Below are 72,089 nucleotides of genomic sequence, written 5' to 3'. Positions count from 1 at the left end.
ATTCCTTCAGCTCCATTCTTCTTGTTTAAAACTGCTTTAGGTATTTGGGTCTTTTGTGCTTCCATATGAATTGTGAAATTTTTTTGTACTAGTTCTGTGAAAATTGCCATCGGTAATTTGATAGGGATTGCATTGAATCTGTGGATTGCATTTAGTAGTATACTCATTTTCACAATATTGATTCTTCCTACTCAGGAACATGGAATATCTCTCCATCTCTTTAAATCATCTTTGATTTCTTTCATTAGTGTCTTATAATTTTCTGTGTACAATTCTTTTGTCTCCTTAGGTAACTTTATTCCTAGATATTTATTATTTTTATTGCAATGGTGAATGGAATTGATTCCTTAATTTCCTTCTGAATTTTCATTGTTAGTATATAGAAATGCAAGTATTTTCTGTGTATGGATTTTGTATTCTGCAAATTTGCTAAAGTGACTGATTAGCTCTAGTAATTATCTGAAACTATCTTTAGAGTTTTCTATGCACAATATCATGCCATTTACAAACAGTGAGACGTTCACTTCTTCTTTTCCAATCTGGATTCCTTTTATTTATTTTTTTCCTCAGATTGCTATAGCTAAGGCTTCCATAGCTATATTGAATAATAGTGGTGAAAGTGGACACTCTTGTCTTGTTCCTGATCTTAGGGAGAATGCTTTCAGTTTTTCACCATTGAAAATGATATTTGCTATAGGCTTATCATATATGGCCTTTACTATGTTGAGGTAGGTTCCTTCTATACCTTTTTTTTAAAAAAAAACGATTTTAACCATAAATGGGTACTGAATTTTGTCAAAGGATTTTTCTGTATCTATTGAGATGATCACATGGCTTTTATCTTTCATTTGTTAATATGGTGTACCACATTGATTGATTGGCATATATTGAAGAATCCTTGCATTCCTGGAATAAATCCATCTTGATCATGGTGTATGAGCTTTTTGATGTATTCCTGAATTTTGTTCGCTAAAATTTTGTTGAGGGCTTTGGCATTCATCAGTGATACTGGCCTGTAGTTTTCTTTTTTTCTATTGTCTTTGTCTGGTTTTGGTATCAGGGTGATGATGGTGGCCTCGTAGAATCAGTTTACAAGTAGTCCTTCATCTGCAATTATTTGAAAGAGCTTTAGCTCTCCTCTAAATGTTTGATAGAATTATCCTGTGAAGCCATCTGGTCCTGGGTTTTTGTTTTTGGGAGATTTTTGATCACAGCTTCAATTTCAGTGCTTGGAAATAGATGGGAAAACAGTGGAAACAGTGTCAGACTTTATTTTGGGGGGCTCCAAAATCACTGCAGACGGTGACTGCAGCCATGAAATTAAAAGACACTTACTCCTTGGAAGAAAAGTTATGACCAACCTAGACAGCATATTACAAAGCAGAGACATTACTTTGCCAACAAAGGTCCTTCTAGTCAAGGCTATGGTTTTACCTGTGGTCATGTATGGATGTGAGAGTTGGACTGTGAAGAAAGCTGAGTGCTGAAGAATTGGTGCTTTTGAACTGTGGTGTTGGAGAAGACTCTTGAGAGTCCCTTGGACTGCAAGGAGATCCAACCAGTCCATTCTGAAGGAGATCAGCCCTGGGTGTTCATTGGAAGGAATGATGCTAAAGCTGAAACTCCAGTACTTTGGCCATCTCATGCGAAGAGTTGACTTATTGGAAAAGACTCTGATGCTGAGAGGGGTTGGGGGCAGGAGGAAAAGGGATGACAGAGGATAAGATGGCTGTATAGCATCACTGACTCAATGGACGTGAGTTTGAGTGAACTCTGGGAGTTCGTGATGGACAGGGAGGCTTGGCGTGCTGCGATTCATGGGATCACAAAGAATCAGACCAGACTGAGCGACTGAACTGAACTGAACTGAATTGGGTTATTCATAATTTCTGTTTCTTCTTGGTTCAGACTTGGAAGATAGAACTCTTCTAAGAATCTCTCCATTCTTCCAAGTTATCCATTTAATTGTCATGTCATTTTTCATAATAATCTCTTATAATCCTTTGTATTTCTGCATTGTTAGTAACCTCTCCTTTTCATTTCTAATTTTGTTGATTTGATTCTTCTCTCTTCTTTTATTGATGAGCCAGGCTAAAGGTTTGTCAATTGTATTTATCTTCTCATAGAACCAGCTTTTAATTTTATTAATCTTTTCTATTGTTTTGTTTCTTTCATTTCTTTTTCATTTATTTTTGTTCAGATTTTTATGATTTCTTTCCTTCTACTAATTTTGGGGTTTTTTTGGTTCTTCTTTTTTCAGTTGTTTTAGCTGTAATGTTAGGTTGTTTATTTGATATTTTTCTTGTTTCTTGAGGTAGGATTGTATTAGTATGAACTTCCCTCTTAGAACTGCTTTTGCTGCATCCCATCGGTTTTGAGTGGCCATGTTTTCATCTTCATTTGTTTCTAGAATTCTTATTTCCCTTTTGATTTCTTCAGTATCTTGTTGTTTATTTAGACATGGGTTGTTTAATCTTCATGTGTTTGTGTTTCTTACAGGTTTTTTTTTTTTTGTAATTGATATCTAGTCTCATAGTGTTGTGGTCAGAGATGATGCTTGATACCATTCCAATTTTCTTAAATTTACTGAGGTTTGATTTGTGACCCAAGATGTGGTCTATCCTGGAGAATGTTCCATGTGCACTTGAGAAGAAGGTGTATTATTCTGCATTTAGATGGTATGTCCTGAAGATATCAATGAGATCCATCTCATCTAATGTATCACTTAAAATTTGTGTTTCCTTATTAATTTTCTGTTTTGATGATCTGTCCACTGGTGTCAGTGGGGTGTTAAAGTCTCCTACTATTATTGTGTTATTGTCAATTTTTCCTTTTATGTCTGTTAGTGTTTGTCTTATGTATTGAGGTGCTCCTATGTGGGGTGCATCAGTTCAGTTCAGTTCAGTCACTCACTCGTGTCCAATTCTTTGTGACCCCATGAATCGCAGCATGCCAGGGCTCCCTGTCCATCACCAACTCCCAAGGATCACTCAGATTCATGTCCATCAAGTCAGTGATGCCATCAAGCCATCTCATCCTCTTACGTCCCCTTCTTCTCCTGCCCCCAATCCCTCCCAGCATCAAAGTCTTTTCCAATGAGTCAACTCTTTGCATGAGGTGGACAAAATATTGGAGTTTCAGATTCAATATCAGTCCTTCCAGTGAACACCCAGGATTGATCTCCTTTAGGATGTATTGGTTGGATCTCCTTGCAGTCCAAGGGACTCTCAAGAGTCTTTTCCAACACCACAGTTCAAAGCATCAATTCTTTGGCACTCAGCCTTCTTCACAGTCCAACTCTCACATCCATACATGACCACAGGAAAAACCATAGCCTTGACTAGACGGACCTTAGTCGGCAAAGTAATGTCTCTGCTTTTGAATATGCTATCTAGGTTGGTCATAACTTTTCTTCCAAGGAGTAAGCGTCTTTTAATTTCATGGCTGCAGTCACCATCTGCAGTGATTTTGAAGCCCAAAAAAATAAAGTCTGACACTGTTTCCACTGTGTCTCCATCTACTTCCCATGAAGTGATGGGACCAGATGCCATGATCTTCATTTTCTGAATGTTGGGTTTTAGGCCAACTTTCAGCTCTCCTCTTTCACTTTCATCAAGAGGCTTTTGAGTTCCTCTTCGCTTTCTGCCATAAGGGTGGTGTCATCTGCATATCTGAGGTGATTGATATTTCTCCTGGCAATCTTGATTCCAGCTTGTGTTTCTTCCAGTCCAGCGTTTCCCATGATGTACTCTGCATATAAGTTAAATAAGCAGGGTGACAATATACAGCCTTGACGTACTCCTTTTCCTATTTGGAACCAGTCTGTTGTTCCATGTCCAGTTCTAACTCTTGCTTCCTGACCTGCATACAGATTTCTCAAGAGGCAGGTCAGGTGGTCTGGTATTCCCATCTCTCTCAGAATTTTCCACAGTTTATTGTGATCCACAGTCAAAGGCTTTGGCATATTCAATAAAGCAGAAATAGATGTTTTTCTGGAACTCTCTTGCTTTTTCCATGATCCAGCAGATGTTGGCAATTTGATCTCTGGTTCCTCTGCCTTTTCTAAAACCAGCTTGAACATCAGGAAGTTCACAGTTCATGTATTGCTGAAGCCTGGCTTGGAGAATTTTGAGCATTACTTTACTAGCATTTGCATAGATATTGATAAGTGTTATGTCTTCCTCTTTGATTGGTCCCTTGTTCATAATGTAGTGTCCTTCCTTATCTCTTGTAATATTCATTATTTTAAGGTCTATTTTGTCTGATATGAGGATTGCTACTCCAGTTTTCTTTTGCTCTCTATTTGCATGGAATGTATTTTTGCATCCTCTCACTTTCAGTCTATTTGCATCTTTAGGTCTGAAGTGGGTTTCTTGTAGACAGCACATATATGGGTCTTATTTTTGTATCCATTCAGTCACTCTGTGTCTTTTGGTTGGAGCATTTAATCTATTTACATTTAAAATAATTATTGATATATATGTTCCTGTTGCCATTTTCTTAATAGTTTGGGATTGGTTTTGTAGATCTTTTTTCTTCTCTTGTATTTCTTGACTATGGAAGTCCATTTAACATTTGTTGTAAAGCTGGTTTGGTGGTACTGAATTCTCTTAACTTTTGCTTGTCTGAAAAGTTTTTGTTTTATCCATCAATTTTGAATGAGGTCCTTGCCAGGTACAGTAATCTTGGTTATATATTTTTCCCTTTCAGTACTTTAAATATACCCTGTCATTCCATTCTAGCCTGCAGAGTTTCTGCTGAAAGATCAGCTGTTAAGTGTATGGGGTTTCCATTGCATGTTACTAGTTGCTTCTCCCTTTGCTTTTTTTAATAATCTTCCTTTGTGTTTATTTTTTGTTAGTTTGATTAGTATGTGTCTTGGTGTGTTTCTCCTTGGATTTATCCTGTTTGGGACTTTTTGTGCCTCTTGGACTTGATTGACTGTTTCCTTTTCCATGTTGGGGAAATTTTCAGCTATAATCTCTTCAAAAATTTTCTCATACCGTTCCTTTTTCTCTTCTTCTTCTGGGACCCCTATAATTTAAATGCTGGTGCATTTGATATGGTCCCAGATGTCTCTGAGACTATCTTCAGTTCTTTTCAATCTTTTTACTTTATTCTGCTTTTCAGCAGTTATTTCCACCATTTTATCTTTGAGTTCACCAATATGTTCTTCTGCTTCAGATATTCTGCTATTGATTCCTTCTAGAATATTTTTAATTTCAATAATTATGTTGTTTGTCTCTGTATGTTTATTCTTTAATTCTTCTAGGTCTTTGTTCATTGATTCTTGCATTTTTTCCATTTTGTTTTCAAACTTTTTGATCATCTTTACTATCATTTTTCTGAATTCTTTTTCAGGTAGTTTTCCTATTTACTCTTCATTTATCTGGACCTCTGTGTTTCTAGTTTATTCTTTCATTTGTGTAGTATTTTCTGCCTTTTCATTATTTATTTATTTTTTTTACCTTATTATGTTTGAGGTCTCCTTTTTCCAGGCTTCAGGGTTGAAGTCTTTCTTCCTTTTGGTTTCTACCCTCTTAAGTTTGGTCCAGTGGTTTGTGTAAGTTTCTTATAGGGTGAGATTTGTGCTGAGTTTTTGTTTGTTTTTCCTCTGATTGGCAAGGCTGAGTGAGGGCGTACTCCTGTCTGCTGATGATTGGGTTTGTATTTTTGTTTTGTTTGTTGTTTAGATGAGGCGTCCTTCACAGTGTGCAAATGGTGATTGGGTGATGCCAGGCCTTGTAGTCAAATGGTTTTCTTTGTGTGGGTTCTTGCTATTTGTTATCCTTAGGGTTAGTTCTCTGGTAGTCTAGGGTCCTGGAGTCAGTGCTCCAATTCCAAAGGCTCAGGGCTTGATCTCTGCTCAGGAACAAAGATTCCACAAGTGGTTTGTTATGGCATTAAATGAGATTAAAATGAATATCCAGAAATGAGAAACCAAAGATGAACCCAGACAAATGGCATCTACAAAATCAGGCAAATAATAATGAATATATATTATATATACATATACATATACCCCCATGAGCAAAGTCAAAACAGTCCAACAAAAATAAAGTAGAGTAGACTAACCTGGTCAACAAAGGAAATAAAAAATTATATTTACCATTTAAAAACAAAGCTAACTAAAGCATAAACTGGAAAACAAAACTAAAGCAATGTGTCAAGTAGGGAATAAAGCAGTGTAATCAAACTTACCAAATATGTTGAGATGAAAGGAAAGAAAGAAAGAATAGATATGTAAAGTTAAATAGAGGTAGGTGAAGTAGATTTATACACATTAAAGATTAACTGCAAGGGGAAGATAACAGTAGGAAAAGCAAACAAAGGAATAAATGTGGAAAAAATATAATAGGTTTAAAAATTAAAATTATAAAAAAGAGAAAAGAGAGAAAAAAAAAGCAAAATAAATAAATAAATAAATAAAAGCAAACTCCACAGAACTGCAGAAGCCCAACGTAGAGGCAGAGGCTTATAATAATAAAAAGTGTGACTGAATATACACATGTACATATACACCCATAACCAAAATCAAACAGTCCAACAAAAATAATGACAATAGATTGACCCAGCAAACAAACAAACAACAAAAAAATTACATCTACCAGAACAAAACTAACTAAAGCACATACTGGAAAACAAAACAAAAGCAAGGTGCCAACTGGGGGATAAAACAATGAAAATAAAACTAACAAATATTTTGAGAGGAAAGAAAAGAAAGAACGAATAGATATGCAAGGTTAAATGTAGATAAATAAGTTTTATATACATTAAAGATTAACTGCAAGGGGAAAATAACAGTAGAAAAAGCAAACAAAGGAATAAATGTACAAAAAATGATAGTAGGTTTAAAAAATTAAAATTAAAAAAAAGAGAAAAGAAAAAAAAAAAAAAACAGGAAAACTCCATAGAACTGCAAAAGCCCAATGTAGTGGCAGAGGCTTATAGCAACAGTAAAAAATGTGACTGAGAGGGGAAAAAATAAAAAATAAAAACTCAAAAGCTTAATTAGGTTTCATAGTGTCAATAAAATTGACAACTACAACAGAGGGGGAAATGGAAAAAAAAATTTACAGAACAAGTCAAAACATAATAATAAATGTTTTTCTTGAGTCACTGCTGTCAGAGTCCTTTCCCTCACTGGGAGTCACAGTCTACCTCACTCCCTAGGATGCCCTCTAACACTGTGCTGATCTCTGGATCTCCTATTGGGCCAGCTCAGATTCTAATCCTGTCCTACTCCTGTGTGTTCTTGCCTCCAATGTCCACAGCTATCAGAACTAGTGTGTTTTCTTTTGTGAGATCTCTCAATGACATTTTATATATTTCATAGACATAGAGTCTTTAGTTTATTGTACGGATTTAATCTGCAGCTTGTTCAGCTGGTGGGAGGCTTTTGGGTCTTCTTCCTTAGCCACACTGCCCCTGGGTTTCAATTGTGGTTTTATTTCCACCTCTGCATGTGGGTCATCCACTGGGGTTTGCTCCTGAGGCTGCCCTGGAGGACTTGGGTTTGCCCCTGTGAGGGCCAGCTATGGAGGTCATGCAGCTGCTTGGATTACATGGGTTCTGGTGGTTCCAGGTACTCAAGGGAGTTGGTAGATAGGGCGGCAGGAAATATAGTGCTCTAGAAAGGTATGGCAATCAGTATTGACCAATATGCTCCAGTATTCTTGCCTCAAGAATCCTCCTTCCCTGACAGAAGCCTAGCAGGCCACAGTCAACAGGGTCACAAATAGTCGGACACTACCGAAGCGAATAGATGCAAGACATGTTTTTGCCTGAGGCACCTCTGCCCCAGTGAGAGTTGAGTGTGAAGATGGTGCAGTTGCTTGGCTTGCAGGGATCCTGGTGGTGCCAAGTGTGCAGGGACATGTACTGCCTCTGCCTCAGGAGTTATGACCCTATCAGAGTCTGTTTTTGAGCATCTCGTAGATGGCAATCAGAAGGCCTCTTTGGCTAGTCTTTCTCTGTAGCTCAACCCGCTCAGGCACTTAGAGGGCTCCCTTGCCTGGGGTCCTTCTCTGTTGTTCAGTGCATCAGGCACAAAGAAGGGGCCCCCTGGCTGGGGTCCTACTCCGTAGAATCAGCACATCAAGCATCTAAAGGGGAACCCTGGGTGGGCTCCTACTCTGTAGTGCAATGCATCAGGTGTTTGATGGGCCAGGCTCTCTCTTGTTCAGCTGCCAATGATGGTGTGTGGGGAGAAAGAGGCTAAGGTGATGGTTCCATCCTCTATGTGTGGCTCAGCAGTATCGCCTTGCTTCCATGGCTGCCCAGCTTTTCTCCACAGGCTTTTCCCACCACAATTTCCTCCCTCACATCCCCTCAGTCCACCTCTCCACAGTCAAAAGCAGCCCTTGCCCTGGGATTGCTCCACAATCCCTAAACTCCAGCTCCCAGCGGCTGCACCTTTCAGGGGACCTGCACCCCTGTTTGGGATATGTAAGACTGTGGCAAGGACTGTCTGATTCTCATCCCCTTTAGGCTGCCACAGATCAGCTGTTTAACTCTCAGCCTTAAATGCTTCTCCTGTGACTGAGACAATTGCCCTGATGTGGGGATCAGACCCCTGCTTCAGTTCCCCCACCCCAGAGGGCAGTCCAGTCCTACTAACACTCCTGTTTTTCCCCCTAGTTCCTTCTTCTTACCGAGTTTTGCGTGGCTCTATATGTTCTTTTTCATTGGGCAGGTACTCCTTTATGCTCTCAGCTGGTGTTCTGAATGCACTTCTGTGTCTGAAGGTGTATTCCTGCTGTGTCCGTGGAGAGAGATACACTCCATGTTCACCTACTTCGCCATCTTGTTCTCGGTCGGTAATGTGCATTTATTTTTATAATGGCTTTATATGCCTGTTCAGTTGTTTATTTAGCTTCATTTTCTTTCACTGATTTTCCCCTTTTATCTAAATGTAATATTATTACATGGTACAACTAGAAACCCCAGTGCATTTTGTTTCATATTTTCCCAAGGCAGGAATACTGGAGCATTTCCTTCTCCAGGGAATCTTCCCCACCCAGGAATAGAACCCAGGTATCTTATGTCTACCTGCATTGGCAGCTAGGTTCTTTACCATTAGTGTACCTGGGAAGCCCTCATATTTTCTACCTTTATCCAATTTCCAAATTTTCAGTTTTTCTCAAATTTTGTTCTGTGAATTTATTTTTTCATATTTTGACAACATATTGTTGAATCTTTTAAAATTAATTAGAGAGTCTTTGCTTTTGAATTCATGAACTTGCTTCTTCTAACTTTACCGTAAGTACAGGTATATTGAGACTTATTTTTGATCATTATATTTTTTTCCATTTCTTTTCTTGCTTTTCCCCCTTGCCTATTGATCAACTCTAGGGTTTTTTTTTTTTTTTCCTTCCTTGTTTTAAGATCCATATTATTTATTATCTATTATTTTCTGAAATTAACATTTACAGTCATTTTACCCACTTATCTGTTCATACTTGTGAATATCTGCACTGTTACTATTATTCAGCCTCTAAGTTATGTCCAACTTTTGTGACTTCATGCACTGCAGCCCACCAAGCTCTTCTCTCATGTGATTTCCAGGCAAGAACACCAGAGTGGGTTGCCATATTCTCCTCCATGGGATCTTCCTTGATGAGGGATTCAACCTTTGTCTCCTGCATTGGCAGGCAAATTCTTTACCACTTAGCCTCCAGGGAAGCCTGTCTGTATTGTGTAATCATATATTTACTAGAATACATTCTCATTTAACTTCTAGCTATCATACTGAAATAGTGTTCATTTTATTTTCTGAATCATTATGGATATATTTCTTGTTTTGAAATAAGAACCTTTTGGACAATAATAAATTTCCTAAGTTATTTGATCACCTTTTAGTCCCTTATGTCTTTTCACACTTTATGAATTTAATTATCTCCTTTAAAAACTTCATTCCAGAGTATTTGCAAAGTGGATTTCTGTATTTATTACATTCTCACATTTAAATGAAAAATTTGTCGGCTATAAAATTACAGGTTAAAAATCCTTTTTCATCTACCTATTAACAAGAGCACGCTACAGTAAGTTTTTACAATAAACTAGCCTGAATATCACAGTAAAGTTTATTTGTTGGTCATGTCATAGTCGGAGGCAGATCAGGCTGCACGCCCAAACATCCCTTCCACACAGTGACTCAAGGAGCCAGGACAGAGAACAATCTTTACTTTCTACTGAAGTATTCCCCAAGTCTAGAAGAGTTCCAAGCACTTAGTGAGCGCTCAATGGATACTTGTTACATAAACTAGTGAATAAAAAATAAAGGAAACTAAAGATAGAAAATAGAAAAAAAAGTGTAGTGTTTTGAGTAGTACTGAGGAAGTTAATATTTGTAAAATAATAGGTGGTTTGTTTAATGTGTCAACATATGCTAAGAGGAATCACTGGGGGACTTTCTTCTAATTTAGAACACAATTACTTTGCATCTTTAACTGAGTGTGAAAAGATGCCTAGACATGTCACCATCGTGGTGGTTTTCTTAACAATGTGAAAACACTTCTTAAAATTCTAGTTCATTGTTAGATGTGAAAAGTCAGAGAATATAAAACATATAAGTCTTGCTGCTGCAGCTGCTGAGTCACATCAGTCGTGTCCAACTCTGTGTGACCCCGTAGACGGGAGCCCACCAGCCTCCTCTTGTCCCTGGGATTCTTCAGGCAAGAACACTGGAGTGGGTTGCCATTTCCTTCTCCAATGCATGAAAGTGAAAATTGAAAGTGAAGTTGCTCAGTTGTGTCCAACTCTTAGCGACCCCATGGACTGTAGCCTACATGGCTCCTCCATCCATGGGATTTTCCAGGCAAGAGTACTGGAGTAGGTTGCCATTTCCTTCTCCATTATGATAAGTCTTATCAGTTTTTAATTTCTCCATCTCCTTCTTTAAATCACTTTTCCTCTAATTGTGCTTCATAGTTTACTATTCAACACATTTTCAGTAGAAGTGTTGGGTAATATTTATTTTGATTTTGTTAAAAATCGAAAATAAAGTGTAGTCATTTTTATTATTAAATCAAGTTTATTCATTTGTATTTCTAATTGTCATAAACTTAATTGTAACTCTTAAAGAAATACCAGTTTATAAAATATATCTTCACATAAATAAACTTGTTTAGCTATAGAAATGTACTGCTAAGTCACTTCAGTCGTGTTCCACTCTGTGCGACCCTGTAGACGACAGCCCACCAGGCTCCCCCATCCCTGGGATTCTCCAAGAAAGAACACTGGAGTGAGTTGCCATTTCCTTCTCCAATGCATGAAAGTGAAAAATGAAAGTGAAGTTGCTCAGTCGTGTCCTACTCTTCGTGACCCCATGGACTGCAGCCTACCAGGCTCCTCCATCCATGGGATTTTCCAGGCAAGAGTACTGGAGTGGGGTGCCAATGCCTTCTCCATACAAATGTACTGCTGCTGCTGCTGCTGCTGCTGCTAAGTTGCTTCAGTCGTGTCTGACTGTGTGACCCCATAGACGGCAGCCCACCAAGCTCCGCCATCCCTGGGATTCTCCAGGCAAGAACACTGGAGTGGGTTGCCATTTCCTTCTCCAATGTATGAAAGTGAAAAGTGAAAGGGAAGTCGCTTAGTCATGTCTAACTCTTCACTACCGCATGGACTGCAGCCTACCAGGCTCCTCCATCCATGGCATTTGCCAGGCAAGAGTACTAGAGTGGGGTGCCATTGCCTTCTCCGAGAAATGTACTACTTAATAAGAAATCACAACCTTAACTATCATACCTTTTATTTTATATTCATGGCTACACATCAGAAAGCTCAAAATGTGGATTTAAGCAAAAAATATAAATATATATATAGTTACATTTTCAAAGAACTTTAAGAGAATTATTTCCATTGCACTACCTATTAATAAGTGAATAGTCTATCAATAAATCATTGCCTAAGGAAGCACTGGAACACCCTATAGAGGCAACTTTGCTCTTTTATGCTTCTGACCATAATCCCCAAATTGCTGCTCCTTTAGCAAGGTAGGTTTTCTGACATTTCATATATCATTAATTCTTTTTTCTATTTTGCTTAATCTTACCACCCTCAGTAATTTGTCAGATCTTTTGAATTCAGACTCACATGGTTGTATGCTAAAGGGACTGAAACACATCAGGAATCTAATTTTTCCTGACAATTACATTATGTCACCTCGAGCATTGGTATATTTTACATTTGCACGTTTCTTCCTGATTTGATTGACATTCAACATACTAAATTGCCTTAGCTCTTGAATATATTTTCTTGATTATAGCCCCAAGAACTCTACCCCCTGATACGTGCATATGCTCTGATTTTCAGAAGCAAATATTCTCATAATTAAAGAAAGCCTCTCTGTTATCCTTACTTAGCAGTGCCAAGCAATGGCTTTTAATTTGGGATTGGAGCCTTAAAACTTATTGGCTTATGAATACTATAATTCAATTTGATGCTTGGAGTAACAAAATTTCCCAATTATTTAGCATTTAGCTTTTAGTTTAGGTAAAATCTCATAGTATTTATTGTCTATTCTACAAGAATTACTGACTTGAAGTCTTAGTTTTAAATGGATGTCTGAAAAAAAATCTAATTAATATACTGATTTCACCTAGCCACATTCCAAGCCTACACCATAAATCATTTTCCTGAAGATAGCAAAGCAATAAGGAAACTTCATTAAAATTTTCTTTAAATATGTGAAAATAAGACTGTTGCCTTTCACCTTGGTAGGGGAGCAAAACATGCTATTTGCAAATGCTTTTTTGGTATGTGGATAATTTTGAGCTGAAGATAATCAAGGACCAAAAAGACTCTTAAGAAGAAATTTTGACCTTCCCTTTAACTGCCTAAAATAATTTAGATAGAGGGTTTATTTCCTTAATAGAGCTATCACCAGAGATATCTGCAAAGAATACTGAACGAGTATGATTAAGAAATTTCATAGGGCCTAGAAAAGAGTCCCCTTTGTGTCTCATTGTGCCCACAGGGCACTGCCAACATTGGTTTACAACACATTCACTCTTCCATCTCCATGCAAATTGCCTTCCTCCCCTTTTAAGTCCCAAACCACAACCAGAAGCCCTCTTTTGTCTTCAGCTGAAGATGGTATTTAAGATGAGGGCTTTGGCCTCTTTGGTGACTTACTCAGCCTTCCTGGGTCTCTCTCATGTATATGAGTTATTACCCATTTGTTTGATTTTCTCCTATTTACCTGTCTCATATAAATTCAATTTTTAAACCAGCCATAAGAAGCTAGAAAAGGGTCTAGGAATTTTCTTTTTTCTTCCGGGACACATTGACACAATAAAAAGGATGTTTTAAAAAGAACAGGGATTTAAAGAATTTCAATGAAAAAATAAATTGCTCATGGTATAGGTACTAGATTCCTAGGTCTGCCATATCAAATTGCCCTAGACTAGGTGGCTGAGAACAGCAGAAATTTATTCTCTCACAGTTCCAGAAGCCAGAAGTAGAAAAATCAGTTTCTTCAAGGCCATGCCTCCTCTGTATGCTCTAGGGAAGAATCTTGCCTCATCTCTTCTTAACTTCTGGCAGCTTCCAAGAACTGCAACACATCAACCCCTGTCTCTCTCTTCACGAGGTCTTCTCTCTAAGTCTCCATCTCTGATTCTCTCTCTTTTTTCTTACAAACATACCATCATGGATTTAGCCCACCCTAACATAATAAGGGTTTCTCTGGTGGCTCAGATGGTAAAAAAATCTGTCTGCAATGAGATCCAGGTTTCCTGGGTTGAGAAGATCCCCTGGAGTAGGGAATGGCTACCCACTCCAGTATTCTTGCCTGGAGAATTCCATAGACAGAGGAGCCTGGCAGGTTACAGTCCATGGGAATACAAAGAATCAGACACAACTGAGTGACTAACATTTTCACTTTCACTAAAATAATACCAACTCTTCTTAACTAAGCAAGTAGGCAAAGACCTTTGGTTCAAATATAATCATATTCTGAGGTTCTGGGTAGACATGAATTTTGAAAAGCACTACTCAAATTGATCTCAGGGGGCCTTGGTCTGCAGCGGTCTGAAGCAGGGTTTTGGTTCCTGGTCAGAGATTGAGGTTGGGTCATGGCAATGAGGGAACTGAATCCTAACCACTAGACCAGTGGTTTGTGACAAGGCCTTGGCCCTTGGTTTTGCAGAAATGAATTTCCACAAAGATGGAAAGTAGTGAAACAAGTAAAATGTATATTAGTAGGAGGAAAAGGAGTATCAGTTCAGTTCAGTTCAGTCGCTCAGTCGTGTCCGACTCTTTGTGACCCCATGAATCGCAGCATGCCAGGCCTCCCTGTTCATCACCATCTCCCGGAGTTGACTCGGACTCACGTCCATCGGGTCCGTGATGCCATCCAGCCATCTCATCCTTCGTCGTCCCCTTCTCCTCCTGCCCCCAATCCCTCCCAGCATCAGAGTTTTTTCCAATGAGTCAACTCTTCTTATTAGGTGGCCAAAGTACTGGAGTTTCAGCTTTAGCATCATTCTTTCCAAAGAAATCCCAGGGTTGATCTCCTTCAGAATGGACTGGTTGGTTCTTCTTGCAAGTATGTGTGAAAGGACACAGGCATGGACTCAGAGAGAGCTGCACCCTTGTGGTAGTTGACATCAGTTATATGGGGTATTTCTCCCTGATTTCCTTTGGGCGATCATTTTGACTTGCCTGGTTCTGAGTACATATTTGATATATCTCAGGATCCTCCTATGTACACATGTACATCTCTTAACCAAGATGATTGCACCCAAGAGGTGTATGGATAGACTTTTTACCACCAACGAGCTTTCTAGCTGGGAAGGTTTCCTTGACTTCAAGAATGAGAAATATGAGGTCTCTTATCTTTCATCTGGAGCTTCCCTTGTAGCTCACTTGGTAAAGAATCTGCCTGCAATGCATCTGGGCAGGGCTCAGCCTCTTCTATAGATTGTCCTGCTACTGATATTTTGCAATTTCTATCTACAAGGAAAGAACTCAAATGCTTTCCTTGGTGGGCCTGGGGAGGTCCATCTACCTCCATCCATCGAGTCAGTGATGCCATCCAGCCATCTCATCCTCGATCGTCCCCTTCTCTTCCTGCCCCCAATCCCTCCCAGCATCAGAGTCTTTTCCAATGAGTCAACTCTTCACATAAGGTGGCCAAAGTACTGGAGTTTCAGCTTCAGCATCATTCCTTCCAAAGAAATCCCAGGGTTAATCTCCTTCAGAATGGACTGGTTGGATCTTCTTGCAGTCCGAAGGACTCTCAAGAGTCTTCTCCAACACCACAGTTCAAAAACATCAATTCTTCAGCACTCAGCCTTCTTCACAGTCCAACTCTCACATCCATACATGACCACAGGAAAAACCATAGCCTTGACTAGACGGACCTTAGTCGGCAAAGTAATGTCTCTGCTTTTGAATATGCTATCTAGGTTGGTCATAACTTTTCTTCCAAGGAGTAAGCGTCTTTTAATTTCATGGCTGCAGTCACCATCTGCAGTGATTTGGGGGCCCAAAAAAATAAAGTCTGCCACTGTTTCCACTGTTTCCCCATCTATTTCCCATGAAGTGATGGGACCAGATGCTATGATCTTCGTTTTCTGAATGTTGAGCTTTAAGCCAACTTTTTCACTCTCCTCTTTCACTTTCATCAAGAGGCTTTTTAGTTGCTCTTCACTTTCTGCCATAAGGGTGGTGTCATCTGCATATCTGAGGTGATTGATATTTCTCCTGACAATCTTGATTCCAGCTTGTGTTTCTTCCAGTCCAGCGTTTCTCATGATGTACTCTGCATATAAGTTAAATAAGCAGGGTGACAAAATACAGCCTTGACATACTCCTTTTCCTATTTGGAACCAGTCTGTTGTTCCATGTCCACTTCTAACTGTTGCTTCCTGAGCTGCATATAGGTTTCTCAAGAGGCAGGTTAGGTGGTCTGGTATTCCCATCTCTTTCAGAATTTTCCACAGTTTATTGTGATCCACACAGTCAAAGGCTTTGGCATAGTCAATAAAGCAGAAATAGATGTTTTTCTGGAACTCTCTTGATTTTTCCATGATCCAGCAGATGTTGGCAATTTGACCTCTGATTCCTCTGCCTTTTCTAAAACCAGATTGAACATCAGGAAGTTCACGGTTCACGTATTGCTGAAGCTTGGCTTGGAGAATTTTGAGCATTACTTTACTAGCATGTGAGCATTTTTCGGCATTGTCTTTTTTGGGGATTGGAATGAAAACTGACCTTTTCCAGTCCTGTGGCCACTGCTGAGTTTTCCAAATTTGCTGGCATATTGAGTGCAGCACTTTCACAGCATCATCTTTCAGGATTTGAAACAGCTCAACTGGAATTCCATCACTTCCACTAGCTTTGTTCTTAGTGATGCTTTCTAAGGCCCACTTGACTTCACATTCCAAGATGTCTGGCTCTAGATTAGTGATCAGATCATCATGATTATCTGGGTCGTGAAGATCTTTTTTGTACAGTCCTTCTGTGTATCCTTGCCACCTCTTCTTCATATCTTCTGCTTCTGTTAGGTCCATACCATTTCTGTCCTTTATCGAGCCCATCTTTGCATGAAATGATCCCTTGGTATCTCTAATTTTCTTGAAGAGATCTCTAGTCTTTCCCATTCAGTTGTTTTCCTCTATTGCTTTGCATTGATCGCTGAAGAAGGCTTTCTTATCTCTTCTTGCTATTCTTTGGAACTCTGCATTCAGATGTTTATATCTTTCCTTTTCTCCTTTGCTTTTCGCTTCTCTTCTTTTCACAGCTATTTGTAAGGCCTCCCCAGACAGCCATTTTGCTTTTTTGCATTTCTTTCCCATGGGGATGGTCTTGATCCCTGTCTCCTGTACAGTGTCACAAACCTCTGTCCATAGTTCATCAAGCACTCTATCTATCAGATCTAGGCCCTTAAATCTATTTCTCACTTCCCCTGTATAATCATAAGGGATTTGATTTAGGTCATACCTGAATGGTCTAGCAATTTTCCCTACTTTCTTCAATTTAAGTCTGAATTTGGCAATAAGGAGTTCATGATCTGAGCCACAGTCAGCTCCTGGTCTTGTTTTTGTTGACTGTAGAGAGCTTCTCCATCTTTGGCTGCAAAGAATATAATCAATCTGATTTCAGTGTTGACCATCTGGTGATGTCCCTGTGTAGAGTCTTCTCTTGTGTTGTTGGAAGAGGGTGTTTGCTATGACCAGTGTGTTTTCTTGGCAAAACTCTATTAGTCTTTGCCCTGCTTCATTCTGTATTCCAAGGCCAAATTTGCCTGTTACTCCAGGTGTTTCTTGACTTCCTACTTTTGCATTCCAGTCCCCTATAATGAAAAGGACATCTTTTTTGGGTGTTAGTTCTAAAAGGTCTTGAAGGTCTTCATAAAACCATTCAACGTCAGTTTCTTCAGCGTTACTGGTTGGGGCATAGACTTGGATAACTGTGATATTGAATGGTTTGCCTTGGAGACGAACAGAGATCATTCTGTCATTTTTGAGATTGCATCCAAGTACTGTATTTCGGACTCTTTTGTTGACCATGATGGCTACTCCATTTCTTCTAAGGGATTCCTGCCCACAGTAGTAGATATAATGGTCATCTGAGTTGAATTCACCCATTCCAGTCCATTTTAGTTCGCTGATTCCTAGAACGTCGACATTCACCCTTGCCATCTCTTATTTGACCACGTCCAATTTGCCTTGATTCATGGACCTGACATTCCAGGTTCCTATGCAATATTGCTCTTTACAGCATCAGACCTTGCTTCTATCACCAGTCACATCCACAACTGGGTGTTGTTTTTGCTTTGGCTCCATCCCTTCATTCTTTCTGGATTTATTTCTCCACTCATCTTCAGCAGCATATTGGGTACCTAATGACCTGGGGAGTTCCTCTTTTGGTATCCTATCATTTTGCCTTTTCATACTCTTCATGGGGTTCTCAAGGCAAGAATACTGAAGTGGCTTGCCATTCCCTTCTCCAGTGGATCACATTCTTTCAGACCTCTCCACCATGACCTGCCCATCTTGGGTTGCCCCGCGGGCATGGCTTGGTTTCATTGAGTTAGGCTGTGACAAGGCTGTGGTCCTAGTGTGATTAGATTGACTATTTTTCTGTGACTATGGTTTCAGTGTGTCTGCCCTCTGATGCCCTCTTGCAATACCTAGCAGGTTGCTCCTCCCAGCTTCCGGCCCTGGCCTTGGGCGTGGGTGGCTCCTCCCAGCTGCCGCCCCTGGCCTCTGGCTCTGGGTGGCTCCTCAAGGTCACCGCCCCTGGCCTCGGATGCCGGGTGTCTCTTCCCGGCCGCCACTGGCCTCGGACGCGGGGTAGCTCCTCTTGGCCGCCGCCCCTGAGCTCAGGGCAGCTGAGGGCCGGCTCACTAAGCACAGGTGGCTGCGGGCCGGCTCACTAAGCGCAGGCGGCTGCGGGCCGGCTCACTAAGCGCGGCTGAGAGGAGCTTCCCCACGTCCGAGGTCAGGGGCAGCAGCCTAGAGTGCCAGGCTGCGTCGGCGCAGGAACGGCCAGGAGGAGCTGCCCTGCATCCGACGTCAGTGGCGGCTGGGAGGAGCTACCCTGCGTCCGAGGTCAGTGGCGGCAGGGAGGAGACTGCTAGCTTAATCATTACAAATCAGTCATTTATAAGGCTAATTATATAAAAAAAGGAATCTATAATTAGAGCTGGTTGCCAGCTCATTTCTAACAGAATATTCAGCCCAAATCCCATCTGTTTTTTATACCTATTTATTAATAACCTCACTCATTTGTAAGTAGGATGATCTTATAATTGAGCTTCCAAATCAGGATACTTCAGAAAGTGCAGGGAAACACTATTAGAAATTACACTGAAATAACAAACATGAAAGAAAGTAGGCATTCAATTCACTCTCCCCATAATTGCCCCTTATCAGCCAAGTCTTTCTAGAACTCTAGCCACTAGACTAAATACATGTGCAACTCCATTCTTATCTTTTTCTGCTGTAATTGCTCCAGTGTATAAGGGCCATCACTAGTGAAGTGGATTATAATCCCAAACTCAGTCTGTGTTTCCTTCACCATCTTGTTCAGTATGAAACCTGGCAGCAAACTCCTCCCATGTGAATTATCCTCATATTTTTCCTACTAAGCAGCCAGAGGTTGAAATAAGTGTCTTCCTTGTTTTTCAAAATGTCATTTGCTCAAAATACCATTTCTTTCAGAAAAGGCATAACTGACATAATACCACTGAGACACTCAACACTTCTGGGGTTATCCAGTGAACTCCAAATCATCCCCCCTCCTTTCTTGGAAATTTTATTATTCAGCTCACTATTCTCTCTCTCTAGTACTATTTTCATTGTGATTTTAGTGACTAATGATTCCAACTGTATCACCCACCAAACACACTGGTTGTTCAGCTCCTTCGGTTCATCACTTCTAACAATATTTACTTCCATCTTCATCAGCCACCCATTCCTATGCAAGACAGCACTCTTCCTCAGAAAAATCTCAGTTTTAAGCACTCACTCTCAAGCATCATCTCCTATTTCTCTAGGGTATTGTTTAGTTTTCTCCCTGTTCTTCCATCATCAATGCATCCACTTTTACTGGAATATTCTTATTACCATATAAACACTGCTGCAATATTTTTCATCTAAAGGAGGAACATGTTCTTAATTCCCATACCCCATCTCTAGCTCCTATCTCTTTATCTAGTTCACTTCATAGCAAAACCCTTGGTAAACGTTGTAACAATCCCTGACCAACTGCCCTCTATGGTCAATCGCATTATGCTTTCATCCCAATAAAATTCACTAAGGTGGGAGGAAGAGGATCTCTTGACATTCTAGCCAAGTTTTCATCTTGTCAATATTTTTGGACTTCTCATGAGTGCTGACACAATGAATTCTTCCCTTCTTCTAGAAATACCTACTTCACTTGGCATTCTAGACACTACATTCTCCTATCTGTCTTCCTGCTTCACTGTCAGCTTGTCAGTATCTTTTGTGAGTTATCAACACTAAGTTGCAACAAGACTACTACTGCCTTCCTTCCTCTTCACTCTCTCTTCACTCCCTGAGCCATCTCTTTCATTAGCCCAGTTTTATGTTTCTCATATATGCTATTGATTATTACACTTATTTTCCTCCAACCTGGATAACATTGCTGAGGGTTCCAGACTCAGATCATCTACTTTTGGAAGCCCTGATATACATCCGAAGTTGAACACAGCCAGAAAAACTCCTGTAGACATCTTCAAACATTTTTTTGCTCTTCACCAATCTTCTATTAATCAATAATATCACCATCATTCACCTAGTTCTTCAGTCTGAATATTTAGGAATCAATGTTGCACTTTTGCTTTCCTTCTCATGTCACATCCAATTTATTAAAATGAGCTTACTTTAGAGATATTGTGCGTTTGGTTCCAGACCATGACAATAAAGACAATATCACAATAAGGTGAGTCACACAATTTTTTTTTTGTTTCCCAATGCATAGAAGAGTTAAATTTATACTATATTATAGTTTATTAAGTGTGCAACAGCATCATGTCTGAAAAGCAATGTGCATACTTTAAAAAAGACTAGCTGGAAAAAACTCACCATCATCTGAGCCTTCAGTGAGTCATAATAATAACCTCAAACAGAACATCATAGCAAATAACATAACAAGGAAAAATACAAGGACTGGGAGAATCACCAAAATATGACACAAAGTGAGCAAATTTGAGGAAATGATACCAGTGTACTTGCTCAATACAAGCTGCCACCAACCTTCAGTTTGTTTAAAAAAAAAAAAAGTAATAAAGCAAAGCGTATTTATTTTAGTATACACAATACAAGGTTTGTATTGTTGGATCTTATTTCAAAATATACTATCCACCAGACTACTACTTTCCATCTGTTACTACCCCAAAACTAAGATGTAGTCATAGTGTTTGTAAAATACAAAGTCTCCTTAGGGATCTTTCTTCCTCCACTACTCTTATCTGAAAACTATTTTCAGCACAGCATCCTCAGTAATTGTTTTCAAAAGTAAGCAGCATCTAATCCCTCCCTTGCTTCATCCTCTCTATTACACTTAGAAAATGTCAATTCTTCATTTTGGCACACCATGGCTGACTTGGTCTACCTGCTGCTTACTGCTCCAAACTCACTTCCTACAATGTCTTTTTTTTTTTTCACTTACCTCTCTTCAAACTGACTGTCTTTCTTGATGCTTCCTCAAATCCACTTAGCTTTTTCTATTTTAAAGTCTTTCCAAATTTTCCCCTCTCCTGGAATGTTCTTTCCCTAGAAATTCACAGAGTCCACACCCATGTCTTTCAAATCCTCTTAGCTCTCCTCAATTCATGTTTCCTCCCTCCAATAAACTTTTGTAAAAGGTAAATTCAAGACTTTCATAGAATTAGAACCTCAGCAAGAATAATATGTCAAAAGCTATATATAGCTCATTAACGAAGGGGGAAATTAGTAACATATTACAAGTAGTTCAAAGGAGAATTCAAAGACTCATACATATATTTATGCAATAAGGAATTCTGAAGTGAATTTATAAGCAGATGCCAAATCAGTCTAGCCACAGTGCAAGGGTCAGTAACATTCCACCGTATACATTCTACTTGAAACTTTATGAATGCAATTTTTATTATTACCAAATTTTCTCCATTTTAGAGTTATAAATTAGCTCAAAGGCAATGAAAGGAAGAGATTCCTTGGAAGAGTGCACTGAACCGGAAACTCAGTAATTATTTTTCCACTTTATTGGAAATGTTTATTGCACTTACCATCTTTAATGTTTACTGACACTTACCATCTTCCTATATTCCCTTACTTTTATTACTGAACTCATCACTCCTTGAAAATATTGTATACATGGTATACAATATGGTATACAGTATGGTATACATTCACACTTTTATTGTCTGTCATTCCTTTAGAAAATGATTTCCATAAGAGCACACAATTTTAAAAGTGCTTGGCAGAGAGGGATTGCTCATAATTTGTTAAAGGTTGAGGGAATGCATATATTTCATAAAGATCTTAAAAACTATCTGTTAATGGATATATATTTTTAAAGAAGGTAAATCATGACTCTCATCAATATCAACCAAATACATGTCAAAAATTTTACTTAAATCTTTAGTTAGCCAGTGAGATATGAAAGCTTGTTCAAAGGGGAATTCAGAGTAACCACAAATACTTGGGAAATCAGGAATGCTGAAATAAATTGGTTATGGATATAAAACTCGCTCCAGGGAACCCATCATACCTTAATTGGACACATTCATTTGCATTTCTATGAAAAACAAACATTGGTATTACTATCAATTTTCTACAAGTCTGGAGGGTTTTAAAATAGCTCAAATATAATAAAATATGCAGATAACCTGAAATACTAGATGAAACACCTAGTAATAATTCATCCCATTTCAAAACTTTTGGCAATATTTTTCCAATATCATATGGACCATAAAAATATAAGATTACCATTAACATAAGAGTTATTCCCGGTTACAAAATATACCTAAACTCTGAATATACAAAATATTAGTCCTTAACCTTATATTTTATATTTCCATTATTGCATATCAATTATCAGTCAAATAAAACCATGTGATAAGTGAAAACGTGCTTTTTTACTACTAATTTTGTATTTTTATATATGTTTTGCTAATTACCTTATCTGTTTTAGTTTATAGAACAACAAGTTCAAGTGTTCTAGTTTGGATCTCTATGGAGACTAGTGGGCTTTTTTTCCCCCTCTTTCTTAGTTATATTAAACTCTTTATTTAGTTTTACCTCTCTTGTATGGTAGAGTCTTGACTGCAAGGGATTGTGGAAAATAGTCCCAGATTTAGCATGAATCCATGCTCATTCAATAATTCCAACCAAGAGTATAATGTGGTGTGAAGAGACAGGATTCTGGAAGTGGTTCCCCTTCTCTGTTTACATGAGCACCAGAATCTGAATTCTTATAAGAAAGTGGGAGCCATTTACTCCAAATATTTATGTGTGAGATAATACAAAGGATGCTTGGTTAAACTTTCATGAATATGATAAACAAATAAATTTATTATGCATTTAATTGTCCTTCCCAAGGAAAGGCAATGCCAAAGAATGCTCAAACTATTGCACAATTGCAGTCATCTCACACATTAGTAAAGCAATGCTCAAAATTCTCCAAGCCAAGCTTCAGCAATAAGTGAGCTGTGAACTTCCAGATGTTCAAGCTGGATTTAGAAAAGGCAGAGGAATCAGAGATAAAATTGCCAACATCTGTTGGATCACTGAAAAAGCAAGAGAGTTCCAGAAAAATATCTACTCCTTCTTTCTTGATTATGCCAAAGCCTATGACTGCGTGGCTCACAACAAATTGGGAAATTCTTAAAGAAATGGGAATACCAGACCACCTGACCTGCCTCCTGAGATACGGTATGCAGGTCAGGAAACAACAGGTAGAACTGGACATGGAACAACAGACTGGTTCCAAATAGGAAAAGGAGTACGTCAAGGCTGTATATTGTCAGCCTGCTTGTTTAAATTATATGCAGAGTACATCATGAGAAATGCTGGACTGGATGAAGCACAGGCTAGCATCAAGATTGCTGGGAGAAATATCCTCAGATATGCAGATGATACAACCCTTATGGCAGAAAGGGAAGAAGAACTAAAGACTGTCTTGATGATAGTGAAAGAGAAGAGTGAAAGTTGGCTTAAAACTCAACATTCAGAAAACTAAGATCATGGTATCTGGTCCATCACTTCATGGCAAGTAGATGGGGAACAATGGAAACAGTGTCAGCCTTTATTTTGGGGGACTCTAAAATCACTGCAGATGGTGACCGCAGCTGTGAAATTAAAAGACACTTGCTCCTTGGAAGAAAAGTTATGACCAATCTAGACAGCTTATTAAAAAGCAGAGACATTACTTTGCCAACAAAGGCCTGTCTTGTCAAAGCTATGGTTTTTCCAGTAGTCATGTATGGATGTGAAAGTTGGACTATAAAGAAAGGTGAGCGCTGAAGAATTTATGCTTTTGAACTGTGGTGTTGGAGAAGACTCTTGAGAGTCCTTTGGACTGCAAGGAAATCCAACTAGTCCATCCTAAAGGATATCAGTCCTGAATATTCACTGGAAGGACTGATACTGAAGCTGAAACTCCAATACTTTGGCCAACTTATGGAAAGAACTGACTCATTTGAAAAGACCCTGATGCTGGGAAAGGTTGAAGGCAGAAGGAGAAGGGGAAGACAGAGGGATGGTATGGGGAGGGAGGAGGGAGGGGGGTTCAGGATGGGGAACATGTGTATACCTGTGGCAGATTCATGTTGATGTATGGCAAAACCAATACAATGTTGTAAAGTAATTAACCTCCAATTAAAATAAATTAAAAAAAAAAAGATATTTGGATGGCATCACTGACTCAATGGACATGAATTTGAGTAAACTCCCAGAGTTGGTGAAGGACAGGGAGGCTTGGTGTGCTGAAGTCCTTGGGGTTCCAAAGAGTCAGGCATGACTGAGCCATTGAACTGAGCTGAACTGATAATTACCTATAAAAATTTCTTGTCAATTCTGCTATTTCTCTCTGCTGTATTTTTCAACTGTCTGGTGATAACATGGTCCTCTCTGGATACTAAACTTTTTTTTTTTTTGGTAATATTAGCCTCATGTGCTCTGGCTCAGATGGAAGCATATTTGTCCTGTCCTTTCTTGCTCTAACTTAGACTTCATTTTTATATTGACACAAGGTAGAGCTTCTGATCACTGAATCTTTAAGATGCTTTGAATGGCTATTTGATGGTGTAAGTCTGCCTCTTAATGTGGACACTGTAAAAGGCCTCTCTTCAGTGAATTCTATTCTCCAGTGAGGCCACCTCTGCTCTCTTAACAAGTATCACAGAGCTAACAGGCTAAAATACTTCGAGAAAAGAATGTTACCTGACAGGAGCCCAAAACTGAAATAGAGGTATGTGAGCTGTATCAAACCATATCCTTTATAACCTCATTAAACCTATCCCAACCAACATCAGTAGCTTAGAATACTACAATATTTTACAATCTGTATAGTATAAGTTACACTGGGTCAGTTCAGTTCAGTTCAGTCGCTCAGTCGTGTCCAACTCTTTGCAACCCCATGAACCGCAGCACACCAGGCCTTCCTGTCCATCACCAACTCCCAGAGTCCACCCAAACCCATGTCCACTGAGTCAGTGATGCCATCCAACCATCTCATCCTGTCATCCTCTTCTCCACCTGCCTCAATCTTTTCCAGCATCAGGGTCTTTTCAAATGAGTCATCTCTTTGCATCAGGTGGCCAGATTATTGGAGTTTCAGCTTTAGCATCAGTCCTTCCAATGAACTCCCAGGACTGATCTCCTTTAGAATGGACTGGTTGGATCTCCTTGCAGTCCAAGGGACTCTCAAGAGTCTTCTCCAACACCACAGTTCAAAAGCAGCAATTCTTTGGCACTAGGTATTGGCCATCAACACAATTTACATACATAACACAAGATAGAACACACTCAATATATCCTGAAATCTTTTCCCAGGACCACATGAATTTGTATACTATTTCCAGCAATCTTTCTATATTATTTTAGCTTGCTTTTCACTTCTCTTAAATATTAGAAAGAATATCAATCAGAGATTTTCCTTGCCATTGGATCTTTATAACATTGATTTTAACCAACAATATGACACAAAATTAAATTGTATTGTTAACATGTGTATGATTAAATTATTATTAGACAGTAACTGATGAAAGCCAAGGGATTTCAGAGTATTTTAGTGTTGGAATATGATCTCTATAAACTAGTAACAAAACTGATGCTGGCCAGTGCTAGAAATAAATCAAACCCAAGTACTGCTTTGTGTGTGTGTGTGTGTGTATTTGCTCATGTGTTCATGCTATTCTTTGTCTCTTCTTCTATCCTTTGATCTTTATTTAAAAAATGCATAACAATGGCAACACATTTACCTAAGTACATGTTGATTCAATACTACTTGGCATAATTATGTATCTGTACATAAGTTTATGTGCATATAAATGTGTATATAGATATTTAGACAGATATAGATATAATGATTTTATCAGAGTTTCTAAAGGTGGTTTTATAGTAATCTATCTAATACTCCTAGAGTTACCTGGAGGATATTTAAACAAAAACATCAAATACTAAATGCATCAAAGAGCACAGATTTATATGCTATAATTCTCAGCATTTTAGCTTTTCTTCATTTTTCTACTGGCTTTCTATTGTCCTCCATGATAAATATAAATGTAACAGAAAGTAGGGGAAAGAATATCCTGTAATAGATACAAGATGTTCTGTAAATAACACTATGGTGATGAAACATCAGTCCCTCCAGGAAGTCTTGACTGACATTCTCTCTGAGGTGACATGATACTATTTAATATATAATTGCTCCCCCGTGGCCTTGTGACCTCAGGAGAGAAAGCTCTTTGGAGGGTAGTAACTGGGCTACTATATCTGCTTGTATTTCCTAGCATGCTGCCTACACCAGACCCGGTACTCCATCTATATCCTCTGATAAAGAGGAAAAGACTATATAAGCAAAGAGCTGAAAACAATTTTCCTAAAAAATTAGCCTTATAATCAAAAAGAGAACACTGATTAGAATTGATGTTTATATCTCCATTGAAATATGTTGCCTCACAATCATTTCAACAAAGGTAGATTAAACATCAATTATTAAAATTAATATAAATGGACTAGGTACTATATAGGTGTAAGGGTCAAAGGTATTTTTCCTAAATTAGAATAAAATATAACATGTGTGCATGTGTGTGTGCTAAGTAGTTTCAGTCATGTCCAATTCTGTGTGACCTATGGATTGCAGCCTGTGAGGCTCTTCTGTCCCTGAGATCCTCCAGGCAGGAATACTGGAGTGGGCTGCCATGCCCTCCTCCAGGGAATCTTCCCAACCCATTGATCAACCCCAGGTCTCCTGTGTCTTCTGCATCACAGGCAGATTCTTTATCCCTAAGCCACTGGGGAAGCCCCAAAACATGACATATTCCATTAATTTTATAGGATGCGTTCTATGTAAGGCATACAGCTTATGGGAGAGATGAAGAACACTGATTACAACTAAAGGAAAAGGAAAGAAGAGAAAGCATCTGAAAGGAGCAGAGCACACAACTGAGTGTAAAATAATCAGTGCCCCATAGAAGTGGGCTTCCATGATGGCTCAGAGTGTACAAAGCCCGCCTGCTAAGAGGGAGACTTGGATTCTATCCCTAGGTTGGGAAGATCCGCTGGAGAAAGGAATGGCTACCCACTCCAGTATTCTGGCCTGGAGAATTCCATGGACAGAGGAGTATGGCAGGCCAATGGGGTCACAAAGAGTTGGACACAACTGAGTGACTTTCACTTTCATTGCGTAAGTGGAATTTGAAAACAAATTATTGCTTTTATTGATTGATCAGTATTAATTGACTCTTTCCTTGTCTCACTCTCTACTGAGTTCATTACCAAGGAGACTGTTATCCTTGGTTATGATAACACACTGTTATCATGCGTTTTTACCTCAGAGAAGTTAATAATAAGAAGATGGCAACAAATTGCAGTTCCAGGACTTGACGCAATAAATGTTTGAGGTAGAAAACAAAAGTATTTAATTTCTTGATTTGAGGTAGAAAAATTTATTTTCTAAGAATAAAGTAGAAAACTGGTGCTGCCAGGTCTCTGAATTATAGTATTCTGATCTCTGTGGTGACAATTTTTTACAAGGTACAGTTGAGCAAGTATCATGTATCTAAAATTATTCATCTATGTTTCTTTTGTCCTTTTACATCTAAGGGCTTCCCTGGTGCTCAGTGGTACAGAATCTGCCTGCTAATCCAAGAGATACAAGAGATGTGGGTTTGATCCCTGGGTTGGAAAGATCCTTTGGAGAAGGGAATGGCAACCCACTCCAGTATTCTTATCTGGGAAATCCCATGGAGAGAGGAGCCTGGTGGGCTACAGCCCATGGGGTCACAAAAGAGTCAGACAGGACTTAATGACTAAACAACAACGACAGCATATCTTTTGTATCTTAATATCTCTATCTCAGTGTCTTCTTTTTATGTGCATCTTTTTATGTCTGTGTGTTTACATACATGTAAAAGGTCATATACTATACTTAAATAAATGCATGTGTATGCCCAGGCATTCGGTTGTGTTCAACTCTTTGCAATCCAGTGAGTGGGGATCTTCTGACTCAGGGATTGAACCTGCGTCTCTTGAGTCTCCTGGATTGGCAGGTGATTTCTTTACCACTGTACCACCTGAGAAACTCATACAATATTTGAATATACATAAGTATTTATTGAATGGATAGTATGTATTAGTCATTATATGAAATGAAATATAGTCTGGTTTCATCGTGCTTGGTCTCAGTATGGGGAGCTGAACACATTCAAAAGAATGAGAATGCGCAGTAAACAAGTTTGATAGAGATTTATGTAACAATCTACGGAAGTCAGGAGAAGAAGTGCAGCAGGATATTTATTGAAGGGAAGCAAAGAAGACTTCACAGATATTAAAATACATGAATGCAGTCTCCAGGATAGAGAAAGAACACACAGGGCCCAAACAAAAAGAGGTAACATCAGGTAAGAGAGGAGCAGCTGCACAGACATGGAGGGGCCTGAGAATGAGACACTGTTTGGAAAACCACCTGCAGGCTGATATGACTACGTATTCACAGACATATACAAATATTACTAATATTTAAATAAATGCATGCGTGTTTTTTCTCCCTATGTTTGGTATATATTCGTCTCTATTTTCCCTCCAATAATTGTAAAGAAAAAAATGCTAAATTTTCAAGGACATACATAAGAAACCTGGCTTCTACTTCCTCAAAGCAATAAAGCAACAGAACAATGTAATTCAATCCAACAGTTTCAGGAGACCCTACTCCTTTTCATTACTCCATAAAACATTTTGCCTATTTGTGAGGAAGACATTTCACTTTCAATTGAGATTCCAAACTGCTCTCATAAAATAAAGGTGCTTCATGCTTGAATTTTGTTTATTTATTTATCAATGATAGTCACAGTTGTCACTTTTTACTTGTCCTAGGAGTGGGCTATTTCCTTCATCCTCCCTAAATTTAAAAAAAAAAAAAAATCACAACCTAGAAATGAAAAAATCATGATTTACCAGTTTCAGCTTTAGTCCCTGAAGCATTTCATCATTTCTTTCTAAGCACCTTAAAAATATTTACATCTTCAATGATACCCAAGGTCATGTGAATCTCTGCAGTCTATCTTTGATGGATTTTTTTTTTTTACTGGGTCTGACAGCAGAGAACATAGCTCTGAAGCTCACACCCCACAAATGTAATTTGGAGTGTTAATTGGAAAGAACCGAGCTGACCCTGTGATTTCTGCTCTCTAAGAACAGGTGACAAGATGTTTCATCCTTCCTTCTGAAGTTGGTAGACAGAAATGATGAGAATCAAAGGGGATCCGACTGGGGAAGAGAGAGATACAGAATATGGGAAATAGGAGAAGAGAAATGTAAAAGGAAATTTTTGTTTGGTAAAGAGAAGTGAAAACAAATTATATCACTACAGAAGTGATCTGAGAATGGTTTGGATTAATCCAATTTTCATTCAACATTTCTTTAAGATAGTTAAGAAAGAAACCCAGAAATTTTGTGACAGAAAAGTAAGGTTAAAAAAAAAAATGGACTTGTAACTTCTCAGTAGGAATAAAGTAGGGAATAAAGGAGGCATCTAATTTCTGATTTCAAAATATTTGGTCTGAAAATAATAGTTAACACTTATTAAGTGAATACAATGTCAGTTACTGGTCTAAGCACCTTGGAAATATTAACAACTTAAATAAAAACCCTATGAAGTAGATTACAAATATCCCCCGCCCCTCCACCCCCACCATTTTCTAGAAAAAAGAAACAAAAGCACAGATGGAGCAAGTACATTTAATTTCCTGTGGCCCCACAGGAATAAGTGGTAAAACCTGAAATCAATTGCAGTCAACTTGGCTTCAGTGGCTGCCTGAGATTGATTTCTCTGAAGAATCACTCCTACTTATATTCTTAGACAAGAACAGAAAAACTAGTTATGAAAAAAAATATATTTTAATGACTTCTCCTCTAGTAAAACTGGCAAGGAATTGGAATTGAGTAGTATGACAATATCAGCAATTTGAATACTGACTAAGCTTTTAACACTCCTAGACATAGTTGGGGGTACAGAGGTTTTTCAATTAGACAAGTTGAGCATTTAAGTTCAGAAGACTGAAAATTACCTTTGATGCCTCCATGGTAAAATTTAGAATCGTAGCATAAATGCAAAGCATCTTCATATACCAGCTAATTGGATGATTACTCAAGCTGTTAATATTGTCATAAACTTCTAGGGTCCATAAACTCCATGAATCCTGACAAAAGTCCCTTGCAAGTAGATATCTAGTCTAGCCAGGATATCTTTGGTGATTGAGATTTATTATATCCCAGAGCAATACTTTCCAATTTTGGAAAAATTTGTCTCTGAACTGAAACCAGTTAACCTGAAGCATTTCAATTGGTCTCATTTCTAAATCCCATGAACGATTCTTCCAGGAACATCAACACATTCACCTTATCATTGTAATGAAAATACTGGATATTTTTGCTTCATAAAATTATAATTAATTAGTGGTTGATATTGTTGAGAAAAATCACCATTTGTAGAGCAGAAAATGGTGAATCATTTAAAGTGCTGAATGGAGTTTTTCAATTAAAGTAGCCACATTCTCTTTTTTCTTGGTTGCAGCTTTTGAAATGTACTTATTTTACATTTCAGCTTATAAATGAGGGACAGAGTATTTTTAAGGAAACAGGATAGAAAATATTTCTCAACAGGATTTTTTATCTCACAAAGTTAGATATGCTGTGTCATCTAGACCAGGCAAGCATGAAGAGCTTAATTCAAAATTATAGAAAATATGCTCCAGGGACTTCCCTGGTGGTCCAGCGGTTAAGAATTCACCCTGCAATGCAGAGGATATGGAAGTGATCCCTGGTGGGACAACTAAGATCCCACGTGCTACAGAGCAACTAAATCCACGTGCTCCAACTACTGAGCCTGTGCTCTACTGCTGTGCCTGCACACCACAGCTAGAGAGCTCACACAGCAACGCTGCAAAGGAAGATCCGGCATGATGCAACGAAAACCCTGTGCGCTGCACCGAAGACCCAAAACAGACAAATAAATAGATAAACATTTAAAAATATATAAATGATCCAAGGCAGAGGTAAACCGAAATTTCCAGGGCCCAGAGAAAGTCCTGCTAAGCACACTAAAAGTGCATGAGGGCCCTGGGTGCTGAGCATGGTGATGTGGACAGAGTGGAAACTGTTATGAATAAAGAGAAGAAAAGTAACCCAAGCACAGAGACAGGCGTGTGCCACTTTTATCCCAAGTGAACAATTTTCTTACTCATGAATGTAACCTGCTGAATGAAAAGAAAATTTACTCTAGTCATGGCATATGCAAGGGGAAAGTATACTTGTTTAGATCATACACTCTTTGAAATGAAGTAAGCAATTGACAAAATGTATCTTGTAAGACAGGCTTCCCAGGTGGCACTGGTGGTAAAGGACATGCCTGCCAATACAGGAAACATAAGAGATATAGGTCGATCCCCAGGTTGGGGAGATCCCCTGGAGGAGGGCCCAGCAACCCACTCCAGTATTCTTGCCTGGAGAATCCCATGGATAAAGGAACCTGTTGGGCTATAGTCCATAGGGTCACAAAGAGACAGACACTACTGAAGCAACAGCACGCACACACGCATATATCCTGTAAAAGTTCTATCAGTACAGACTACTAAACAGATTGAGAAAATAATATCTGCTACTGGTCTTAAATTTTTATAGATGTTCCTAAAATGTTCATTTAACTCACCTCTGCTAACAGATTGAGCAGAATGATTTATGAACAGGGCTGATTTCCATACCACTGATGGATGCTTTATTCACTTAATGATCACTGGCAAGCAGCAGCTACAATAAAACTTCAAGTGTCACTAATAGGACTTTTTAGCTCTTATACTGTAAAACACAATTTGTTTTTTTAAGCATTTTTTTTTTCAAGACATAAAGCCTTAAAGAAAAAGAATTTTACTTTTTCCGTGTACTAAGCATTTTAACCTCAGATCATGTGTCCAAACACTTGACTGCTGTATTTTCAAATAGTATGAATACATGCCAGGATACATAATGCATTAAGTATGGATAATATACTAAGCTACCTGTAATTAAGAAAGAAAACCTGTAATGAAAACAAATACATTCCTTGTTTAAAATTATACACAAAAATGTTATACCTAAGTAGCTGATGTTAAATAATAATAATAATAAATACAAATTTAATGCACTGTACACCACATACTATGTTTTTTTCAGGTATTTCATTTATTGTAAATATGTAATTTTAGGATTTGGGTTTAGAAGTATTTTTAATATAGTCTCAATATATTTGTCTGTTTTTATAAAGAGGATTTAAATTTGCATGACTAAAAATCAAAGGAGCTTGCTACATACTCTAACTCAGTAATTCAGAGGCCTTTGCCACATTTGCTCCTAAATCAGTGATTTATGGTATGTATGGTGAGGAGGGATGGTATTTAACGTTGTTTTCCATCTGATAGAGGGCATCATGACACCACACTTGGTTATGTGGCTGTGATGTCTCAATATTCTAATTTAGGTATGGAGAAGTGTGGACTAGCTCATCTCAAAGGACTCTGATGTCTCATATATTATACAAACTTATAAACTCAGAACATACAATGAAACATTCCACAAATCTAAAACAGAAATATGTTTGTGATAACTGACATTCCCTCAAAAAATTTATTAAACCCATTTTGAAACCATATTTTTAAGTCAGATGAGGAGAGAGATTTTTGAAGGGGTTGGCAAAATAAAGGCTAGAATAGGTGATGCTGAATACACATTGCAAGGGTCCTAATACGAACTCTATTGGCTGAATGGAGCACTGGAGGATTTCAAGTAGAGAGAGATTCCACAGAAAAGGTTTTTAGAAAAGCTGTCTATTATGTACATTTGATGTTGTTTTAGCTTTTACTATTTAACCAACAACTATGAAGACTTACCAACATAAAGAATAACATTAGTATAGAACAGTCTTTTGGACTCTGTAGGAGAGGAAGAGGGCGGGATGATTTGGGAGAATGGCATTGAAACATGTATAATATCATGTAAGAAACTAATCACCAGTCTAGGTTCAATGCAGGATACAGGATGCTTGGGACTGCTGCACTGGGATGACCCAAAGAGATGGTATGGGGAGGGAGGTGGGAGGGGGGTTCAGGATTGGAAACACGTGTACACCCGTGGCAGATTCATGATGATGTATGGCACTATGCCAAAGCCTTAGACTGTGTGGATCACAAGAAACTGTAGAAAATTCTGAAAGAGATGGGAATACCAGACCATCTAACCTGCCTCTTGAGAAATCTGTATGCAGGTCAGGAAGCAACAGTTAGAACTGGACATGGAACAACAGACTGGTTCCAAATAGGAAAAGGAGTACATCAAGGCTGTATATTGTCACTCTGTTTATTTAACTTCTATGCAGAGTACATCATGAGAAACGCTGGACTGGAAGAAACACAAGCTGCAATCAAGATTGCCGGGAGAAATATCAATAACCTCAGATATGCAGATAACACCATCCTTATGGCAGAAAGTGAAGAGGAGCTAAATAGCCTCTTGATGAAAGTGAAAGAGGAGAGTGAAAAAGTTGGCTTAAAGCTGAACATTAAGAAAACGAAGATCATGGCATCTGGTCCCATTACTTCATGGGAAATAGATGGGCAAACAGTAGAAACAGTGTCAGACTTTATTTTTGAGGGCTCCAAAATCACTGCAGATGGTGATTGCAGCCATGAAATTAAAAGACGCTTACTCCTTGGAAGAAAAGTTATGACCAACCTAGATAGCATATTCAAAAGCAGAGACATTACTTTGCCGACTAAGGTCCGTCTAGTCAAGGCTATGGTTTTTCCAGTGGTCATGTATGGATGTGAGAGTTGGAATGTGAAGAAGGCTGAGTGCTGAAGAATTGATGCTTTTGAACTGTGGTGTTGGAGAAGACTCTTGAGAGTCCCTTGGACTGCAAGGAGATCCAACCAGTCCATTCTGAAGGAGATCAACCCTGGGATTTCTTTGAAAGGAATGATGCTAAAGCTGAAGCTCCAGTACTTTGGACACCTCGTGTGAAGAGTTGACTCATTGGAAAAGACTCTGATGCTGGGAGAGATTGGGGGCAGGAGGAGAAGGGGACGACCCAGGATGAGATGGCTGGATGGCATCACGGACTCGATGGACGTGAGTCTGAGTGAACTCCAGGAGATGGTGATGGACAGGGAGGCCTGGCATGCTGCGATTCATGGGGTCGCAAAGAGTCGAACACGACTGAGCGACTGAACTAAACTGAACTGAACTGATTGTAAAGTAAAATTAGGTATAATTTTTTAAAAATGCTGAATAATATCCCCCCAAAAAAATAAATAAATAAAAATAAAAATAAATTTAAAACAAACAAACATACACTCACTCTTTAGGGAGTGTTTAGGGATTTGGAATGAAACGTATGAGTATTGGGCTTTGTAGGAGGGCACCAAATTAGAATTTGTCTGGTGTTTTCCCTGGTGGCTTAGTTGGTAAAGAATCTGCCTGCAATGCAGGAGACCTGGATTTTATCCCTATTGGCAAATTCCTCTGGAGAAGGAAATGGCAACCCACTTTAGTTTCTTGCTTGGAAAATCCCATGGACAGAGGGACCTGGTGGGCTACTGTCCATGGGGTCACAAAGAGTCAGACATGATTGAGTGATTAACACTTTCACTTTCACTTTATGAGTATGAGGCCCTAAACTACAAGGCCTGTGGGATGGTCACTTCCTGTTTTCAGTGTACATCTATATAGCTAAGGCAGAGCATGGTTATACATCAAAGCATGGCTGCCATTTAATTTTTCCTAATATAAAAAAGATCAGTTTCTTTATGGAGTGCCCATTTCCAAGGTGATGGGGAAAGGATTGGGAGATGCTGATTTTGCACACAGTGAAAGCTGACATACCCCTCAAGAAATGTGAAGGTTAAAGTTCCCACTTATGCATGGTGCCATTCATCTTAAAATCATTTTAAACTTCCAGATATCAGAGGATGTGTTTGGGGGGAGAAATAACTTTGAGCTGAATAATTTGCTGTTAAAACTTCACCTATAACCTAGCTTCTTATGTTTTAGCTGAAAGTGTTCTTTGACACCCAAATTGAAATATTGATTAAAAAAAAAAACAAAAAAACACAATGTGACATCAACTGGAAACAGAAGGATTAGAAACCTTTTCACCTATATATTTCTTCACTTTTCTCTCCACTTCACCAAGTTGCAAGAGTTATATATCAGGACTGTGTTTGTTTAGAGAGAGGAGCTAAGACTGAAGTTCATCTCAGGAGCTTGAAGGACATAGACAAAATCATTTATCACAAAGGTTCAAAGGTAGGTAGAATCTTCTTGAAACAAAATATCACCAAAAATGCTTGATGAGACAGTGGAAACTGAAATTGGGGAACTGAAAGAGGTCAAGGTCATGAAAGGATTGTATTATGGATACGTTTAATCATATCCCACTCCATGGACACTGAAACTTCTGCCTTGCCATGTAATAGTCTCCCAGTAGGAACCACTGTTCTCAAGCAAGTTATACCAAGTCACTACTTGATGTGTGTTTCCCAAAGGCATGCCTATCGACCGAGCTCCACATCGCTGTGTCCTTTCCAGCTCTAAACAAAGCATACTATCTCTGAGATCCATTATCAAAGGACCATACAGTAGCAAGTGGGAATTACCAGGGTATTTATTGAATGTTTTCTAGCATTTATTTCTCAGCATTTGCCTAGCATTTCCTTGTTAAGGAATACACTGCAAAGCTAATCCTTTTGACTAAACGTGGAAATATAGGGCTCTAAAATGTTTTATTCATCTTTCTAAAAAGAATACAGTGACACTTTTATTAAGGGTATCATTCTTTGGAAGATACAGTCCTTGGATTCTTGGAAAAGTGAAAAATAGTCTGTTATTCTAGACTAGAAGGATAAAGGAGTATATTACAAACTGTGAAAAGAAACTTGCAAGATTGCTATACCAGTTAATGTCAAAGTTAGCTGCAAGTAACAGAAAATTTTACCAAAAAAGTGGCTCTAATAAGACTTGAATTCACTTACATGACAAGAACCCTGGAGACAGTCTGTAGTTGGGGAAGCTGACTAATGATTTCATCAGAAATGCAGTCTCTCTAAACCCTTCTTCAGTGCGAGATTACTTTGCAGTGTATGACAAGATGATAGCTCTTGTTTTAGGCAAGAAGTATGTGTATGAGGGCTTCCCTGGTGGCTCAGCAGTAAAGAATCCGCCTGCAATGCAGGAGATGAGAGTTCGATCCCTGAGTCAGGGAGATACCCTGGAGAATGGCACAGCAACCTACTCCAGTAGTTTTGGCTGGAGAATCCCATGGACAGAGGAGCCTGGTGAGCTAAGGTCCATAGGGTTGCAAAGAACTGGACATGACTGAAGGGACTTTGCACATGCTGTATTATCCAGGTGGGCCCAATTTAGACAAATAAATCCCTAGACATGAAGAACGCATCCAGGCCCAGAGAACCAGAGAGATGGCCTTCAGAAAAGAAATCACCTTGCCTTTCCTTCCTATTGCTGACTTGGAAGATAGAGGAAGGACCCACATGAGAATGAGTGTCAGTTATCTATGTGTGTGTCTGCACGCTTGGTCACTCAGTAGTGTCTGGCTCTTTGTGACAGCATGGACTGTAGCCCACCAGGCTCCTCTGTTCATGGAATTCTCCAGCCAAGAATTGTGGAGTGAGTTACCATGTCCTTCTCCAGAGGATCTTCCTGACCCAGGAATCAAATCCAGATCTCCTACATTGCAGGTGGATTCTTTACCATCTGAGCCACCAGGTAAGCCCTGTCGGTTATCTATACAAGCAAGGAAAATAAGGAATAGATTCCTCCCTAGAGCCTCCAGAAAGAAATGCAGACTGCATAATCCCTTGATTTTAGTCAAGTGAGATGTGTGTTCAACTTTTGATAAACAGAAGTGTAGGCTGACACATTTATGTTGTTTAAATTCACTAATTCTGTAGCAATTTGTTATACTGATAATTAAAAACATACTAATACATTAGCTATAGGGAAAAACGGCACATTTAAAATTGCTAATTAAGGTCATGAAAGGAATGGTCCTTAAACGTGAATGCACGTTAAAATCACCTGGAGAGCTTTTAATATTTGCAATGCACAGAAATCAATGTCCAACCCAATTAAATCAGAATCACTGAGGCTGGAACCCAGGCAACAGTACTTTTAGAGCTCCCTGATGATTCCAGTGTGTAGCCAGGTTTGGAGAACCACTCATAGATGGTATTTTGAAGAAGAGTATTTCAGATGTTGATGCTATAACTGAAATATTAACAGATTGTTCCACCAACCGTAAGCATTGGCTACTTCTAGATGAGATGGTATATTATAAAACAAGTGAATCTCTCTTTCTGCAACTAAACTTCTTATTTGAACGATATAGGCACTTTTAAAAACAGCGGTTTGTGTGCACAGCATTTGATAATATAGTATTTGAAAGCTAAGGTTCTTGAGTACATGTTCTGTGTTTTACATTTTTGACACAGGATTAAAATAATTTGATAGAGGGATCATTTTAACGAAAGAAAGAAAGGACAACCATTTGTAAAGTGAATGGGCCCAAAATGGTAAAGCATTTGGTGTACTGTAAAGGGTAGACTTTAGCCATCAAAATGGGGCTACTCTTTTTATCAAGTGTAGTAGAAAACCTTTTGTATACATATATAAATACCATTTATAAAATATATATTAGAAAACATGAATTTTTAGTCTACAAAAAATTATGATATTTTGATTCCACTTGTTTGACTTAGTATGAATAGAATGCTAGACTTCTAATTTAAAAAACAGATATGCAACATGCAATAAAGGTTTATTATATAGCACAGGGACCTATAGTCAATATCTAATAATAACCTATAATGGAAAAACTCTGAAAAATAATATATTATATTATATATATATATACACATATATATATACACACACAACTGAATCACCTTGCTGTGCACCCAAAATGCTGTAAGTCAACTACTTCAATAAAATATATATATTAAGAAAAAAATGGGGCTACTCTTTGCAAAGAAAATACACTAGGTATATTTATTCTTGATGGAAATAAACATATAGATGAAAAGAAATGTATTTTTAAATATATGTGTTTTTTTCAAAGAGTAAATTTATATTGTACTCCATGCCTTTCAATTAACACAGCAAAGAATCTAGAGAAAATTGTGCCTGTTCTATTTGTATAGTTATTTAATGTGAATTGAAAGTACAGTTGCTATAAATGTGATTGTATTTATAGCAAGATATCAGAGTTGACACTACAGGAAAAAGTTAAATAATAGTTTAATAACCTGGCAGCATAGTGAGAATTACTATGAATATTGGACTGGAAGTCAAGTGACCTGGGACCTTATCCTGGTTCTATATTTGACTTACTCAAGAGTCTGGGAAAAGAGTGACTCTGAGATAGAGTATCTGCCAAGAAAATGAGGTACATTAAAGCATATTCATAGTCTAAGTTTAAGATTCTATTATTTGAAGATGTGACTGCTGCTGCTACTGCTGCTAATTGGCTTAAGTCGTGTCTGACTCTGTGCGACCCCACCAGGCTCTGCTGTCCCTGGGATTCTCCAGGCAAGAACACCGAAGTGGGTTGCCATTTCCTTCTCCAATGCATGAAAGTGAAAAGTGAAAGTGAAATCGCTCAGTCATGCCCAACTCTTAGCGACCCCATGAACTGCAGCCCACCAGGCTCCTCCATCCATGGGATTTGCCAGGCAAGAGTGCTGGAGTGGGGTGCCATTGCCTTAATGCTAAAAATAAGATATAGTGTTGAAAAGAAAAGCCACTGACCTACAACTCCATATCCATTGACATTATCCTTCAAAAGTGAAAGAGAAATGGAGACTTTCTCAGACAAAGGAAAGACTAAGGGAATTTATTGCTAGTAGACCTGCTCTGAGGAAATGTTAAAAGTTCTTCAGGGAGCAGAAAATTATATAGTTCAGAAATTCAGACCTACATAAAGTAAGAACATCTCAGAAAAACTGAATGGAGATAGATTAAAGTCATTTTTCTCATTAACTGATCAAATCGATAACAAATTTATCAATCTAATTCATCAAATAATAACAGTAACAGTGTATTGGGTGATTATAACATATGGGTAAGTAAAATGAATAACAGCAATGTTATAAGTAATGGGAGAGAACAATTGGGGCTACTTTATTATGAGGGACTTGCACAAACAGTAAAACACAATAATATTATTGATAGTGGATATAGATTAGTAGTGAATGCATATAATAAAGTTTAGAGCGACTAACCATGTTGGGTCCATGAATCAAGGCAAATTGGAAGTGGTGTTCACTCTTTCCACCAGGAGATGGAAAAAGTGAACATCAACATTTTAGGAATGAGTGAACTTAAACAGACTGGAATGGGTGAATTTAATTCAGATGACCATTCTATCTACTACTGTGGGCAAGAGTCCCTTAGAAGAAATGGAGTAGCCATCAAAGTCAACAAGAGTCTGAAATGCAGTACTTGCATGCAATCTCAAAAACAACAGAATGGAATCTGTTTGTTTCCAAGGCAAACCATTCAGTATCACAGTAATCCAAGTCTATGCCCCAAACAGTAATACTGAAGAAGCTGAAGTTGAACAGTGCTATGAAGACATTCAAGACCGTCTAGAACTAACACCCCCAAGATGTCCTTTTCTTTATGGGGCACTGGAATGCAAAGTAGGAAGTCAAGAGATACCTGGAGTAACAGGCAAATTTGGCCATGGAGTGCAAAACGAAGCACGTCAAAAGCTAACAGATTTTGCCAAGAGAATGCACTGGTCATAGCAAACACCCTCTTCCAGAAACACAAGAGAAAACTCTACACATGGACATCACCAGATGGTCAACACCGAAATCAGATTGATAATATTCTTTGCAGCCAAAGACAGAGAAGCTTTATACAGTCAGCAAAAACAAGACAGGGAGCTAATTGTGGCTCAGATCATGAACTCCTTATTGTCAAATTCAGACTTAATTTGAAGAAAGTAAGGAAAACCACAAGAATATTCATGTATGAAATAAATCCTTTATGATTATACAGTAGAAGTGACAAATAGATTCAAGGGATTAGATTTGATAGAGTGTTTGAAGAACTATGGATGGAGGTTTATAACATTGTACAGGAGGCTGTGATCAAAACCATGACCAGGAAAAAGCAAAATGATTGTCTGAGGAGGCCTTACAAATAGCCGAAGAAAGAAGAGAAGCTAAAGGCAATGGAAAAAAGGAAAGATATCCCCATCAGAATGCAGAGTTCCAAAGAACAGCAAAAAGAGATAAGAAAGCCTTCCTTAGTGATCAGTGCAAAGAAATAGAAGAAACCAATAGAATGGGAAAGACTAGAGATCTCTTCAAGAATATTAGAGATATCAGGGAACATTTCATGCAAAGATGAGCACAATAAAGAACAGAAATGGTATGGACCTAACAGAAGCAGAAGATATTAAGAAGAGGTGGCAAGAATACACAGAACTGTACAAAAAAGATCTTCATGACCCAGCTAATCACAACGGTGTGATCACTCACCTAGAGCCAAACATCCTGGAATGACAAGTCAACTGGGCCTTAGGAAGCATCTCTATGAACAAAGCTAATAGAGGTGATGGAATTCCATTTGAGCTATTTCAAATCCTAAAAGATGCTGTGAAAGTGTTGCACTCAATATGCTGGCAAATTTGGAAGACTCAGCAGTGGCCACAGAACTGGAAAAAGTCAGTTTTCATTCCAATCTCAAAGAAAGGCAATGCAGAAGAAGGTTCAAGCTACCACATAATTGCGCTCATCTAACACACTAGCAAAGTAATGCTCAAAATTCTGCAAGCCAAGTGTCAATAGTACGTGAACCGAGAACTTCCAGGTGTTCAAGCTGGATTTAGAAAAGGCAGAGGAACCAGAGATCAAATTGCCAACCTCTGTTGGGTCATCAAAAAAGCAAAAGAGTTCCAGAAAAACATCAATTTCTGCTTTATGGTCTATGCCAAAGGCTTTGACTGTGTGGATCACAACAAATTGTGATCCCATTCTTAAAGAAATGGGAATACGAGACCACCTGACCTACCTCCTGAGAAATCTGTATGCAGGTCAAGAAGCAACAGTTAGAACTGGACATGGAACAACAGACTGCTTGCAAATCAGGAAATCAGTACATCAAGGAGATCTAGCCAGTCCATCCTAAAGGAAATCAATCCTGGATATTCATTGAAAGGACTGATGCTAAAGCTGAAATTCCAATACTTTGGCTACCTGATGGGAAGAACTGACTCATTTGAAAAGACCCTGATGTTGGGAAAGATTGAAGGTGGGAGAAGAGGATGTCAGAGGATGAGATGGTTGGATGGCATCACCAACTCAATGAACACGAGTTTGAGGAAGCTCCAGGAGTTTGTGATGGACATGGAAGCCTGGCATGCTGCAGCCCATGGGGTTGCAAAGGGTCGGACATGACTGTGTGACTGAACTGAACTGGAGAGCTACTATCAATTTTTTAAATAAGAATAATTAATATACTGAAAGAGAAAAGAAAATAAGAGTAATGCAAACAGGAAGTGGAACCAGAGAAGGTAGAGAATGAGAGAAGAATAAAAAAAGAAGTGCAACTAAGAGAAAACAGGTGCTAACCTGATGCTTATTAAATCAAGTATGTCAGTTATCACTTTAGTGTGAACGGTCTAAACATATCAACATAAAGACAGAGATTACCCAAGTGAATCAAAAATTTTAGAATTCACAAGGTAGCGCTTGTCTCCTAGGAACCCACTTTAAATATATAGGGTAGATAGGTTAAAAGTAAAGAAATGGAGATGATATAACATGATAGCAATAGTAAAAAGACAGTTGAGTAATGACATTAATTTAAGATAAAGCAGACTTCAAAGCAAGGTAAATTATCAGGGATAAGGAGAAACATTTCATAGTGATAAAGGAATCAGTTTTCTAAGACATAACATCTTTAACATTTATCCACCTAAAGACAGGGTGCCAAAATCTGTAGACAAAACCTGATAGAACTTCAGAGAGAAGACACAAATCTATATATTTGGAGACATCAATATCCTTATTAGTAACTGATAAATCAAGCAGGCAGAAAATCAGTAAGAATATAGTTGAGCTGCATAAAGCTATCAATGCATTTTACCTAATTGACATGACAGAATATTTCATTCAGCAACTTGCAAAATACACATTTTTCTCAAACTTACCTGGAACATTCACCAAGAAAAACCACATTCTGTGCCAAAAGACACACTGAACAATTTTTAAAAGATTATAAATCATAAAAATTATTTCTTCAGATCACAATGGAATTAGAATAAAATCAATTGTCAGAAAGATAACTGAAAAATCCCCCAATATTTGGAAAGTAACCAATATATTTATTTCTTGTAACATACTGATCAAAGTGATTCATGATAATTTTAAAAATATTTTGAACTAAATGAAAAAAATGCAATTTATCAAAACCTGTGAAATACAGAGAAAGCAGTGCTAAAAGGAAAATTTACAACATTAAATACATAAGCTAGCAACATAGGAAAATCTAAACTCAAAATTTAAACTTCTGCTTTACAAAAAAAAGGGAAAAAAACAGTAATTTAAGCCAAAGTAGTAGAAGATAAGAAAAAGTAAAAATTACACAGGATAATAAAGAAATTGAAAACAGTAAAACAATAAAAACAATAGAAAAAAATAGATTATGTAAAAAATTTTTAAATAAAATGGATAATTTATAGTTAGGATAACAAAGACAAAAAGATAAAATATTCATTATTTATTAGTATGCATAAGAAAAAAAGAAAAAGGGAATCTTCACTTCTGATCCCATGGACATCTAAAGGATTATATAGGGATATTAAGAAAAACTCTATGACTACAATTTGATAACAACTAAAATGGAACTCTTCTGACTTTCAATACTCACACAAGGAGATACATACAATCTGAATAGGTCCATATTAAAAAATTCAAATCTCTAATTTGCATAAACTTTTTAGGAAAAAAAAAATCAGGCTCAGATGGTTTCAAGAGTGAATTGCAGCAAAAATTTCAAGAAGAAACAATGCAATTGCTATCCAGTCTCTGTGAGAAGATAGAAGCAGAAGAAATGCTTCTTAATTCATTTTGTGAGGCCAGAATTACCCTAATACTAGAATCAAAAAAAAGACATGACAGCAAATCAATATCTATCATAGACATGGAGAAATTTATAGAATTCTATTGAAAGAATTAAAAAATGGAAAGGTAACCTAGTTCTATTCTTTCCTGAAGAATCCCACGGTCAGAGGACCTGGCAGGTTGCAGTCCACAGGGTCCCAAATAGTTGGACATGAATGACGCAACTTCATACACATACATACACATCCTGTTTATGGATTGGAAAATTCAATATTCATTAAAATCTCAACTATTTCCAATATCATCTATGTATCCAACTTAATCCTAATCTGATTTCTAGAGAGCTATATTTCAGATGTCAACAAACTGGTAACATCAAAGGAGACAAGACCCAGAACAGCCAAAACAATACTGAAGAAGAAAACTGAAGTATAGACATTACCTGACATCAGGACTCACTATTACTTTACATTAATGAAGATATCATATTATTGGTAAAAGAACAGACACACATATCAATGGAATAAATAAATAGCCCAGAAATATATACATACAAATATACTAAGCTGATTTTTGACAAAGGAGCAAAGGGAATTCAATAGTGACAGGAATCTTTTCCATAAATCATACCACAACAATTGGATTGTTATAAAAAATATATATATATGGACACAGACCAACTAGTTTGCACAAAATTTTAATGAAATGTATCTTAGATTTACAAATGAAATACAAAACTATGAAATCTGTAGGAAAAAAATAAGACAGTCTAGTAACCTTGGGTTTGGCAATAAAATTTTAGATAAAACCTTAAGAGCACAATCCATGAAAAAAATTGATAAACTGTAACTTTCTTAAAATTAAGAAAACATTTGCTCTGTAAAATACAAAGTAAATAGAATAAGAACAGGAAAAAATATTTGCAAAACACAGATGTGATGATGTACTTATATTCAAACATACAAAGAACTTAAAACAATAAGAAACACCTCTTTAAAAAAAAATGAGATCTGAACAGAAATCTCAGCAAAGAAGATATACTACAGATGGCAAATATGTTATGAAACTATTATCAGCTGTTGTCAGGAAGCTTCAGATGAAAATAACCTCCTGATACTAATAAGTAGTAGGTAATACTACACCTATTGAGGTGACCAAAATCCAAAAAATGGCGGTACCAAATGCTGCCAATGATATAGAGCGACAGGAACTCTCATTAATTTCTGAGAAAATATAAAGTGGGACGGCTACTCTAAAAGACAGTTTGGCAGTATCTTAAAATGCTAAATACATTCTTTTCATATGATACAGCAATCATGCTCCTACTTATTTACCCAGTTTATCTGAAAAAGTATATTCACACAAAATATGCCTGTGAGCATTTAGAGTGGCTTTATGCATAATCACCAAAACTGGAAACAGAAAAGATGTTCTCCAATAGATGAATAGATAAACAGCTGTGTTCTGGTCCATGGAGTGGAATATCATTCATCAAATTAAAAAATGACTCATCAAGACAAAATAAAATATAGAGGCCCATTAAATATTTGTCAATAAGTTTAAAAAGCCAGTTTCAAAAAACTCCATATTGTAAGATTCTAGAAAAAACAAAACTATAGAGATAATGATCAGTGCTTGCTGTGGTGTTAAAGGAAAAGGTAAAAGGATGAATAAGTGAATCGTAGGAGAGTTTTAGAGAAGTCAAATTATTCTGTTCACTGTAAGACTTTATGATTTTTGTCTGTATCCTTAGAAATTCACAGCAGAAAAAGTGGGTTTTAATGTATGTAAAGCATCATTTAGGATGGTGGAGTAGCCCAGAAGGAATGCTGACGCTGACAAGACTCCAACCATGTTACAGACATATGGGACAACCTCACTGATGCAAATGCAGAAAAGGTACTGATCTCAGTAGAGCCAGACGCTATAAAACAAAAGGGAAAAGGAAGTACCGATACACACTGCTTTTTAATTGATACAGCTGCATTCACAAGAGTACAGGTTAACAACTCTGATACTTTTATTTATGTGCGTAGGACCAAGAAATTAAGTAAATGCATGACAGATTGTGAGAGCCAGGTTCCCCACTGTTTAGGTGGGCATTTACAGATAAACAAAGAAAGGTGGCTAAAATTGATCCATATGGTAAGAGTGAGAAACAGCAATATTAGCTCATTTTTAGTTTCATACAGACATAAATAATTAAAAATGGAAACATGCATACATATCTGTATGTCATTGTTGTTTAGTTGCTAAGTCATGTCTGTTTGTGACCTCATGGTCTGTAGCCCACCAGACTCCTCTGTCCATGAGATTTTTCAGGCAAGAATACTGGAGTGCATTGCCATTTTCTGCTCAGAGGATCTTCCTGACCCGGGAACTGAACCCACATCTCTTGCACTGACAGATGGATTCTTTACCACTGAGCAACCTGGCTACAAATCCATAAAGGGAGGGCCAAAAAGAAATGATATCCCAGTAGCAAGAAACACATTTTGAAACTGGAACTTGGTTTATAGTACCATCCTCCAAAAAGGAACCCAGGCTCTTTAGAAAAATGGCTGATTCTAGGGCTAGAGCAAGAAATATACAGGATATATTTTTTGTAGAGTAAGGGAATAAGGAAGTACTCAACAGCAACAACAATATATTAGAGCCAACTGGAAAACTTTTTAATGGACAAAGCTGGATTAATCTGAGCAAAAAAAAAAAAATAGTACTGGATTATAACTCAAACTATGAACTAAGTATTTAATAATTCCACATTGATATAAATAAATGATTTATTAATTTCTAAGCTGGGGGAAGAAAATAACCCAATAATTCTCCATGCAGAAGGTTTCTAAATAATTTAGATGACTCTTCTCCGTTAGGAGGGGTAACATGAACCCCCACTCTTTTGGTGTGAGCTGTGCATAGGGACTTATATGAAAAGGGAGGAGAGAGCGGAACTTTACAGGAGAAAAACTTAAAAACACTACTTTAGGTGATCAAGGATAGTATCAGTAGTCATAAACCATGTTGACAATATGCACTGTTGATACAATGTCATGAAAATGGCACTTTATACTTGTGGTCTTCTTCTCAATGACTGATACCAGGTCATATCATGAGAAAATGAAAGTGAAAGTCATGATGGACTTTGTGACCCCATGGGCTATACAGTCCATGGAATTCTCCAGGCCACAATACTGGAGTGGGTAGTCCTCCCCTTCTCCAGGGGATCCTCCCAATCCAGGGATCAAACCCAGGTCTCCTGCATTGCAGGCAGATTCTTTATCAACTGAGCCACCAGGGAAAATACCAGACAATTTCTAATTTGATGCCCTCCTACAAAATGTCTGTCTCATACATCTCAAAACCATCAAGGTTATCAAAGTATGAGAGACTGCCAATCAGGAGGAGCCTAAAGAGATGTGATAACCAAATGTAAAAAGAAAATTTGGGAGAAACAAAAGAATTCTAAATAAACTATTGGTTCTGTTCAGTTGCTAAGTCATGTCTGACTCTTTGGGACCCCATGTACCGCAGCATATGAGGCTTCCTGTCTTTCACTAAAAAACTATGGACCTTAGTCAATAGCAATGTAAACAAACAAGAAAAAACTAAATAGACAATATCTATCCTTCACTGTGAGCCAACATTGCACATTTGAATAGCTGGGAAGTCAAATATTTTAAAAGTTTGTATATACAAAAAGATATACACATAACAAATTCAGTTCAGTTCAGTTCATATCAGTCAGTCAGTCATGTCCAACTCTTTGTGACCCCATGGACTGCAGCACGCCAGGCCTCCCTGTCCATCACCAACTTCTAGCTCTTGCTCAAATTCATGTCTATCGACTCAGTGATGCCATCCAACCATCTCATTCTCTGTTCTCCTCTTTTCCTCCTGCCTTCAATCTTTCCAAGAATCAGGGTCTTTTCAAATGAGTCAGCTCTACACATCAGGTGCCAAAGTATTGGAGTTTCAGCTTCAATATCAGTATTTCCAAAGATTTTTCAGGTTGATTTCCTTTAGGATGGACTGGTTGGATCTCCTTGCAGTCCAAGGGACTCTCAAGAGTCTTCTCCAACATCACAGTTCAAAAGCATCAATTTTTCAGCGCTCCGCTTTCTTTATGATCCAACTCTCACATCCATACATGGGTACTGGAAAAACCATAGCTTTGACGAGATGGACCTTTGTTGGCAAAGTAATGTCTCTGCTTTTTAATATGCTGTCTAGGTTGGTCATAGATTTTCTTCCAAGGAGCAAGTGTCTTTTAATTTCATGGCTGCAGTCACCATCTTCAGTAATTTGAGAGCCCCCCAAATAAAGTCTCTCACTGTTTTTATTGTTTCCCTATCTATTTTCCATGAAGTGATGGGACCAGATGCCATAACAAATAAAAACACTAAATGAATGAGTACAATACCACTAACACAATATTTGCAATGTATTAAAGGCACATGATGCTGTGAAAGTTCTGCACTCAATATGCCAGCATAGTTGGAAAACTCAGCAGTGGCCACAAGACTGGAAAAGATCAGTTTTCATTCCAATCCCAAAGAAAGGCAATGTCAAAGAATGCTCAAACTACTGCACAATTGAACTCATCTCACACGCTAGTAATGTAATGCTCAAAATTCTCCAAGCCAGGCTTCAGCAGTACGTGAACTGTGAACTGTCAGATGTTCAAGCTGGTTTTAGAAAAGGCAGAGGAACCAGAGATAATATTGACAACATCCACTGGATCATGGAAAAAGCAAAAGAGTTTCAGAAGAACATCTATTTCTGCTTTATTGACTATGACAAGCCTTTGACTGTGGATCACAATAAACTGTGAAAAATTCTGAAAGAGATGGGAATACCAGAACACCTGACCTACCTCTTGAGGAACCTATATGCAGGTCAGGAAACAACAGTTAGACCTGGACATGGAACAACAGACTGGTTCCAAATAAGAAAAGGAGTACGTCAAGGCTGTATATTGTCACCCTGCTTATTTAACTTATATGCAGAGTACATCATGAGAAATGCTAGGCTGGAAGAAGCACAAGCTGGAATCAAGATTGCTGGGAGAAATGTCAATAACCTCAGATATGCAGATGACACCACCCTTATGGCAGAAAGTGAAGAGGAACTAAAAAGCCTCTGGATGAAAGTGAAAGAGGAGAGTGAAAAAATTGGCTTAAAGCTGAACATTCAGAAAACGAAGATAATGGCATCTGATCCCATCACTTCATGGGAAATAGATGGGGAAACGACGGAAACAGTGTCAGACTTTATTTTTGGGGGCTCCAAAATCACTGCAGATGTGACTGCAGCCATGAAATTAAAAGACGCTTACTCCTTGGAAGGAAAGTTAAGACAAACATAGATAGCATATTCAAAAGCAGAGACATTACTCTGCCAACAAAGGTCCATTTAGTCAAGGTATGGTTTTTCCTGTGGTCATGTATGGATGTGAGAGTTGGACTATGAAGAAAGCTGAGTGCTGAAGAATATAATGTTTTTGAACTGTGGTATTGGAGAAGACTCTTGAGAGTCCCTTGGACTGCAAGGAGATCCAACCAGTCCATTCTGAAGATCAGCCCTGGGTGTTCATTGGAAGAACTGCTGCTAAAGCTGAAACTCCAATACCTTGGCCATCTCATGTGAAGAGTGGACTCATTGGAAAAGACCCTGATGATGGGAGGGATTGGGGGCAGGAGGAGAAGGGGACAACAGAGGATTAGATAACTGGATGGCATCACTGACTCGATGGACATGAGTTTGATTAAACTCCAGGAGTTAGTGATGGACAGGGAGGCCGGGCGTACTGCAATTCATGGGGTCATGAAGAGTCAGACACAACTGAGCAACTGAATTGAACTGAAAGGCACATATTTAAACATCAATTTGTTTCAAAAAGATGGAAAACACACAGGTTCATTCCTTATATTAAAAGGCATATGTTACCAGCAAAAGCAATAACAAATCCTAAATGTAAAAGAAACATTATTTACCTGAAGGCAAAAGTGAACTTTGGCAAAGATATGAGTGCCATAAAGAATATCAACACTAATAAGGAAAATGTTGTTGTTCAGTCATTCATTCATGGCCAACTCTTTGCAATCCCATGATCTGCAGCACACCTGGCTTCCCTGTCCTTCACCATCTCCAGGAGTTTGCTCAAACTCATGTCCAGAGTCGGTGATGCCATCCAACCATCTCATCCTCTGCCTCCCCTTTTTCTTCATGTTCTCAACCTTTCCCAGCATCAGAGTCTTTTCCAGTGAGTCAGCTCTTTGCATCAGGTGGCCAAAATATTGGAGCTTCAGTTTCAACATCAGTCCTTCCAATGACTATTCAGGGTTGATTTCTTTTAGGATTGATGGGTTTGATCTTGAAGTCCAAGGGACTTTCTGTAGTCTTCTGGAGCATCACAATTTGAAAACATTAATTCTTCAGCACTTAGCCTCTTCAACGTTCTTCTACATTCAGAAAATTAAGATCATGGCATCCGATCCGATCGCTTCATGGTAAATAGATGGGGACACAATGGAAACAGTGATAGACTTTATTTCCTCAGGCTCCAAAATCACTGCAGATGGCGACTTCAGCCATGAAATTAAAAGATGCTTGCTCCTTGGAAGAAAAGCTATGGCCAACCTAAACATCATATTAAAAAGCAAAGACATTACTTTGCTGACAAAGGTCCATTTAGTCAAAGCTAAAGTTTTTTCCAATAGTCATGTATGGATGTGAGAGTTAGACTATAAAGAAAGCTGAGCACCAAAGAATTGATACTTTTGAACTGTGGTGTTGGAGAAGACTCTTGAGAGTCCCTTGGACTGCAAGGAGATCCAACCAGGCCATCTTAAAGGAGATCAGTCCTGAATATTCATTGGAAGGACTGATACTGAAGCTGAAACTCCAATACTTTGGCCACCTGATGTGAAGAACTGACCCTTTGGAAAATACCCTGATGCTGGGAAAGATTGAAGGCAGGAGGAGAAGGGGATGACAGAGGATGAGATGGTTGGATGGCATCACTGATTCAATGGACATGAGTTTGAGTAAACTCCAGGAGTTGGTGATGGACAGGGAGGCCTGGCGTGCTGCAGACCATGGGGTCGCAAAGAGTTGGACACAACTGAGCAACTGAATTGACTGACAGCATTCTTTATGGTCTAACTCACATATCCATACATGATCTCTGGAAAAACCATAGATTTGTCTATATGGACCTTGGTCGGCAGTTATGTCTCCACTTTGTAATATGCTGTTCAGGTTTGTCATAGCTTTTCTTGCAAGAAGCAAGTGTCCTTTTATTTTGTGGCTGCAGTCACCATCTGCCATGATTTTAGAGCCCAAGAAAGTAAAATCTGCCACTGTTTCCACTTTTGTATGTTTATTTCATTTGCCCATATCATGGCCCTTTTCCAATTCATTTTTCCCTTTAAAACAGGTAGTTATAATCCTGTCCAAAATGACTGTGAATTTTAAATATGTGGTCTGCTTGACTGAGATGCATTTTTCTCTAAACTCAGTAAAATGGTTATAGAAAGTATATATTGCAATATTTGAAACATATATCAAATTTATTCATTCTAATACATGGGCAAGGAAGAGAGTTCCTGCATATAAATATAATACTAAATTCAATTTGAAGACATTTCCACTGAAGAGAAAAATAAAGCCCTCCTTACCACCTATCCATATGGTACATATTCAGTTTCCCATATATTCTCATCAAAGAACTGCCTAGGCAGTTGAATGCAACATTCTTTACAGATAATGAACTGAATTTTGCAACTTGAATGATAAACAGAAGTTAGTAGAGTAACTAACATCAGATAAAATACTCTGGAAAGAGACCAGATATTCTATTTTAAGGGGGTTCCCAGGTGACACAGTGGTAAAGAATCCACCTGCCAATGAGGGAGACAAAAAGAGACATAGTTTCAGTTCTTGGGTTGGGAAGATTCCCTGGAGAAGGAAATGGCAACCCACTCCAATATTCTTGTTTGGAGAATCCCATGAAGAGAGGAGCTTGGCAGGCCCTTCTCTACAGGGTCACAAAGAGTCGGACACGACTGAGTGACACCCACACACATATACAGACACACTTTAGACACTACTCCTAATACCAAGACATTTAAGTTATTAAAATCTATGTAAAGGAAAGTGAACCAATTATCAATTTTTTATGCTTGGAGAAGAACCTTTACTAAAAGTGTTATTTTATCTACAAAATTTGTATTGAATATTCTGATAGTTTATTTAAAAGAACAAACTGTTATAAAAAGGAGTGGAATTATTTTACATAGGAAATTTATGTTAAAGATAAATGAATAATTATAGATATTGTTTTGGTATCGTTCTTGGTTTTTCATCATTCTTAAGTTTTTCAGATGTTAGTATTCTAGCAACTCTGATTATAGCTGTTCCTCTCCTTGGCTTTGGGTCTGGAACCTCCAGAACAGTCAGGGTGTTTAGAAAATTCTTTCAGTTTCCCTAGACATTCAAAGATGATAGAACTCTTTGACGGACTTGGTCTTGAGCTCAATATTTTATTTCTTATCCAACTCTGAGTACTTTAAAGTTGAAGCTTTTAAAATAAATTAAATTGACTTCACATATTAAAAAATTAAGTTTTCCAACAAGTGTTACCATTTATTTCAGATTTTCCATTTAGCAGAAATGAAATTGCCCAGTAGCTTTGTGTCTCTTCTATCTGCAGTGGATATTTACGTGTATGTGTAGGCATGGGTTTCTTATTCTCTGTATTTGAAAAGCTCAGAACTGCTAGCTTCTGGGAACTATTCCACCTACTTTTTCTGCCCTGCAGTCTAGCAGCAGCTTCTACAGAGTAAGTGCTTTAATTTTTCATGGCCCTAACATCTACTTGTTTGTCTTAAATATTCTCTTGATATCAAACGTTACTTGATAACTTATTTCCAAAGAATGTTTTGCTTTCTTTGCACTGCCCTCTATCCTAAATAATGTAGAGTCTGTTCAACTAATGTATTGTCTCTTTCAGAAAATCTTTGACTCCTCAATCAGATTTTCATCCCTTGTGTAGGTAAACGATCCCTCACCCTACATCCCAGTACTCATTATATCACACTACAATTATTTCTCGGATTCTTTAACTACCTAGGTCTTCCTGGTTTCTCTTTTTATATCTAGCATTTACCTTAATGTCTGGTACATAACTCTTATTGACTGGTGAGCAATTAAATTAAGCAGAAGTAAATGCTTGACAAGAAATTTTTTTCCTGATTTACATTTATCTGCATAATATTCAGAATGACCAAATAATTTTTTTCATTTTCATTTACCTTTCACAATATATTTTATAAATATAAATAGATGTACTATAGTGACTTAATTGGAGAAGGTAATGGCAACTCCAGTACTCTTGCCTGGAAAATCCCATGGATGTAGGAGCCTGGTAGGCTGCAGTCCATGAGATCCCTGAGAGTCGGACATGACTGAGCAACTTCACTTTCACTTTTCACTTTCATGCATTGGAGAAGGAAATGGCAACCCACTCCAGTGTTCTTGCCTGGAGAATCCCAGGGATGGGGGAGCCTGGTGGGCTGCCGTCTATGAGGTCGCACAGAGTCGGATACAACTGAAGTGACTTAGAACAGCAGCAGCAGTGACTTAATTGGTATTTGCCCATTATTGATATTAAAAAAAATGACTAGATGCTTATTAATATACTGACAAATGCTTCTCCCTTTCTCTCATTTTTTTTCTCTCCCTGTCATATTGCACTTAAAGTGAACTTACTGGTATCGCTAAATAAGTCACCTCATCCAGATACACTATTTGAGTTAGGATACATTCACTTTAGGAAATTTAATTTACTGTAGTATAGGAATGTCTGTCAATATCTCTCTGCAAATGAGGTGGTTTTCAGTACTAGAGAATATCATCACATACACACACATGATCACTGAGTATATTATTTACTTGAGTATCAAAATTTATTTAAGATTCATATTTTTATAAATGACAGGATAACTTAATCACTAAAATAATAATGCTTATTATATGTACCTTTTATGTACCCATAAATATCTTAGATAAATGAATTATTCAATAAATGAAGTAATGGCAGCAATTTGCTACTATTATACCTCAGAACAGCTTGTAAAATAAATGTCTTGCTTTTAGCACAATTAATAATTTATATCAGAAGTTTATGTGAGACATTTTGGCTTTAGGTAGTAATGCCAACAAGAAATAAACATGAAGTCTGCTTCGGAAGGCTTTGTAATTGCTAAAGATCAGATTTTGCTATTGATGTAATTAAATTCACTGGAATCTCATTTTACAGTGGTGCAAGGACAAGGAAAGAAAATAAAATAATAGGCTATGCAAACAGCAGGTTTGGGTAAAGCAACAAAATATACAAAATGTATTTAATGTGTTATTCACTGGAAGCAAGAGTAATAGATACTATTTTTCAGAAATTATAAATTTATACTAGAAGAGGGGAACTAGGCTTTATTTGAGGCCAAACTAATCCAAGCCTTTGGGGTTAGGGAGATCTTAAAGGTATGTAAATTGTGTGTGTGTGTGTGTGTTTTCTCACAAGAGCTGAGATTCCTCTGATCCTCCTATTGTGAGTAGGAAGAGGACACCTGGAGAAATTCCTTCAAGAGGCTTCTTCCTCTTCCTCCATGCTTAGTCTCCCCACATACAGTATTTGCTGATTTAAATGGAAATTTATACTCATTGACACAAATAGATAGTTATGACATACAAGGGGAGTTTTAATAGTGGGCTTACATCAGATATCAGTAATGGAACCACATGTAATATGTGAGCTTATGTTTATGCACAGATAGTCCAGCAGACTATACAAAAGATTTCATAATAGTTGTCTTTGAAGAGGACCTAGGGTCTGAGAAGGAAAAAGTGAGAAAAGCCTTTTTTTTTTTTTCTACTTTTATTTATTTTTATTTTTTCATTTTGTGGGGGCTTCCCTGGTGGTCAGGGCTTCCCTGGTGGCTCACATGGTAAAGACTCTGCTTGCAATGCAGGAGACCTGGGTTCAATCCCTGGGTCAAGAAGATCCCCTGGAGAAGGGAATGGCTACCCACTCCACTATTCTTGCCTGGAGAATTCCATGGACAGAAGAGCCTGGTGGGCTACAGTCAATGGAGTCACAAAGAGTTGGACACAACTGAGCAACTAACAGTTCCCTGGTGGTGTAGTGGTTGAAAATCCACCTTCCACTTCAGGGGACACAGATTTGATCCCTGATCAACAAACTAAGATCTCACATGCCACTGGGCAACTAGGCCTACATGCTAACAACTAGAAAGTCTGTCTGCCCCAACTGCATGCCCTGGAGCCCACGGGACACAAGGAGAGAGAAGCTGGAACACAAGGAGAGAGAAGCCTGCACACCACAATGAAGACCCAGTGCAGCCAAAATTTTTTAAAAGTTATAACATTTAAAGGTATTACCTATTCACAGTTCATGTACTTAAATTGTGTGCACTGTGTGTGTGTGTGTGCGTGTGCGTGTGTGTGTGTGAAAGAGAATATTTAGCTTAATGCTTTATTGGTAAAAAGAAACTATTCATTGAAACTGTTCACTGACTAGCACACATCTAAAGTTTGCCTCTTCGTATTAAATGTCCATATGTTACATAATAATCTTGGCCTTTAAAAATCTCCATTTAGCATTTTCCAGGCAAGAGTACTGGAGTGGGGTGCCATTGCCTTCTCTGATTTAAGTATATCAATACTATAATTTCACAACTTCTTCTCATTTACCTCTTGGCAATTCTCTTGTAGTTCTCTCTTAAATATGAATACCAGGAGAATAACTTGGTTTTGTTATGCAGAAGAGATGTGAAGAAATCAGCTTCTTTTGAGATGCTCATTTCTTTGTACACCCGTGGTGGATTCATGTCAATGTATGGCAAAACCAATACAGAATTGTAAAGTAAAATAAAAAATAAATAAATAAATAATAATAATAATAATAAATTGTCTGCACACTTGGTCAGTAACTCCAATTTTTTTCCCCTCCCAAAGAAAATATTGGAATTACCCAATCTTCACAATTATTTTTATTTGGACACTACTTGGAGAAGGAAATGGCAACCCACTCCAGTACACTTACCTGGAAAATCCCATGGACAGAGAAGCCTGGAAGGCTATAGTCCATGGGATCTCAAAGAGTTGGACATGACTAAGTGACTTCACTTTCACTGGAACACTTTGAAAAGATATATAAATATTGTTCAGAAGTGAATATAGAGAGAAAAACATAATTTTATTTGAATATTGAGTATTTTCTAGGGAAAATTCAAGGGTTATTTTAAAATTGGGCAATACAAAAAGAGAAGACAAAAGGAATTCAGGCAAACATCAGAAGAAATATTTTTTTAACTCAAATAGTGGAATAACTTTAACACTGTGCTGGGAATATATTAGGAAATACTTTCTATAATAACTTTGTATTCCTTTCCAGGCACAGCAACCAAGAGATCTTTACAAAATTGGTAGGGGTCTTCACTGATTGATCAAATGAAAGCTATATTGCCCTGAATCAGGAGATTCTGACAAAACTCTTTCTGAATGGGATTGTGGCATCCTGCACAAAAAAGACAAAACATTAAATGATTATCCAGCCAGTGGGCAGAGAGGGAGGAGCAGAATGGTTGCAAACAAGCCTGTATCTTCCCCAAAAGAGAAGCTCACCAAGAGTTATGAGATTATTTACAGAAAACAGTGCAGTTATTGTAGTAAAATGACACCTTCTGATCTTAGGATGACTTAGGATCATTCTCAGAAATAACAATCTGTAGCCTTTATAAATAGGTAGGTTTTACTTTTGTTAGACTTTAGAGCAATAGCAACAATAGCAAGAGCTAATGTTCACTGAACATGCCCATATGCTAATTACTTGCCTCACATGATCCCATTTAACCCTCATAAGAAGTGCTTTTTTAAAAAATATAAAGTATTTATTTTAATTGGAGGTTAACAACTTTACAATATTATATTGGTTTTGTCACACATCAAAATGAATCCACCACAGGTATACATGTGTTACCCATCCTGAACCCCCTTCCCTCTCCCTCCCCGTACCATCCCTCTGGGTCATCCCAGTGCACCAGCCCCAAGCATCCAGTATCATGCATCAAACCTGGACTGGTGATTCATTTCATATATGATATTATACATGGTTCAATGCCATTCTCCCAAATCATCCCACCCTCTCCCTCTCCCACAGAGTCCAAAAGACTGTTCTATACATCTGTGTCTCTTTTGCTGTCTCGCATACAGGGTTATCATTAACATCTTTCTAAATTCCATATATATGTGTTAGTATACTGTATTGGTGTTTTTCTTTCTGGCTTACTTCACTCTGTATAATCGGCTCCAGTTTCATCCACCTCATTAGAACTGATTCAAATGTATTCTTTTTAATGGCTGAGTAATAGTCCATTGTATATATGTACCACAGCGTTCTTATCCATTCATCTGCTGATGGACATCTAGGTTGCTTCCATGTCCTGGCTATTATAAACAGTGCTGCGATGAACATTGGTGTACATGTGTCTCTTTCAGTTCTGGTTTCCTTGGTGTGTATGCCCAGCAGTGGGATTGCTGGGTCATAAGGCAGTTCTATTTCCAGTTTTTTAAGGAATCTCTACACTGTTCTCCATAGTGGCTGTACTAGTTTGCATTCCCACCAACAGTGTAAAAAGGTTCTCTTTTCTCCACAGCCTCTCCAGCATTTATTGCTTATAGACTTTTGGATCACAGCCATTCTGACTGGTATGGAATGGTACCTCATTGTGGTCTTGATTTGCATTTCTCTGATAATGAGTGATGTTGAGCATCTTTTCATGTGTTTGTTAGCCATCTGTATGTCTTCTCTGGAGAAATGTCTATTTAGTTCTTTGGCCCATTTTTTGATTGGGTCGTTTATTTTTCTGGAATTGAGCTGCAGGAGTTGCTTGTATATTTTTGAGATTAGTTGCTTGTCAGTTGCTTCATTTACTATTATTTTCTCCCATTCTGAAGGCTGTCTTTTCACCTTGCTTATAGTTTCCTTTGTTGTGCAGAAGCTTTTAAGTTTAATTAGGTCCCATTTGTTTATTTTTGCTTTTATTTCCAATATTCTTGGGGGTGGGTCATAGAGGGTCCTGCTGTGATTTATGTCGGAGAGTGTTTTACCTATGTTCTCCTCTAGGAGTTTTATAGTTTCTGGTCTTACGTTTAGATCTTTAATCCATTTTGAGTTTATTTTTGTGTATGGTGTTAGAAAGTGTTCTAGATTCATTCTTTTACAAGTGGTTGGCCAGTTTTCCCAGCATCACTTGTTAAAGAGATTGTTTTTTTTCCATTGTATATTCTTGCCTCCTTTGTCAAAGATAAGGTGTCCATGGGTGTATGGATTTATCTCTGGGCTTTCTATTTGTTCATTGATCTATATTTCTGTCTTTGTGCCAGTACCATACTGTCTTGATGACTGTGGCTTTGTAGTAGAGCCTGAAGTCAGGCAGGTTGTTTTCCCCAGTTCCATTCTTCTTTCTCAAGATTGCTTTGGCTATTCGAGATTTTTTTGTATTTCCATACAAATTGTGAACTTATTTGTTCTATCTCTGTGAAAAATACTGTTGGTAGCTTGATAGGGATTGCATTGAATCTACAGATCGCTTTGGGTAGTGTACTAATTTTCACTATATTGATTCTTCCAATCCATGAACATAATATATTTCTCCATCTATTAGTGTCCTCTTTGATTTCTTTCATCAGTGTTTTATAGTTTTCTATATATGAGTCTTTAGTTTCTTTAGGTAAATATATTCCTAAGTATTTTATTCTTTTCGTGTTGCAATGGTGAATGGAATTGTTTCCTTAATTTCTCTTTCTATTTTCTCATTATTAGTGTATAGGAATGCAAGGGATTTCTGGGTGTTTTTATATCCTGCAACTTTACTATATTCATTGATTAGCTGTAGTAATTTTCTGGTGGAGTCTTTAGGGTTTTCTATGTAGAGGATCATGTCATCTGCAAACAGTGAGAGTTTTACTTCTTCTTTTCCAATTTGGATTCCTTTTATTTCTTTTTCTGCTCTGATTGCTGTGGCCAAAACTTCCAAAACTATGTTGAATAGTAGTGGTGAAAGTGGGCACCCTTGTCTTGTTCCTGACTTTAGGGGAAATGCTTTCAATTTTTCACCATTGAGGATAATGTTTGCTGTGGGTTTGTCATATATAGCTTTTATTATGTTGAGGTATGTTCCCTCTATTCCTGCTTTCTGGAGAGTTTTATCATAAATGGATGTTGAATTTTGTCAAAGGCTTTCTCTGTATCTATTGAGATAATCATCTGGCTTTTATTTTTCAATTTGTTAATGTGGTGTATTACATTGATTAATTTGTGGATATTGAAGAATCCTCGCATCCCTGGGATAAAGCCCACTTGGTCATGGTGTATGATCTTTTTAATGTGTTGTTGGATTCTGATTGCTATAATTTTGTTAAGGATTTTTGCATCTATGTTCATCAGTGATATTGGCCTGTAGTTTTCTTTTTTTTCATGGCATCTTTGTCAGGTTTTGGTATTAGGGTGATGGTGGCCTCATAGCAACAAATACTAAAGGATATTCTCTAGACAGGAAACACAAAAAGGGTGTATAAACTCGAACCCAAAACAACAAAGTAAATGGCAATGGGATCATTCTTATCAATAATTACCTTAAACATAAATGGGTTGAATGCCACAACCAAAAGATAAAGACTGGCTGAATGGATACAAAAACAAGATCCTTATATATGTTGTCTACAAGAGACCCATCTCAAAACAGGGGACACATACAGACTGAAAGTGAAGGGCTGGAAAAAGATATTCCATGCAAATAGAGACCAAAAGAAAGCAGGAGTAGCAATACTCATATCAGATAAAACAGACTTTAAAACAAAGGCTGTGAAAAGAGACAAAGAAGGACACTACATAATGATCAAAGGATCAATCCAAGAAGAAGATATAACAATTATAAATATATATGCACCCAACATAGGAGCACCTCAATACATAAGGCAAATGCAAACAAGTATGAAAGGGGAAATTAACAATAACACAATAATAGTTGGAGACTTTAATACCACACTCACACCTATGGATAGATCAACTAAACAGAAGGAAACACAAACTTTAAACGACAATAGACCTGTTAGACCTAATTGATATCTATAGGACATTTCACCCCAAAACAATGAATTTCACCTTTTTCTCAAGTGAACACAGAACCTTCTCCAGGATAGATCACATCCTGGGCCATAAATCTAGCCTTGGTAAATTTCAAAAAACTAAAATCACTCCAAGCATCTTCTCTGATCACAATACAGTAAGATTAGGTCTCAATTATAGGAGAAAAACTATTAAAAATTCCAACATATGGATGCTGAACAACACGTTACTGAATAACCAACAAATCACAGAAGAAATCAAAAAAGAAATCAAAATATGTATAGAAATGAATGAAAATGTAAACACAACAACCCCAAACATGCAGGACACTGTAAAATCAGTGCTAAGTGGAAAGTTCATAGCAATACAGGCATACCTCAAGAAACAAGAAAAAGGTCAAATAAATAACCTAACTCTACACCTAAAGCAACTAGTAAAGGAAGAAATGAAGAACCCCAGGGTTAGTAGAAGGAAAGAAATTTTTAAAATTAGGGCAGAAATAAATGCAAAAGAAACAAAAGAGACCATAGCAAAAATCAACAAAGCCAAAAACTGATTCTTTGAAAGGATAAATAAAATTGACAAACCATTAGCCAGACTCATCAAGAAACAAAGGGAGAAAAATTAAATCAATAAAATTCAAAATGAAAATGGAGAGATCACAACAGACAACACAGAAATACAAAGGATCATAAGAGAATACTATCAGCAATTATGTGCCAATAAAATGGACAATGTGGAAGAAATGGACAAATTCTTAGAAAAGTACAACTTTCCAAAACTGAACCAGGAAGAAATAGAAAATCTTAACAGAGCCATCAGAAGCACAGAAATTGAAACTGTAATCAGAAATCATCCAGCAAACAAAAGCCCAGGTCCAGATGGCTTCACAGCTGAATTCTACCAAAAATTTAGAGAAGAGATAACACCTATCCTACTCAAACTCTTCCAGAAAATTTCAGAGGAAGGTAAACTTCCAAACTCATTCTATGAGGCCACCATCACCCTAATACAAAAGAAGTACTTTTTTAAGGGAGTGCTGGTATTACCACCACAGTACAGATGAAGAAATTAACATACAGAGAAGTTAATCAGTTTTCACAAATTTCACATGATGAAGAAATGATGCAACTAGTAGTCTTTCTCCAAAATCAATACCTCACATCACTATACTAAACTGGTACTTTATATTAAGAAAAAGTGGCAAGAATACACAGAAGAATTATATAAAAAAGATCTTCATGACCCAGATAACCACAATGGTAGGATCATTCACCTAGAACCAGACATCCTGGAATGTGAAGTCAAGTGGGGCTTAGGAAGCATCACTATGAACAAAGCTAGTGGAGATGATGAAATTCCAGTTGAGCTATTTCAAATCCTAAAAGATGATGCTGTGAAAGTGCTGCACTCAATATGCCAGCAAATTAGGAAAACTCAGCAGTGGTCACAGGACTGGAAAAGGTCAGTTTTCATTCCAATCCCAAAGAAAGGCAATGCCAAAGAATGTACAAACTACCACACAATCGCACTCATCTCACACGCTAGCAAAGTAATGCTCAAAATTGTCCAAGCCAAGCTTCAACAGTACATGAACTGTGAACTTCCAGATGTTCAAGCTAGATATAGAAAATGAAGAAGAACCAGAGATCAAATTGCCAACATCTGTTGGATCATCGAAAAAGCAAGAGAGTTCCAGAAAAACATCTATTTCTGCTTTATTGACTATGCTAAAGCCTTTGACTGTGTGGATTTCTCAAACCCTCTTGAGAAATCTGTATGCAGGTCAAGAAGCAACAGTTAGGACTGCACATGGAACAACAGACTGGCTCCAAATTGGGAAAGGAGTACATCAAGGTTGTATATTGTCATGTGCTTATTTAACTTCTATGCAGAGTACATCATGAGAAACACTGGGCTGGATGAAGCACAAGCTGGAATCAAGATTGCTGGGAGAAATATCAATAACCTCACATATGCAGATGACACCATCCTTATGGCAGAAAGTGAAGAAAAGCTAAAGAGCCTCTTGATGAAACTGAAAGAAGAGAGTGAAAAAGTTGGCTTAAAGCTCAAAATTCAGAAAACAAAGATCATGGCATCTGGTCCCATCACTTCATGGCAAATAGATAGGGAAACAATGGAAACAGTGACAGACTTTATTTCTTAGGGGTCCAAAATCACTGCAATAACTGTACCCATGAAATTAAAAGATGCTTGCTCCTTGGAAGAAAAGTTGTGACCAACATAGACAGCATATTAAAAAGCAGAGACATTACTTTGCCAACAAATATCCATCTAGTCAAAGCTATCGTTTTTCCAGTAGTCATGCATGGATGTGAGAGTTGGACCATAAAGAAAGCTGAGTGCCAAAAAAATGGATACTTTTGAATTGTGGTGTTGGAGAAGACTCTTGAGAGTCCCTTGGACTGCAAGGAGATCTAACCAGTCCACCCTAAAGGAAATCAGTCCTGAATATTCATTGGAAGGACTGATGTTGAAGCTGAGACTCCAATACTTTGGCCACCTGATGCAAAGAACTGACTCATTTGAAATGAACCTGATGCTGGGAAAGATTGAAGGGGAGAGGATAAAGGGATAACAGAGGATGAGATGGCTGCATGGCATCACTGACTTAATGGACATTAGTTTGCCTAAGCTCCATGAGTTGGTGATGGATAGGGAGGCCTGGCGTGCTGCGGTCCATGAAGTCACAAATAGTTGGATGTGATTGATCAACTGAACTGAACTGAACTGAATTCCTAAGCTGAGAAGTCTGAATACCTAATATGAACGCTAATTGTTATCTGATCTGAGAGCAATAGGTTTTCTCAGTTGACCTGGTAATTCTTAAATTGAATAGACTCATTGGACCAAGGTTGCTGTTTGTAGACACACTGACATACCATTTGAACTCCAGCCTCATGTATTTTGAGATTAACTAGAATTGAACCTAACCCTCTGTATCTCCATGTGAGCCCAACTGGCACTGCGGCCGTGACCAGATCTTAGCTGATCCATCTGGATACCACTGCACATTACAAATCAAAGCAAAAGGAGAAATGTGTGCTCTCAAATCTCACATGTAGAATTTGGCCAAAATTTATGGAATTCAAACATGTTATAATCTTGTGCCTGGCAAATTCTGCATAATATTATCTTAGAAAAATTTAAGATGGTATAAGTTCTTGACTATTTTTAAAGATTATGATCCTTCTCTCATGAGGGAAGAGATGATTTGAACATATGTCACTAGGAGCTCATGATATTGCATGGTTTAGACTACATACTCCAAACATCAGTTATTTGTTGAAACAAGGGTAGGAGACTGAAGCACAGGGTATCTTAAACATTTAAAAACTATATGTCATAATAATGTGCATGTTTGTCACTTGGAAATAATTCAGTTGGTCTCCTAGACATAAAAAGGGAGACTTTCTCACCTAATTGAGTAGGGGAAAAATGACCAAAGTATATTCACAAAGTTCTACAGCAGTTGAATCTTTCTCATCCTTATTCCTAAGACAGAAGAAGAAGTATATACTTTTGAAAAAAATTAAAGAGGGAAATCATATAAGAAGACTGCTAAGAAGTCAGAGAAAGTAAAATTGCTAATTAATATTATCATAATTCGAACTTTATAAATCCATGTTGACTGATTTCCTGGCAGTTTGACCATTTCACACATGACATTATAAAAAGAACAAATTAATTAAGATTTTGGCAAGAAGAGGGTAATTTGATTTTTTTTTTTCAAAAAGTTAACTGGAAAAATTTAATTAATATGCATCAAGTGTACTTTATGTGGATCTTTGATACTGAAATTGTGATATTTTTAATATATTTTTCAAAACAAGGTTAGTGATCTTTTCCTGGGAAATGTGGAGATACAATTAAAAGCAATAATGAGGTCATTCTAGATTACTCCACTTTAGTTAATGTTAATAGCTAAACAAGTGTTCATATTTCATTGACATAAGGTAGACTATGGGCTCCTTGCATTATGGAATTTCAGCAAAAATTCCATGACATAATTTAAAGGATTGTTGAATTTTTTATAGGACAAACTCTTCAATCTCTACATGGGGATCTCTCTTTTTTTGTTTCAAGTGTAGCTGACTTGAATATGCAGACAATTCTCTAAATTAATTGGAAAAAATATTTCTTCAGTAAGTCATGTGTCTTCTTTCCTATGTCTGCTGTTTTTAAGAAATAGCAATCACATGGTTATTTTCCAACAGTTGGTAAATGTCTATCAGAAAGATTACATTCAGTTTGCAAGGAAAAAGTCTGTTTTTCAAAGGTTGCTGAAACCAGAAAGAATTCCCTAAAAAAACTATCCATCAGTATTTATGACATTTCTAAAGGAATAGGAAATAAAAACTTGCAATTTAATTTTTAATATAAATATTACTCAGTCTACACTGAAGTCATCATGGAAGTAAACAACAAATACAACATAGAAGGCACTGAAATCTAAAAATTCCGCGAGGTTCCAACATAGACAACATATTAAAAAGCAGAGACTACTTTGCCAAAAAAGGTCCATCTAGTCAAGGCTATGGTTTTTCCAATAGTCATGTATGGATGTGAGAGTTCGACTATAAACAAAGCTGAGTGCCGAAGAATTGATGCTTTTGAATTGTGGTGCTGGAGAAAATTCTTGAGAGTCCCTTGGACTGCAAGGAGATCCAACCCGTCAATCCTAAAGGATATATCAGTCCTGGATGTTCATTGAAAGGACTGATGCTGAAGCTGAAACTCCAATACTTTAGCCACGTGATGTGAAGAACTGACTCTTTGGAAAAGACCCTGATGCTAGGAAAAATTGAAGGCAGGAGGAAAGGGGATGATAGAGGATGAGATGGTTGGATGGCATCACCAACTCGATGGCCATGAGTTTGAGTAAGCCCCAGGAGTTGTTGATGGACAGGGAAGTCTGGCAGGCTGCAGTCCATGGGGTCTCAAAGAGTCGGACATGACTGAACAACTGAACTGAACTGAACCAAATAGAATTCTGGCCATAAAAAAGAACTGATTCACATACTAGCATTTAATAGATGTCCATGAAAATATATGGGTAAATGAATAATGAGGCTGAAAAAGTTTAAGCAGTTGTTATTGATTTAAAAATAAGAAAACTTAGAAGCTGTAGACCTAAATTAGATTAGAATCCAATGTTTTCAGCCAATTTCCTCTAGGCTCCCCTCTGTTTAGAGGCAGTGAATCTATTATATCTATAGAAAAAGACTATCTATAGAAAAGACTACCATCTATAGAAAAAGACTATCTACACTTAAGTTAACCATAAATTTAAAAAAAAAAAAAACAACTTTTTGCCATATAGGGAGGTAACTACCATGTCAATATTTTATTCTGAAATTAATAATTAAAAGAGAAGAGTTGACCATTTTTCCATCTTTTTAACAAATGTTTCTAATTCATTGCTGTTTGTTGAGAGAAAACTTTTTACACAAATTCAGTTCAGTTCAGTTCAGTTCAATTGCTCAGTCGTGTCTGACTCTTTGCAACCCCATGAATCGCAGCACGCCAGGCCTCTCTGTCCATCATCAACTCCCGGAGTTCTCTCAGACTCGCGTTCATCGAGTCAGTGATGCCATCCAGCCATCTCATCCTCGGTCGTCCCCTTCTCCTCCTGCCCCCTATCCCTCCCAGCATCAAAGTCTTTTCCATTGAGTCAACTCTTCACATGAGGTGGCCAAAGTACTGGAGTTTCAGCTTTAGCATCATTCCTTCCAAAGAAATGCCAGGGTTGATCTCCTTCAGAATGGACTGGTTGGATCTCCTTGCAGTCCAAGGAACTCTCAAGAGTCTTCTCCAACACCACAGTTCAAAAGCATCAATTCTTCGGCGCTCAGCCTTCTTCACAGTCCAACTCTCACATCCATATATGACCACTGGAAAAACCATAGCCTTGACTAGACGGACCTTAGTCGGCAAAGTAATCTCTCTGCTTTTGAATATGTAACCTAAATTAATGATGTATAAATAATATTAAAGAAATGATGCAAGTTAAAAAGTCATCTTTTCACAGAATCCAATGATATAATTGATTGCACCTTAGACAATCAATGAACAATAAAATTATTGGGGAAAAGGTATTGGATGAATTCAAATTTGGAAGGTAATTTTAATATGTCAACGTATGACTCCACACGCAACTGTTTGCTAAAATCAAAGAGGAAACTAATCTTTATAACAAAAATATCTATTGGTCAAATCTTAACCAAGTAGCCAAATCTGGCATCATTGCTAAGGAGACCAATTGATATTATGTGCTTTTGTTTATGTTGAAATGTGAAGTACTCTATCTCACCTGTTAAGTGCACCTGCCAAAATATTGTACCTGCATCTAATTCAGGCATTGTTTCCAAACCCTAGTTTATAAACAAACATGGGGATAGAGAAACAATTAAATGACACTCTAAGAAAACAATAAGATAATGCAAATATTAGGAATATTCTGTAAAATAACTGACCCAGAGGCTTAAAACATTAAAACATCAATTATACCATTGTCATGAAAAATAGACAAATAAAAGAAAGTGGAACTGCTATAGATGAAAATAGGCTAAAGAGAGATGAGAATTGAGAGCAATTAATAAACTTAAACAATCTAAGTCCTAAAAAAGCAATAGTAACATACTTATTGAAGGCAACTCAGCAAATTGAAACATAAACAGGATATTAGATGAAGTTGAGGTGTTATGGTTAGTTTTTATAGGTCAGATAAGTTATATAAGAGGATCCAGTTATATAAGAGGATGCTTTTGTTTTTAGGAGGCAATGCTGGAGTATTTAGGAGGGAAGTACCATGAGCCACATATGGAAAATGTTAACAAGTGCCAAATTTATGTTGAATCTTAGTGGTTCATTCTTTTAACTTTTATGTATGTTTGAAAATTTAATAATGAAGAACTAGAAAAAATATTTGGTAGTAAGTGTATGCCAATGATATATTGCCTAAGCTCTTATCAGTTAAGGGCCCTTAAAATTTGTCAAAATTTAAGTAGAATTGCTTTTAAAAGGAGAAGAAAACAGCTCAAATAAAATTTAGGTGGATGAACTTAGAGCCTATTATATAGAGTAAAGTAAGTCAGAAAGAGAAAAACAAATATATATTAATGCAATATATATGGAATCTAAGAAGATGGTACTGATGAACCTATCTGCAGGGCAACAAAGGAGATGCAAACATAAAGAACAAACTTGTGAACACAGTAGCGGAAGGAGAGTGTGGGATGAATTGAGAGTAGCATGGAAACAAATGCTTCCCTGGTGGCTCAGATAGTAAAGAATCTGCCTGCAATGTGGGAGACCTGGGTTTGATTCCTGGGTTGGGAAGATCCCTTGGAAGAGGGCATAGCAACTCACTCCTGTATTCTTACCTGGAGAATCCCCATAGACATAGGTGCCTACAGTTTGTGGAGTGGCAAAGAGTCAGACACGACTGAGCAACTAAGCAGAGCAGAGCACATGGAAACAAATACATTACCATGTGTAAAATAGACAACCCGTGGGAATTTGCTATATGATGCAGAGAATTCAAATCTGGTGTTCTGTGACAACCTAGAGAGATGGGATGTAGGAGGGAGGTTCAAGAGAGGGGAGACATATGTATACCAATAGCTGATTCATCTTGACATAAGGCAGAAACTAATGCAATATTGTAATGTAAAGAAAGCGAAAGTGAAAGATGCTCAGTCATGTCAGACTCTTTGTGGCCCCATGGATTATACAGTCCATGGAATTCTCCAGGCCAGAATACTGAAGTGAGTAGTCTTTCCCTTCTCCAGGGGATCTTCCCAACCCAGGGGTTGAATCCAGGTCTCCCACATTGCAGGCAGCTTCTTTACCAGCTGAGCCACAGGGAAGCCCCAAAATACTGGAGTGGGTAGGCCTATCCCTTCTCCAGTGGATCTCCCCAACCCAGGAATTGAATTGGGTCTCCTGCATTGCTGGCAGATTCTTTACCAACTGAGCTACCAGAGAAGACCCTTTTAAGGTGACCATCCTCCAATTAAAAATAAATACATTGCTGCTGTGAACTGTGGGCTGTGCCAGGGGTCGGTGAAGGATCTCAAAATCGTTGGATGGAAACTTGCTCTAAAAGCCATGGACTGGGTAGATTTGGAAAGATCACTTCCGGAAACCAGAAGGCCTTGGCTAACTCCTTAAAATCCTAGAATGAGACCGTCACCCCAGGTTGGCTACTCTTCCTCAGAAGCCACCTGCCACCGACTGGATTTACTGCAAGGCCAACATGGCTAAGGCTGACTTGGTGGATGACTGAAAAGAAGTTTATTGCCCTGAAGTTTCCTATGCCAGAGTATAAATATAGTGCCCAGGTGGATACTGAAGAAACAGAAGATGTGAAAAGTTGTGCTGAGTTTTTGTCTCTTTGGAAGACCAGGATTCAGGAATACGAGAAAGAGTTGGAGATGAGAGACATAATTCCATTTGATCCAGATGACCACTGAAGACTTCAATGAAGTCTTTCCTGAAACCAAATTAGACAAGAAGTACCCCTACTGGCTTCACAAGCCAATTGAAAATTTATGAGCTTGGGTCTGGGAGAAAGTTCTGGCTCTCAAATCATAAACTCTAGACATTAAAAATAATTACACAGTGAAAATAAATTTAAAATTTTTCAAAGGCAGAAAGTCAGATAGATGGCAAATGGCCCTATTCAAAGTCACTTGTGATTAAACCTGCTTTATTTTTTTTTTTTAATACAAAAAAAAAAGAAAAACTTTAAAGGACTTTGTGGAAAAAATTACAGTAGACAAACTTATTCTCTAATCTGTAAAGTGTTCAGAACCAATCTCATATTTTTGGAAACAGCAGCAACAACAAAATGATGAAAGTTGATAAAAATAGATATTGCCACTCTTATTTCTTTGAGAAAATGACTTGCAATTTAATTTATTAAAAATTCATTTAAAGGGTCATCTCACTTCCCAAACCCCTTCTCCTGCATTTCTCCTGAGAACATGCTGTGTGTCAACAGACCATCATGAATCATAGAATTCACCTCTCTCTCCTGTTGGTGCTTTTGTAGTTTTGATATTTCTCCCCATCACTGATTTTGTTCAACATGAGATAAAGTGACATTCCAGTGGAGAAAAGCATGTAATTTATTCAGAAAAGTAAATATGTTTTACCTACTGATCTGGGTTTAGGATAAGATTTTTAACATTTCTTTAACTATAAATTGCACAGAGTTATATGACTAGCTACCTCTTAGGGTTGTTTAATAATTTATTTTTATGAAAATATATTTGTGCATATACTGGCCAAACAATGGTCTGGCTGACTGAAAGAATTGTATGATCTAGAGTGGTAATTAGATGGTAGCATTCTACAGTAGATAAAAGAGGTATTTCCTGTGTGGATACAATAATGGATCACCAGTCCTGTGCATTAGAATGGGTGTCCTAAAGCCTGGAAAGCTAAGCTGATACGTGAAGACCTAGTGGAATCTAACAAAGTGAAGAGAATCAGGAAAGTCACTCTGGCAAGATGGAATTATATGTAAAAGCAATGAAATTTAATAGCCTAATCCATCTACTGAAGTCAAGTTAAGCGTGGGATGCAGAGATTTCAGTAGAACCGAGAGTATAAGAATAGGTAAAGACAAAGATGGGATAAGAAAAGTAAGCAGTAGCCATATCATGAAGGGCCTTCTATGTCTGCACTTCTATTTTCAGCAATAAGAGTTGAAGAAAAAAAGTTCAGTGCAGGTGATTCATGTTTTAGGAAACCAAGGACTCAGCCAGCAATGCTCAGTTCAGTTCAGTTCAGTTCAGTTGCTCAGTCGTGTCCGACTCTTTGCGACCCCATGAATCACAGCACGCCAGGCCTCCCTGTCCATCACCATCTCCTGGAGTTCACTCAGACTCATGTCCATCGAGTCCGTGATGCCATCCAGCCATCTCATCCTTGGTCATCCCTTTCTCCTCCTGCCCCCAATCCCTCCCAGCATCAGAGTCTTTTCCAATGAGTCAACTCTTCACACGAGGTGTCCAAAGTACTGGAGTTTCAGCTTCAGCATCATTCCTTCCAAAGAAATCCCAGGGTTAATCTCCTTCAGAATGGACTGGTTAGATCTCCTTGCAGTCCAAGGGACTCTCAAGAGTCTTCTCCAACACCACAGTTCAAAAGTATCAATTCTTCAGCACTCAGCCTTCTTTACAGTCCAACTCTCACATCCATACATGACCACAGGAAAAACCATAGCCTTGACTAGACGGACCTTAGTCGGCAAAGTAATGTCTCTGCTTTTGAATATGCTGTCTAGGTTGGTCATAACTTTTCTTCCAAGGAGTAAGCGTCTTTTAATTTCATGGCTGCAGTCACCATCTGAAGTGATTTTGGAGCCCAAAAAAATAAAGTCTGACACTGTTTCCACTGTTTCCCCATCTATGAAGTGATGGCACCGGATGCCATGATCTTCGTTTTCTGAATGTTGAGCTTTAAGCCAACTTTTTCACTCTCCTCTTTCACTTTCATCAAGAGGCTTTTTAGTTCCTCTTCACTTTCTGCCATAAGGGTGGTGTCATCTGCATATCTGAGGTTATTAATATTTCTCCTGGCAATCTTGATTCCAGCTTGTGTTTCTTCCAGTCCAGCGTTTCTCATGATGTACTCTGCATAGAAGTTAAATAAGCAGGGTGACAATATACAGCCTTGACGTACTCCTTTTCCTATTTGGAACCAGTCTGTTGTTCCATGTCCAAAAGACAAAGAATGCTCAAACTACCACACAATCGCACTCATCTCACATGCTAGTAAAGCTCAGCTCAAAATTCTCCAAGCCAGGCTTTAGCAATAAGTGAACCGTGAACTCCCTGATGTTCAAGCTGGTTTTAGAAAAGGCAGAGGAACCAGAGATCAAATTCCCAACATCTGCTGGATCATGGAAAAAGCAAGAGAGTTCCAGAAAAACATCTATTTCTGCTTTATTGACTATGCCAAAGCCTTTGACTGTGTGAATCACAATAAACTGTGGGGAATTCTGAAAGAGATGGCAATATCAGACCACCTGACCTGCCAGCAATGCTGGATACTGATAAAGAGGGGACAGAGGATCAGACTTTATCTTTCACATTTGTATCCTCATTACCAAATACAGTTCATAACTTATAAGTAGATGTTAAACTCTAGAACTGAGGGCAATAATAAGCTGAGATATCAAGATCAGTGAAGCAGTCTGGAGATGTTAAATGTGATTCTTCATATATAATGTAAGTGGGACAGATTTGTTTACAGCTCTCCTTGAATTCTCATTTGCCTCCTGTTCATTCCCTTCCTCCCCACTGGGTTGGATGTGGCATTGCCTCACTACTCTCTTCACCTTTAGTAAACTTCTGAATTCAGAGCAGGCTTTGAGGAAAATAAAATCTCCCTATTATATTCATAACCTCTTGCTCTACTAGATACCTTGAGATTGGGAATGTTAACTTCAAAAATCAATTGCATTCTCAGAAATAGAGTCTGTGAGTAAGAACTAGCTGGGGGCTTAACAAAGCACTGAACAGTCTGCTGCTGTGAAAAGGCAGGGGTGAGTAACTTATGGAAGTATTGCATTTGAGCACTAGCTACTCTTCCCCTGCAAATGTTTATTGATACAGATCAAACTATCTCAGCAAACTGAATAGACATCTTAATTGTTCTTAATATTTTGCTTATTTTTTCCTGGTTGCAGACTGTGTAAAACAAGCTTCTTTTTTTCTGATTAGTATCATAAGCAAGAGGATTTAAATTAGATGTATCAGCAACTTTATGAAAATGATGCTGATATGATGTCAATGTCATGGAATGATGGAGGTGGAGGTTCCGGAGACTGTCTACATCAACACTGTCATTTCTAAGAAGAGAAATATGAGTCTAGGGACACTGATCACTTGCTTAAGGTCATATGTCCAACAGTTGCAAGGGTTGGCATTAGGACCTGTGTTCCTTAACTACTTATATTTGAAAGATCATTCAATATAACAAGAAACACACACACAGATGCTTGAAAAATTGTTGTACATTAAAACATAGAAGGAATATTGCACAGAGAACTATACACAGCATCATTTTACAAACCATAATGGAAACAATGTAAAAAGTACTTGTATATAGATATGTAAATTGAATTGGGATTCCCTGGAGACTCAGTGGTAAAGAATCTGCCTGCCAGTGCAGGAGACACAGGTTCAATCTCTGGATTAGGAAGATTCCCTGGAGAAGGAAATGGCTACTCAATCCAGTATTTTTGCCTGGAAAATCCCATGGACAGAAGAGCTTGGTGGGGCTATGGTCCATGGGGTCGCAAGAGTCGGGCACAACTTGCCAACTAAACAACAGTGGGCTCTGAGTTTCTGCAGTTATAACAAACACTCAGCTGATACCACTGATGATGATGTGCAGAGCACAATTTGAATAGCAAGATTATTGGTCAAGAAATGACTTTGTATGTATTTCAAGGAGACACAAAAATGGACATTT

The 72,089-nt window shown here is 37.9% G+C and overlaps 1 pseudogene; it reads left to right on the top strand.

Annotated features, from left to right (window-relative positions):
• Positions 1-14,739: 14,739 nt before the first annotated feature.
• LOC120875963 lies at positions 14,740-68,156 on the top strand (annotated as a pseudogene).
• The last annotated feature ends 3,933 nt before the right edge of the window (positions 68,157-72,089 follow it).

This window comes from Oryx dammah, unplaced genomic scaffold (genome assembly GCF_014754425.2).
Source record: "Oryx dammah isolate SB20612 unplaced genomic scaffold, SCBI_Odam_1.1 HiC_scaffold_17, whole genome shotgun sequence".
NCBI classification, from domain to species: domain Eukaryota; kingdom Metazoa; phylum Chordata; class Mammalia; order Artiodactyla; family Bovidae; genus Oryx; species Oryx dammah.
Note: the sequence above shows the minus strand (reverse complement) of the source record. Positions and strands in the feature narration are given on the sequence as shown.